Source organism: Cibotium barometz, chromosome 33 (genome assembly GCF_041138505.1).
Source record: "Cibotium barometz isolate CiBa-2024 chromosome 33, ASM4113850v1, whole genome shotgun sequence".
NCBI lineage: Eukaryota > Viridiplantae > Streptophyta > Polypodiopsida > Cyatheales > Cibotiaceae > Cibotium > Cibotium barometz.
The window spans coordinates 1,254,815-1,326,903 of record NC_141078.1 but is presented as its reverse complement, the minus strand read 5'-3'; the positions used below and the strand labels follow the sequence as shown (position 1 = coordinate 1,326,903).

Sequence of the window (72,089 nt, the reverse complement as noted above, 5' to 3'; positions counted from 1 at the left end):
GTAATAAAGCATTAGCCATGTCTGATACACATGCATTATAGAGTGTTATTTTTTGTTTGAAACCCTCCCCAGCTAACCAACCAGCTTCCATGTTTAGACTCTGACAAGTTTGTTCATGATGTACATGATTGATCACCGCTCTTCTCCACCTATGCAAGCAATAGTTAAAAACATCAATAGTTAGAGACATATTAGAAACATCAATAAAGACACTGGTTTTAAAGACACTGCTTTTAAAGACACTCGTTTTAAAGACACTGCTTTTAAAGATAATGGTTCTTATACATACCAAAATCATTACATTTTTCCAATGTGCAATGCGCACTTCCCACTAGCTCAGCTAAAGATCCATGGCAGGTATACCTAAATCTTTTACATTTCCACTACGCCACCATTGTCGGATAAATCGCCCTTGAGCTAGTGCAGCCTTTTTTGTTGACTCGGTTCGCCACTTCTCGCACATGCTCTTTTGCACGCCTTGGAAGGCCTTTACGAAATACTTTGTGGTATGTATATTTAGGCTTTGTGCCCAATGAAATAAACATGAGCATTCCCGACCTTCCATTTCTTGTCCTTCATTGTAGACTTCTCTAATGGCATTCCAATTTACCTGGGCTTCATCTGCCATGAAACCAAAGAAGTCTACCTTTTCAAATCCATGTGCCACCATGACATTATTTATGCACTCCCAAAACAATACTTAGGAAGTCTTATCCTCCTCTTTCAAGTCTTGTCCTCCTCTTTCATCTCGCAAGTTGCAATAGTTAGAAGCTCCTGCAAGCTGCAACTAAAAGTCAATATGCTAAAAGAGGTAATAACAAAAAACTATTTTTTTTCAAAATAGCGACAAGCCATTGTTACTACCTTCTTGTATTATAAACATGACAAGCCATTATTACCCAATCCATGATGCATCTAGTGTGGTCAAATTGGATCCAAGCTCTTCTTAGATCACCATTCCCTGAACGCCTCATTCTATTGACGAGTTCGACACTTGAGGCTGGCCCCTTAGTAGACATCTTGAAAATAAAACAACGTTCAGTTTCCTTCCCTTGACCTGGAAATCGGCTTCCATGGAAGAAGTCATAATTGCAATCCCTCTTCAAACATAGCAAGTCATCATAGCCAAATGATGCTTAGGTGGTCCTTGGCATGCATGAGGTACTGACCTTCGAAGCCTAAAAGAAAGTAAATTTTAATCATTTTGTATATATGGCCTTAACAAATGCTTCTCTAGTTTAACTCACCACTTTTTCTCACCTAGCGGGCCGAGTTCTTCTAGCACATTATTGAATTCCTTATCGCCAAGCTCATGTCCTTGATCTCCTTCTCGGACTAATGAAGTTAACACCAACTCCTTGGCAATACACATATGCACCTTCCTTGGACCAGCACATGCATCTACTGTACTCTTTGAACCATTACTTTAGTCTTATCAAGCAATGCCTTTGATGTTCTAGCCTGGACACCATGTGAATGAGTTTCGGTGTGTATTAGAAGCCGTGTTAGGCTATCATCACTAGGGATGACATAATACACATAGCACGCACAAGAGATTCCTTGCAAGTTGCTGGCTTTTTGCAATAGTGACAATTGAGCTTTCCATCAAATTAATGGCTAGGACACCAACTTCACAAATTTTCTTTATGCACCCTTTGAAACTAATGTCATTAGGAAAGCCATTGTTCAAATACCAAGGGCATGCGGTATGCAAACAATGCATTTCACCAATGCAATGTCTTATTGTACACACCCCTGGAAAGTTGACATTTGATGTAGCTGCCTTTGTCCACATGTGGCCATCATACTTATGATCCATACCATCCATGCCTACTGCAGAACCCATGGTGGTAGGAAACTCAAATATTACATCCCCATCATAGAACCTAGGAAGCTTATTCACCTTAAACACCTGTGGCATACACCTCACCAACTTTGTCAAAGGGTTCTCTTTCCTCATGTTCAATAAGAACTCTACAGTGCTTTTTGATTTCAAGGGTGAAAGTACTTCATGGTTGGGTAACTGGGTGTATAGAGGCACTACATCTAATGCATTGTCTTCTGTAGCACACTATCATCAGAATTTGTTAAACTTTCAATATTCACATAATTAGAGGTACCAATTGATGTATTGGCTTTTGAGCTTACACATACCTCATATGTAAGAGATATCAGGTCATCAAGGAGGTAGAGCTCCTTGCCTTCTATATCTTGAAGTGGAACAAGGGCAATACGTGTCTCTTTATCTTCTGTGATTCTGATCGCCTCTAAATCCTTAAACTGTGAAGGTAAACATTTTCGAATAAGAAATTCTTTGTTCACAAAGCCTTTACCATTGCTCAAAGGCACCCTCATCTTAGGTGTACCATTGTTGGGGAAAATAAGTAGAGCCTCCATAATAGAGATAGAGAGAGATGTGAGAGAGAGAGAGACATAGTGAGGGGTGTGTACATGTGTGAGAGAGAGAGAAAGAGAGAGAGAGAGAAGCACTAGTTAGGAGGTCCTAAATAAATAATTACCAAATATTATACCGAAAAAGCAGAGCCTCCATAATAGAGAGAGAGAGAGAGAGAGATGTGTGTGAGAGAGAGAGATAGTGAGGGGTGTGTGCATGTGTGAGAGATAGAAAGAGAGAGAGAGAGAGAAGCACTAGTTAGAAGGCCCTAAATAAATAATTACCAAATATCATATACGTTATTGTTAACCTATAACGGACATTTAGACATACTATGTTTTACGTCATTAATTTAAATATTCTGAGTCATGGGCCGGGCTTGTTGGCACCATATGTTGAGGATAAAGGGATTGGGTGATTGCCGATGAGAGACGCACCTTGAATATCAGCAGGGTAAGGGTTAGGATCGGTCGGCCATGTATGGATGCCCATGTGTGAACGGCCAAGTCACCTATAAGAGCCAAATGTAACCCTAAAACTCTCATTCTCATGCGTTGAATACAAGAGTGCTCTTGCCTTATCTCCTTGGTTTCCTTCTCCTGCGTGTGTGAGAGAGAGAGAGAGAGAGAGTGAGAGAGCGATCAAGCACTGTGTAGCGGCACGGCGACGATGAGGTGGTAGAGCGGCGAACGGCGGCTCCTCCTTCACTACTACAAAGCAGGAATCCTTCACGGCGGCGGTTAGAGCGGTGAGTGACACACCTTTGCATTCTGTTTGAGCTTGCTTCCCTGGTTGTATGATTGCAGCCGTTCGTGGCTCGCATACGGTGTTCGGCAAGTCTCCAGCTACGACCTGTGCGACAAAAGCGCACCTTTTTTGCGCCGCTGCCGGGGAGATGCCCTGCACCAAGCTCCAGTTTGCAGCTCGGGCTGCTGCATGAAGTGAAATTTACAGTGTAGGAAAGGCGACTGTGTGTTTGTTGCTGAGGTGTTTTCGTGTTTTGAAATCTGTTTCTGCAATTTGTCTTCAGCAATTCTGTTTCTTTTGTTATTTTTCCGCTCCGCGTGCGTTCTGTTCTCTGGTTTTCTACGTGTGACGGGGGATTTCTGAATCCCCAGGCCTGCAGTGTGTGCGAACTGCGCCACGGTAAAGTCTGAACCCTAGAAAGAAACCCTAGAAAACTTATCCCAAAAAAAAAGAAAAAATTAATTTTGAAAAAAAAATAATAAAAATAAAAATAAAAAATTAATTTTTTTTTTAAGAAAAAAAACCAAACGTGTGAAGAGGAAAGATTTTTTATTTGGAGAAAAAAATTTGAAAAGAAAAACCCCCAATTGACCCCGATCCCGGTCTCGATCTTTTGATATATATATATATATATATAAGACTGAGCCTCCATAGCTTTCTTTCAAGTGAGAGCTTATGGGAAGTTGTGCCTTGTATGTAACCCACCCCCCAAGGAGTGAAGTGAGCATGTGGGATAAAGCCTTCACCCTTTCCTCCACAAGCAAATAGGCCTTCACCCTTTCCCCCACAAGAGACTGTTTTGAGGACCACAGGAGCTCTGTATAGGTGAACACGGTGCTGTAAAGCATGCTAGGACCCTTTAAACGATACGCTCGTTTTGAGCTATCACACGTCCTAGTTCAGGTTTTCGACCATAAGTAAGGGGGTTAAAAACGGGTTAAAAACAATACAAAAACAAGTAAAAACGGGGTGTGAAACACCTAAGAAACCACTTGTGTGGACTTCAAGGGTAGTTACCAACGCCCGTAGGGTACCCACGTCACATGCATCTACGCTCTGGTCGGGTGTTAGAAACCACTTGTGTGGACTTCAAGGGTAGTTACCAACGCCCGTAGGGTACCCACGTCACATGCATCTATGCTCTGGTCGGGTGTTAGAGTGTGAACCACTAGAAAGCATTTCAGTTTACGCAGGCTCACACCATCCCTCCACGTTGGCATCTTGGCTTTCAGCTGGAACCCAAGGGAGTGCAACCCAAGATCCACGAATAGTGGATAGTGACTCATCCTCTGACTCAGAAGCCATGGAAGGGCACCCTACCAAGAACCCTAAGGAGACAAGCCAAAACATGCCAGTTTGGGCTCCACAACCCGGATCTAGCATATTTAGTCGTCTAATAGAGACCTTTAGTAGAGCTACACGCTCGAAACATGCGGCAAGTGAAGTAAATGAAGAAGGAGGGGTAGTGGATTCGCCATTCACATCTCATGTAGACCCTAGAAGGAGGGGTAGTGGATTCGCCATTCACATCTCATGTAGACCCTACCCTCCCAAAGAGTGTCCATGTGGATATTCTACCCACTTCGTTTAATGAGGGCCCTACTGAGCTACCACCTTCCGATGCTCTTCCTAAAGTAGAGGTCCCTAGAAGCCAATCCATAAGAAGTGACATTGCGTCCACTTCAAGAGAACCGTTTGGCACACCAAGTCTAGATGGGATATTTCTCAATGAAAATTGGGAATATGATCTACACACAGAGACTCTGACTGACCTATACACGGGCTACACATACCATGTAGATTGGTTAGAAGTCCTACGATCTACATCTAGCGCCACTAATCTAGAGGAGCAACAACAAATGATATGTGAGGTTATTCATAGAATTATCCAAATTGAGAGGCAAAATAGGGGAGTGAACTTAGGTTCCACTGGCCCTATGAGATTTTTGGATACAGGCAAGGCCAAACAACCAACCCTATCACAATTGGAGACTCCCTCGGTGAGTCCCATAGACCCTTCATATGTTGTTTCACCTGGAGTCTCAATGCAGGTTGAGCCCACGAGCAGTAACTTTAGCTTTCCAACCTTGGCTCAACTTTCCATTAAGGAATCCACAATGCCTACCCCAATGATGAGCATAACGAAAAGTGCACCTGTTACCGCTGTAGTTAGTACGACGCCGCTACCTAGTGGAACAGTACATACAACAGTGCGTGCCAGTGCCTATTGACCATATGTACCTATCGCTACTCATGCTCATGTAGCTCCTATGCCTCTTAGTATGCCAATGGCGTATGCTCCACGACCGCCTTATCACAACCCTTATCCAAGAGGAGCTAGGCCTAGTCACATATCATATCCTACATCATTTGCCAACATACCCAGACCAACGCCAACTCCTATCATAGCCAGGCTATCCCAGAAGTGCCTCCACCACCTATGCCTGCTCACCTAGGTGATCTCGCAGCGTTTGCTCAGACGATCGGACGATCTATTGCGGAAAACATGCGGGGCATGCCTGAGAGAGAACCTAGAAGCAAGGCAGTACAAGTGGCCACTCAAAACTTCAGTGGTAACGAGGATGTTAGGAAGCACATTGAAGTCTTTGAACACGTGTGTGATTCCTTGGAAGAGCACAATGAGCTGCATAAGTGTAAAGCCTTAGGCTTAACCTTGAGTGGAAAGGCCGGAGATTGGTATCGAACCTTAAGGGTTGAAGAGCGCACTCACTACCCCACTCTCAAGAGATTGTTCTTGAAAGAATACATACATGAGGGTGTGCTTTGGGGAGTAGCATCTCAACTCCAAAAAGCTGAACGCAAGGAAGGGGAGTCAGTGAGAGACTTTATAAGTCGATTGAAGCATCTAAATTCTCGCTACACACTGATTCATCCGAGGATTGCACCATGAGGACATATACAATGGCCTAGTCATTAGAGGTCTTACAACGTGGGAAGCAGTCACTGCCAATGCAATCCAGTTAGAAGACAACTTGATGATTGCAGGTAAAAAGGTGTCTTTGGAGACAAAATCCGTTAGTTCGCAAGTATCTGGGCACGAGCCAATGACGGTAAAACCTATTGCCAAGGAGCCCAAGATATCCGAAATGTCTATGATCGACCTTACTAAGGCTCTCCAAGAATACTTTAGGGGTAATCAAGCCCCTCAAAATAGCCATATGTACCCCAAGAAGAGAGCAACAATGGTGTTCGGTCTGCTTAGGACCACATAGCACGAGTGAATGTCCCACATTCAGAGTCAAATTCAATGGGAATTGCAATGCATGTGGTAAGTATGGCCATCAATCTAAGGATTGCCTAGTACTTAAGCGAATGTTGGCAAATCAAGCACCACTAGCCTAGTCAAACACACCTCAAGTACCCGCGCTAATGCCTGCACAACCTGTCGGCGGGCAACCGTCACACAGCACATAGTTCCAAGGAATCCGAATGTAGTCCAGTCTGTGTCGTTACCACCGCCAGTGCTAGGATCACAACCTCCACATCCAAGGATTACCCTAGTAAACCAGATGGGTTGTGAGTCACATAGTGCATGTGGGGATTATGAAGAGGAGATAGACCCCACTACTCCATATGGGATTGATACGTTTGAAATGACTCCCCAGTACTACATGGAGGATCATTTCGAGCAAGTCAAGCCTGTATATCAAGCGGCTGCTCTCGCCACAAGAGGGAAAAACCTTAATACCTTGGCGAGGAGACCAACTCTTCAATGCTACGAGTGTGGTGGACCGCATCGTGTAGCGGAGTGCCCTAATAGGCTATAGAAGATCGCTACTCAGATGCAACCAAATCAAGGGAGCACATCAGGAATGCCGGTACTTACATGTAATCGTTGTGGCATAGATCATTTGATTGCTCAATGTCCACATAATCCTAATGCACCCAAGATTACGCCATTGAATTTGGTTGAGGTCACCAACCAGGCACGAGGAACCATACCTGTCGTACCTACAAATGTAGTTACACGGTCAATGCTTCAAAATCAAAACTACATTCTCGAAGAGAGGGATACTGCATCAATTGCAAGGATACTGCATCAATTGCTCGAGCAAAGAAAAAGAAAACGCGGCGGAAGAGATCGCTTAATGCCACGAGCTCCAAGCCTAGTTCAAAGACTAACATAGGGACAGGAGACGACCCCGTGTATATGAATGATCCTGAAGATGATTCCGATTCAATAGAAACCATGGGGACCAAAGCCACTACCTTAAGGGAGGACCCCACTCGGGAGCTCAACGAGGGAGAATCAAGTGAGTACATAAATAAGGAAAAACAGAAGGAAACTTCCTCGGCCCCACAACCAAGTCAGTTAATGCCCTCTCGACCACCCAAACTGACTGAGATTCCCCAAGACAAGCCACGTGGGCCAAAGACCCTCAAGAAAAAGATTGGAACTTACCCGAACCCAGTTGAGGAGATTGAACAAGTGCAACACTTAAGGGGTTTGGTGGAAGAAACACAAAGAGAACTGGAGCCAAACCCGAGAAAAATCAAAATTCCAGACACAGTGTTTCCTACGCAAGTTCAACCTCACAGGAACCATAAACCGTTAGCTATACCTAGTATCATTCGGGAAGAAAGTGAGAATAGGACATCAGGAAGTGGGCAAACACCCTTTTTGCTTGAAATAATGTTTAGTGAGGGAATGCCTGGCCCCATCGAAGAGGAAGTGATTCCATCTTCACCACTCCCTAGTCGAGGGGCGATGTCTCGAAAAGTACCGTTGAATGTGTCTAAGCTAATGGATTTCATGTCCTCTGAAATCAGAACCACGATCATATCCAAATTATACGGAGATCCTGAGCTATTCTTAGCTCTTCGAGCATTTCTCAATGGAGAAATAAAGGCAGGGCTATCACAATTTGCAAATATAGATAGACCCGACACGCTTCAAGATGAAGGGGAACATTGGGATCTACAACCCAACCTAGATGTTGAAATACCTGTGAACAAGTTGGGATAGTACTTTGAAGGTGACGAATCTAATGCCACCCTCCCCATTACTACCAAGGGATTAACTCTAAAGGGAATCCTTGAGAATCCTTGATGGTGGTGCTGGAGTGAGCATTGTGACTAAAAACTGTTGGGAATCTATGGGAAGGCCTCACCTCAAAGTCACAAACATAGTGGTTAAGATGGCAAACGGAACTATTACTACACCTATTGGAATGTTAAGGGACCTTAAGATCAAGGTTCTGGGGTACAAGGTAAGACATACCTTCATTGTAATGGATTTCTCCAAGCATCCTATGTCATATCAAATGATCTTAGGACGTCCTTTCATGAGGAAAGCACAAATGGTGCATGATTGGTCGAAAAACCATGTCTACCTATAATTCCAGGACTCTGTCATTCGAGTTGATCTTGAGAATGGTCGTGCGCATCCTTTAGGAAGCAAGGTTATCATTGATAATCGATTGGATACCACTATTCACTCCGTCCCATTAAGGTATTGCTATACATGCAAAAAAGAGACTGATGATGGGAAAGATTCTCCTTATATGGATGTCCTACCGGGTATGACTGAGTCGGATAACGTGGATTGGGTACACCTAGCGACAACCATAGACACATGGGAAAATAGAGGCACAAGTTGGGTAACACCTGAAGGGCAAGATATGCCACCGTTAGTGCCAATGAACATGATAGGTGTTATGCACTTGACTCCTGATGGTGGCGAGAAAGCGGCACACTCCACTAACACTGAAAGTAGCGAAGACTCGAACCAATGTAACTCTGAGTCGTCTGAATCTCAAGAAGAAACTGACTCTGAGCCTGATGGGGGGGATAAATCAAACTGACTCCTGATGGTGGCGAGAAAGCGGCACACTCCACTGACACTGAAAGTAGCAAAGACTCGGACCAATGTAACTCTGAGTCATCTGAATCTCAAGAAGAAACTGACTTTGAGCCTGATGGGGGGATAAATCAAATATTCACCCAAATGTGGAAACAAAATGCTCAAGGCCTAGGACAGTGACCTCCTACAGTTCATCCGAAAGTGAGGGGAACACAAGTGAAGATCGACCAAGTGAGTTTGAATCTGATAAAAACAAAAATCAAAAACTTGGTAAGAAGAAAACGAGACATAAGCGCCAACGCTATCGAGCTAATGTGCGAACCACAATAAACAAGGAGAGATCCACTGCAGAATGGCTTAGTTATGTAGGAGCTATTGATGCTCATCAGAAGTTAGCAAATAATTGGGGACAATACCTCCAAAGTGTCATGTGGTGTATTCCGCAACCTCATGACATCGCCCAATTAGAAATTGAAGAGAAGCCGAAACTAAGTCGTACTGCAAGAAGGCGGCAAAACCAAGAGTTAGCTCAGCAACAAAAGGAGGCAGAATTGAAAGAAAAAAGCCTGGCACAACAAGAACCATTAGACTTACACCCCGCACCCGAGCATTTCAAATCATTCACCACAGGGGAACGTAAAGTGGTCTACACAAAAGCCCAACGAACGCCTACCAATGGGAGTAACGCTATCTACGATGGCCCTGCGATAGTTAAGGAGATAGACTTAGCAGATCCGGGTGAGGAGTCTAAACCAGTTTTTATTGCTCAAGACCTCACCCAGTCAGAGGAAGCTGCACTTAAGAAGCTTCTTAAAGAATTCAAGGACATATTTGCTTTGATCCATGTTCCTATCAATACGAAAAATCTTGTTAAGTCCCTTTACTTATGATTCAAATCCGTTTTTTGATTCATTTAATTCTGGGGTTCTTTAGATAGGTCGGCTCTCCACAGAATCGTGGGATAAAGATACTCTCATTATCAGATAAAGATACTCGCATTATCAGATAACAATTCATTCAGAACATAACATTCATATCTTTAACACAATAATGGTCTATTAGATCGAAATTTCCATCTAAGAACAGTACTCCATGGGGGATTTCAATTTTATAGATTTTTAATTTGTCATCCTTTAACTTGATCCACTGGGTCAAGAGTTAACAGTAACAATCTGTCAGCACAATCCACTAATCTCATAGTGATTTGCTGAAGTCATTATCGTTATTCTAGTTACGAACATCAACACATGGACTCGTCCCATTCATCCTCATTGTGGTTTTGCTCAGTTTATCGCTTTTCAACCAAATATTCAGGAATCATCTATTTTCAATCAGAATCCAATTCAACTCATCAGTTCTCAATCAGAATCCAATTCAACTCATCAGTTCTCAATCAGAATTTTAAAATCATATCAACCACATTCGAATTGATCATCTGGATAGCATTTTAGCTTATAATTTCAAGATCTTAGATTTACTCGTATATACTGCCAGTAAAGAGCTGCAATTATACCCTTGGTATATATGGGTAGTCACGGTCCTTAGAACTATAAGGTGAATACCATCATAACTAGGCCTCAAGCAAGTCAGGGATTCCATATAATTGCAATACTTCCATTTGAAGACCCAATCATCAATTTATGAATTTCAGTCTGAATAACGATTTGTATGAATTTTATCACACAATTACAACCTTTTACTGCTTCTTCATAAAATTTTGACATTTTTGGCTTCTTGGTTGATCCACATTAGCCAAATTTGCTCTGATACAAGCTGTAAGATCCCTATCCCCACCGCGCAACGAATTGAGGGGTGCTAGTAGCGAAAGTAGCACTTCTTGCGTGGGGCAGGGTCCCACACTCGGGGCCTCGCCCCCACGGATATCCGGACAAGAGACTAATCCATCGATTCTTCCGAACCCGGAAAGACTTCCCTTGCCCGAAAAGCACGGGCGATTCCTCCAAGATAACTTTTCTCTAACGTAGTCAGAAGCCTTATCTAACAGAACTGATCTGACCGAACCCGTAAGTCCCATTGAGAGGCACAGCCGTTGATTCTTTTCCATAGAACAATATTTGTCCGGGATTTACTTCATCTATCGTACTATAACAGAATTGAGTCTCAATTTAGGGATCCATCAGTCCAGCCAGTCCGATGGGTTAAGCCAACTACCCAACCACTACAGTGATGGGATCCAATTAGGAATTTGGTTAGGTTTTGTCCCCGGGTACCAGGGAAAAGAGTTCCCAGGCCCCCTAACCAGATATTCATGCAAACCTAAAACTAGTCACACCACTTACACACCCAATATGAAATTGCCTTTTTCACAGAACTAGCTATCTTTAAAAACAATCATTTAATAAAACCATTGAGTCACTGATCCTAATCCTCAAAATCTCCGGTTAAATCTTTATTTCCAATCATTCCTTCATCGGTGTACCTATGGCATCATTGGCAACCAGAACGTTCACCACCTATCCACTCAGGGGCCTTTTTCAATGGTTCCTAGCTCATAGTAGTAACCGGCAATATATTCACATATCAAAATGGAAACTCTGTTGAAGATCAGAGCAAGATCAACCAACGGATCCATATAAAAGGGCCATGGACTCATCCGTTGAGGACCAGCAAGGTCAATCAACCAGATCCATGCCCGAATTCAGAAAACAACTCTTACTCCTTGTTCCAATATCTTCCACGATGCACGTGTGGGTATCGTCTCAGCAGCGACCCAAAGCCCGAGCACCGTATGGTCAGCACCCTTTAGGATCCTTCGTAGGTGACCTAGTGCTTCACTCATAGGCCGCTTCCTTAGTCCCTCATCCACCATACCGGAAGCTCACCATTTTAATCGAGCCGAGGTTGGTCAAGACCTCGGTCGACCTTGCTACGCGAGACGTCCTCCATTGACTCTCTCGTCTTGCTATGCAAGACGTCCTCCATTGACTCTCCGTCACAGCTATTGCAACTTATTAGGTTAGGTCTCCACGACCTCATTCACAAGACGGTCAAAATGCTTCCCCATCATTCTTGACATAAACATTCATTAAAAACAGGTCATAAATATAGTTTCTATAACGAACTCTCGTCTTTTCACATTGTTCCACATCAACCACATTATTTAATTCCACAACCATTTCACAAGTATTCGTATTCTCATCCAATCACATCATTTTCATCTCATCACATCTTTCCTCAACTTATCCTCATCAGATCTCATCCACTCGCATCTACCCATATCCACATCTCATCACAACATTCATTCACATCTCATCCATTCAGACCACATCACATTCACTCACAACTCATCCATTCATTTTACCTCTCACATCTCATTCATTCACATCTATCCCGATTCACATCCCATCACATCACATTCATTCATATCCATCACATTCACATTCATTCATATCCATCACATTCATTCTCAATCTCATCACCATTATATCACATCACTTCTATCCATATCATATCTCATTCATACACATCTCATCTCATTTATCCACATCCATCCAATCGTCCACATGTACGACTACTCATATTTATCCATATATTCATATCTATCACTTCACATCCACATATATTCATGTCACATCACATCACATTCTTTCATATACACATCTATATCCGTTCTTTCACATACATCCATATCCGTTCTTTCACATACATCCACATCCATTCTTTCACATACTCATTCACATCCATTCTTTCACATACACATCTATATCCGTTCTTTCACATACACATCTATATTCATTCTTCACATACACATTCACATCCATTCTTCTAACACACATCCTTATCCATTCTTTCACATACTCATTCACATCCATTCCTCACATCACATCACATCTATATCCGTTCTTTCACATGCACATCTATATCCATTCTTCACATACACATTCACATCCATTCTTCTCACACACATCCTTATCCATTCTTTCACATACTCATTCACATCCATTCCTCACATACACATTCACATTCATTATCATCACATACATTCACTCACATCCCATATCATTCATTTACATTCTGATTCACATGACATCACATCTCATCTATTTCACATTTATCTGATTCACATTGCATCTCATCACATCTATCCACCTCACATTCTCATCACCTCTATTCACATCACATCCATCCATCCATACATTCCCATCTATCTGATTCACATCACATCTCATCACATCTATCCAATCACATTCTCATCACTTCTATTCATATCACATCCATCCATCCATTCATTCACATCTATCTGATTCTCATCACATCAATTCTCATCATATTCGTTTAAACATAGAATTTAAGAAAATTCTAATTTTTGATATAAAGATTCTTTTCACATCTATTTATGCATAAAATCAACTTTAGTGGGAATAACACTTTCAACAAAATCCTTTTATGCATAAATTTAATTTTAAAGAAAATAACACTTTTAAAATAAAAATAAATCCTTTATGTATCTTTCTATGCATAAAATCAATTTTAATGAAATTAACACTTTTGGAATAAAAATAAATCCTTTATGCATCTTTCTATGCATAAAATCAATTTTAATGAGAATAACACTTTTGGAATAAAAATAAATCTTTTATGCATCTTTCTATGCATAAAATCAAATTTGATGAGAATAACACTTTTGGAATAAAAATAAATATTTTATGCATCTTTTTATGCATAAATTCAATTTTAATGAGAATAAAACTTTTGATATAAAAATAAATTCCTTTATGCATCTTTCTATGCATAAAATCAAAATTAATGAGAATAACTCTTTTGAAATAAAAATAAATTCCTTTATGCATCTTTCTATGCATAAAATCAAAATTAATGAGAATAACTCTTTTGAAATAAAAATAAATTCCTGTATGCATCTTTCTATGCATAAATTCAATTTTAATGGGAATAACACTTTTGAAATAAAAATAATTCTTTTAGAATGCACAAACGGAAGGAATTGCTCTTTTAGAATAACCTAATGATAAACTTTAGTTCCACAAAATTTAAATTTTTTTTTACCATAACCTCCTTTGTATGGCTGACCATTTCTCAATTTTAACATTCAATTTATAACTTGAATTAATCCAATTTGAATTCTAATATCTCTAATCTACTCCATTTTCTAAAAATTAAGAGAGTAAACAATGAAAAGAGTTTAATCAATCATTTAATTAAACTTTCTAGGATTAAGAAGGGCTGAATTGTAAAGAAGAGAAGGGCTGAATTATAAAGAAGAGAAGGGACTGGCCTTTCCATCAAGGCATAGCATCAGATTTTTAATTCAAACATTTTCAAAGCATAAAATTTAAGAAAACCATAGATTTAAAATTCACAATAAGTAAGAATTAAGCTTACATGGAGTTTGTAAGCTTTCCTTTGGCTTGAGGGATTGAGGATTCTACTGTTGTTTGCACAACAAGAGTGGCCACCAGTTCTTTTGGAGAGGATTTAGTAAAAAAACAATTGAATCATCAAGTGAATTCAATGTATTTCACTCTGGGGAGAAGTAGAGTAACAGTGCATAAACACTATTCACCTTTTACAAGGGGAGAGGCTTCTATTTATAGGAAAAAGTGAGCCTCTAACCAAGCAAACTGATTCTAGAATTTTTTAGATCAGTTTGGTCACTTTTTGACCATTTTTAGGTCAGTTTAGCTTACTTTTTGGATCTAGTTGAAACAGGAGAGAGGAGAGATGAAAATATCTCATTATTTGTGAGTTTAAAACTCATCCACACATGTGAAATAGGAACCTTCTTCATGAGGGGAATTTCCCACACTGAGGTGTCAAAAATGCATCATTTCCTCTAAATATCTCTTCTTTTTTAACTAATAAATCTTGTCCTTAGTCAACTCTTCATCTTATGTGAGTATTTACTCATTTTTGGACGATTTTTCTTTTATTCTTCAATTTATCTCCTCCCTACATTTGGATTAATCTTATTGGTCCATAGGAACCTTAATCCAAAATTTTCAGAAAATCTGGACCCTCAGGCTAAGGTCCTTTTTACCTATTTTCAATTTATTCCAATTGCACACTGAAAAGTTCTTTTTGAATTTTTGTTTCAGGAAAAATCATTTTAATAAGAAGGGATATTTTTCCATCCAAAGATATCTAGAAACTAAATTATCTCTCTCTAGAATATTTTCTCTCTCTAGGCCAAAACAGATAGAAACAAGATCTGTTATTACTCTGAAAAGGGGATTGATTACAGGGAGAGAAACTAGACATCTTGAAGGGCTGGGGGAGGAATCTTACATCCTACCCCGCTTAAAAAACGTGAGATGTCCCCATCTCACAGGTGGAGTATGATCTCTTTCATCTTCTTCTTCTTCTTCAATCACTTCCAGCGTTACTGCCTTGGAAGTGGACGGTCGATTTGGGAACAACTCTCTTTGACTTTCCCTATTCTGAGACAAGGTCTTGCATTACTTTGGTTTGAAACTGCGAGTTGGTTAGAGGGTCTACCTCTAGGATTTCCCTGATTTTGGCCTCATACTCTGGAAGGAAGGAGCTAGAGTCTGGAATCTTGATCCCTGATTTCCCTGCCCTGAAAACCTTGATCCAAAAGGAGTTAGACAATCCATACTGCGATGTCCAAATCCTTGACAGTTATAGCATTTTACTCCCTTGTTCAAGGGTGGAACTTCTGAAGTTGAATTCCAAGGGATTGAGTTTCGGGAAAAGGACATTTCTTCTATTTTGAAACTTCCCATATCCTGGGCTTGACCCTGATATCTCTTAGGCGGTGGAAGGTTGGAATCACCTTCTGGAGCTAAAAACCTTTTGAAAGGTGATGGTGCTGGCTTTGGTGGGACCTTGATATCAAAGGCCTTGGAGAAATCCTTCGCCATCCGCACTGCTTCGGCCATGGAAATTGGCTTCGCATTCTTCACCAAAATATTCAAAGGTTCGTTCAGTCCCCGAATGAACCTGGCCACCATCAGCTGTTCTTCATCAATCGTGAGTATTTGAGGAAGAGAGCGAACGCTTGGTGATATACTTCAATAGTTCTGCTCCCCTGGGTTAGCTCTAAGAATTCGTTCATCTTTGTTTCCAAAAAGCCGGGAGGACAGAACCTCGTTCTTAGGTAAATTTTGAGATCATTCCATGTCTGGGTATTCTGATCCAGACGGTTTGTCTCGCAGTGGTTTCTCCATGCCACTCTAGCTGTTTCTACTATCTTTAGCCTTGCAAGAGCCATTTTGCTCTTCTCATTGTACCCGGTGACATCAAAGTACTCTTCCTTTGCTTCGATCCACTTCTCCACAGCCTTGCCCAAGATTTTCCCTTCACCCTTGAAAGGCCTAGGCTGCAAACTATGAAGAGTTTTACGAAAATCCAAGTCGAGCTCTTCCTCATCGAGTTGGGGGTTATCATTTCTACCACGACGACCTCGATCCATGTTCCTATCAATACGAAAAATCTTGTTAAGTCCCTTTACTTATGATTCAAATCCGATTTTTGATTCATCTGATTCTGGGGTTCTTTAGATAGGTCGGCTCCCCACAGAATCGTGGGAGATAAAGATACTCGCATTATCAGATAGCAATTCATTCAGAACATAACATTCATATCTTTAACACAATAATGGTCTATTAGACCGAAATTTCCATCTGAACAGTACTCCATGGGGGATTTCAATTTTATAGATTTTTAATTTGTCATCCCTTAACTTGATCCACTGGGTCAAGAGTTAACAGTAGCAATCTGTTAGCACAATCCACTAATCTCATAGTGATTTGCTGAAGTCATTATCATTATTCTAGTTACGAACATCAACACAGGGACTTGTCCCATTCATCCTCATTGTGGTTTTGCTTAGTTTATCGCTTTTCAACCAAAAATTCAGGAATCATCATTTTTCTATTAGAATCCAATTCAGCTCATCAGTACTCAATTAGAATTTTAAAATCATATCAACCACATTCAAATTCATCATCTTTTAAATAGCATTTTAGCTTATAATTTCAAGATCTTAGATTTACTCGTATATATTGCCAGTAAAGAGCTGCAGTTATACCCTTAGTAAATACGAGTAGTCACGGTCCTTGGAACTATAAGGTAAATACCATCATATCTAGGCCTCAAGCAAGTCTGGGGTTCCATATAATTGCAGTACTTCCATCTGAAGACCCAATTATCAATTTATGAATTTCAGTTTGAATAACAATTTGTATGAATTTTATCACACAATTACAATTATCAATTTATGAATTTCAGTTTGAATAACAATTTGTATGAATTTTATCACACAATTACAACATTTTACTGCTTCTTTATAAATTTTTGACATTTTTGGCTTCTTGGTTGATCCACATTAGCCAAATTTGCTATGATACCAGCTGTAAGATCCTTGTCCCCACCATGCAACGAATTCAGGGGTGATAGCAGCGGAAGTAGCACTTCTTGCATGGGAAGGGGTCCCACACTAGGGGCCTCGCCCACCACCACAGATATTCGGTGAAGAGACTAATCCATTGGTTCTTCCAAAACCGAACTTGAAAAAACTTTCCTTGCTCGGAAAGCACGGGCAATTCCTCCAAGATAACTTTTCTCTAACATAGTCAAAAGCCTTATCTAACAGAACTGATCTGACCGAACCCGTAAGTCCCATAGTCAGATCAGGAAAAAGATTGCACTTGGATCATAGAGACCAACGCTTTTTTCCTCATTGAGAGGCACAGCCATTGATTCTTTTCCATAGAACGATTTTTGTCCAGGATTTACTTCATCTATCGTACCATAACAGAATTGAGTCTCAATTTAGGGATCCATCAGTCCAGCCTAACCCCATCTAGTCCCATGGGTTAGCCAACCGTCCAACCACTGTAGTGATGGGATCCAATTAGGAATTTGGTTAGGTTTTGTCCTAGGTACTAGGAAAAAGAGTTCCCAAGTCCCCTAACCGGATATTCATGCAAACTTAAAACTAGTCACACCACTTACACACCCAATATGAAATTGCCTTTTCCAAAGAACCAGCTATCTTTAAAAACAATCATTTAATGAAACCATTGAGTCACTGATCCCAATCCTCAAAATCTCCGATTAAATCCTTATTTCCAATCATTCCTTCATCGGTGTATCTATGGCATCATTGGCAACCAGAACGCTCACCACCTGTCCACTCAGGGACCTTTTCGATGGTTCCTAGCTCATAGTAAAACCGGCAATATATTCACATATCAAAATGGAAACTCCGTTGAAGATCAGCAAGATCAACCAACGGATATAAAAGGGCCATAAACTCATTTGTTGAGGACCAGCAAGGTCAATCAACCAGATCCATGCCCGAATTCAGAAAACAACTCTTACTCCTTGTTCCAATATCTTTCACGATGCACGTGTGGGTATCGTCGGTGACCCAGAGCTCGAGCACCGTATGGTCAATACCCTCTAGGATCCTTCGCAGTGTGACCTAGTGCTTCACTCATAGACCACTTCCTTAGTCCCTCATCCACTGTACCGGAAGCTCACCATTTTAATCGAATCGAGGTTGGTCTCAAGACCTCGGCCGACCTTGCTAGCAAGATGTCCTCCATTGACTCTCCGTCAGCTGTTGCAACTTATTAGATTAGGTCTCCACGACCTCATTCACAAGACGGTCAAAATGCTTCCCCAACATTCTTGACATAAAACATTCATTAAAAAATAGGTCATAAATACAGTTTCTATAATGAACTCTCGTCTTTCCACATTGTTCCACATCAACCACATTATTTAATTCCACAACCATTTCACAAGTATTCCTATTCTCATCCAATCACATCATTTTCATCTCATCACATCTTTCCTCAATTTATCCTCATGAGATCTCATCCACTCGCATCTACCCATATCCACATTTTATCACATCACATTCATTCACATCTCATCCATTCAGACCACATCACATTCACTCACAACCCATTCATTCATTTTATCTCACATCTCATTCATTTACATTCTATCCCGATTCATTTTACCTCACATCTCATTCATTCACATCTATCCCGATTCACATCTCATCACATCACATTCATTCATATCCATCACATTCACATTCATTCATATCCATCACATTCATTCTCATCACCATTATATCACATCACTTCTATCCACATCATATCTCATTCATACACATCTCATCTCATTTATCCACATCCATCCAATCGTTCACATGTACGACTACTCATATCTATCCATACATTCATATCTATATATTCATGTCACATCACATCACATTCTTTCACATACACATCTATATCCGTTCTTTCACATACATCCACATCCATTCTTTCACAGACTCCTTTACATCCATTCTTCACATACACATTCACATCCATTCTTCTCACACACATCCTTATCCATTCTTCTCACACACATTCTTATCCATTCTTTCACATACTCATTCACATCCATTCCTCACATACACATTCACATTCATTATCATCACATACATTCACTCACATCCCATATCATTCATTTACATTTTGATTCACATGACCTCACATCTCATCCATTCATTCACATTTATCTGATTCACATCGCATCTCATCACATCTATCCACCTCACATTCTCATCACCTCTATTCACATCACATCCATCCATCCATTCATTCCCATCTATCTGATTCACATCACATCTCATCACATCTATCCACATCACATCTATCCACATCACATTCTCATCACTTCTATTCATATCACATCCATCCATCCATTCATTCACATCTATCTGATTCTCATCACATCTCATCACATCTATTCTCATCATATTCATTTAAACATAGAATTTAAGAGAATTCTAATTTTTGATATAAAGATTCTTTACGCATCAATTTATGCATAAAATCAACTTCATTGGGAATAACACTTTCAACAAATCCTTTTATGCATAAATTCAATTTCAAAAAAAATAACACTTTTGGAATAAAAATAAATTCTTTATGCATCTTTCTATGTATAAAATCAATTTTGATGAAATTAACACTTTTGGAATAAAAATAAATCCTTTATGCATCTTTCTATGCATAAAATTGATTTTGATGAGAATAACACTTTTGAAATAAAAATAAATCTTTTATGCATAAAATCAAATTTGATGAGAATAACACTTTTGGAATAAAAATAAATTCCTTTATGCATCTTTCTATGCATAAAATCAAAATTAATGAGAATAACTCTTTTGAAATAAAAATAAATTCCTTTATGCATCTTTCTATGCATAAAATCAAAATTAATGAGAATAACTCTTTTGAAATAAAAATAAATTCCTTTATGCATCTTTCTATGCATAAATTTAATTTTAATGGGAATAACACTTTTGAAATAAAAATAATTCTTTTAGAATGCACAAACGGAAGGAACTACTCTTTTAGAATAACCTACTGATAAACTTTAGTTCCATAAAATTTAAGAAAATTTTACCATAACCTCCTTTGTATGGCTGACCATTTCTCAATTTTAACATTCAATTTATGACTTGAATTAATCCAATTTGAATTCTAATATCACTAATCCACTCCATTTTTTAAAAATTAAGAGCGTAAAGAATGAAAAGAGTTTAATCAATCATTTAATTAGACTTTCTAGGATTAAGAAGGGCTGAATTATAAAGAAGAGAAGGGCGTGGCCTTTCCATCAAGGCATAGCATCAGATTTTTAACTCAAACATTTTCAAAGCATAAAATTTAAGAAAACCATAGATTTAAAATTCACAATAAGTAAGAATTAAGCTTACATGGAGTTTGTAAGCTTTCCTTTGGCTTGAGGGATTGAGGGTTCTACTCTTGTTTGCAGCAAGAGTAGCCACCAGTTCTTTTGGAGAGGATTTAGTAAAAAACAATTGAATCATCAAGCAAATTCAATTTATTTGACTCTGGGGAGGAGTAGAGTAACAGTGCATAAACACTATTAACCTTTTACAAGGGGGGAGGCTTCTATTTATAGGAAAAAGTGAGCCTCTAACCAAGCAAATTGATTCTAGAATTTTCTAGATCAGTTTAATCACTTTTTGACCATTTTTAGGTCAGTTTAGCTTACTTTTTGGATCTAGTTGAGAAACAGGAGAGAGGAGAGATGAAAATATCTCATTATTTGTGAGTTTAAAACTTATCCACACATGTGAAATAGGCACCTCCTTCACGAGAAAAATTCCCCATACTGAGGTATCAAAAATGCATCATTTCCTCTAAATATCTATTCTTTTTTAACTGATAAACCTTGTCCTTAGTCAACTCTAAATATCTCTTCTTTTTTAACTGATAAACCTTGTCCTTAGTCAACTCTTTATCTTATGTGAGTATTTACTCATTTTTGGGGGATTTTTCTTTTATTCTTCAATTTATCTCCTCCCTACATTTGGATTAATCTTATTGGTCCATAGGAACCTTAATCCAAAATTTTCAAAAAATCTGGACCCTCAGGGGCTAAGGTCCTTTTTACCTATTTTCAATTTATTCCAATTGCACACTGGAAAGTTCTTTTTGAATTTCTGTTTCAAGAAAAATCATTTTAATAAGAAGGGATATTTTTCCATCCAAAGATATCTAGAAAATGAATTATCTCTCTCTAGAATATTTTCTCTCTCTAGGCTAAAACAGATAGAAACAAGATCTATTATTATTCTGAAAAGGGGATTGATTACAGGGAGAGAAACTGGACATCTTGAAGGGCTGGGGGAGGAATCTTACATCCTACCCCACTTAAAAAATGCGAGATGTCCTCATCTTGCACAGGTGGAGTATGATCTCTTTCATCTTCTTCTTCTTCTTCAATCACTTCCAGCATTACTGCCTTGGAAGTGGACAGTCGATTTGGGAACAACTCTCTTTGACTTCCCCTATTCTGAGGCAGAGGTCTTGCATTACTTTGGTTTGAAACTACGGGTTGGTTAGAGGGTCTACCTCTGGGATTTCCCTGATTTTGGCGATAGAAACATGATTACTCTAGTATGGAATCTTGATCCCTGATTTCCCTACCCTGAAAACCTTGATCCAAAAGGAGTTAGACAATCCATACTGCGATGTCCAAATCCTTGACAGTTATAGCATTTCACTTCCTTGTTCAAGGGTGAAACTTTTCAAGTTGAATTCCAGGGGATTGAGTTTCGGGAAAAGGACATTTCTTCCATTCTGAAACTTCCCATATCTTGGGCTTAACCCTGATATCTCTTAGGTGGTGGAAGGTTGGAATCACCTTCTGGAACTAAAAACCTTTTGAAAGGTGATGGTGGTGGCTTTGGTGGGACCTTGACATCAAAGACCTTGGAGAAACCCTTCGCCATCCGCACTGCTTCAGCCATGGAAACTGGCTTGGCATTCTTCACCAAAATATTCAAAGGTTCGTTCAGTCCCCGAATGAACCTGGCCACCATCAGTTGTTCTTCTCTAAGAATTTGTTCATCTTTGTTTCCAAAAAATCGGGAGGACAGAACCTCGTCCTTAGGTAAATTTTGAGATCATTCCATGTCTCAGTATTTTGATCCTCTAGATGGTTTGTCTCGCAGTTGTTTCTCCATGCCACTCTGGCTATTTCTACTATCTTCAACCTTGTAAGAGCTATTTTGCTCTTCTCATTATCCGGTGACATCAAAGTACTATTTCATTGCTTCGATCCACTTCTCCACAGCCTCGCCCAAGTTTTCCCCTTCACCCTTGAAAGGCCCAGGCTGCGAACTATGAAGAAATTTACGAACATCCAAATCGACCTCTTCCTCATCGAGTTGGGGGTTATCATTTCTACCACGATGACCTCGATCCATGTTCCTATATCAATACAAAAAATCTTGTTAAGTCCCTTTATTTATGATTCAAATCATTTGATTTTTGATTCATCTGATTCTGGGGTTCTTTAGATAGAGAGGCTGCTCCAGATGCCCTCCCATCTCTCCCCTTGGGAGCCCCACAAAGAAATAATGACCAGGCTAGCTTGGTCATCGTTTAAAAGGAGAATATTTATTTATTTATTAATCTTTAATGTTAACTTTAAAGACATTAAGAAAGAGATGCTACTTTTTCTTTATACCAAAATTTTTGGTGAAATTGTTGTTTTCTCAAGGAAAGTGATAAAATCTGTCATATTCTAGAATTCAGTTTGTAAAGTGTTATCTTGATTGAGTTAAAAAGTACAGGTATATCTTCTTTCCGCCTTGACGCTAACCCTGTTTTCGTGCTTGTGTAGTCGGGTGGCGACGTTAGTAGTAGCGAGGCCCGGAGTCTACCCAAGGTATCCCTCATACCATTGGGAGAATAAGATTTTGCCAAATGGAGGCCAATATTGTGATGTTGCCTAGTTTTGCGGGCCCAAGCTAGTACAGTGAATAAGTCCTCCCTAGCGTGTAGACATCCCTCTGAGGGGTGGGAGGATCAAGCGATGGAGCTTGAGAGGGCGACATGCTAGCTTGAGTCCTTGCCAGCCCCCACCGATGATGAGGTGTATGGTCTCGTAGGGATTGCCCAATCTATAGAGGCTGGAAGGCTAAATTCTAGATCATCGACATAATAAAGTAAAGAGCTTGGATTTGGCTATGAATAATTTTAAACATTGTATCTTTTTTTTAATAAATACTTTGTTTGTAAACATTGTGTACATTGATAAAGACTGTTTAAATGAACCATATGTAAGGCTTTTTATTAAGGAACTTGTTTATTTGTGTCAAATAGTGTGGTAGGATTAATTAGAAAATAAATTGATGTGTGAGTTGGGTGGAAAGTGGGAGGATGGGATGCCCTAATGGCAACATCCTATGGGGACGGGTGAACCCGATTAGTTGGGTAACTTTCCAATAAATTAATTAAAGCGCTACGTCGTCGTTAGATAAATAAATCCCTGGGCAACCTTCTCTAGAGGACTAGGTCAGTGGCTGTGCCTTGCATAGATAAGGAAAAAATCGTTATTTCTAGAAGTCAAGAATAGAGGTTTCCCGAGTTAAAGTCGATCACTCTATGAGTGGTTTGATTTTAAAAATCCTTTAAAAAGACCACACTCCCCCTGTGAGATAGAACTAGGTTATACCTACTAATCGTATCCTTGTATCTTACATGGTCAAGGTATCGATGAGTAGGAAACTACCCCAAGTTAGACTTAGTAGACTATCTTAAAGGTTTCCCCTATTTAGGAAGTGGGGACCTTACAAATACCTCTAAGCCATGGACTTTATAGTTTGGACATGTATGAGAGATTGGCACATAATGCTTGTTTAGTTATATTGCCACACATGCAATGAGTGACATGCATTTATGGCATGCTGACTTTGGTCACTTCTCAAGGAGGTTAATTCAAGGAATCGACTCCAATATAACTCAAGGAATCGACTCCAATATAACTCAAGGAGGTTAATTCAAAATTAGCCAAGGTTTTAGTACCTTACAAAGAAGGCAAGAGAGCAGTCTATCGTGAGGGTAGATTCCTCATTGAGGATTTCATAAAACCAAACCAAAACCCAATCTAAGGCCCAAAACAAAACTAGATTCCCTTCAGTGTATCTGATGGTTGGCATCGTAGCTCTATTACATGTTTCATAAATAACTAAGCTTGTTAGAGTGAACTATGCAAGTTTGTTTTGTTGTATTATTTAAGGTCTCCAAGCATTGCCTAAGGCACTTTTCTAGCATGTTCTTCTCATTTTAGAGCTTTCGTTCATTCATATTACTTTTAGCAAGCTTTGTCATGGCGCATATAGAATGCATCTCTTTTCAAGTCTTATAATAACCCTTTCTCTTGTTTCAACAATTGATTGGAATAGGTGTATGCATTCTAGAAATGACTTGATGACTATTTTTGGTACAATTATTGATCCAAGAAACAAGGAGTTAATTGAAATTTCCCAAACCATAATGTATTCAATTTAAAAAACACAACAAATTATGGTCTTGAAAACCGAAGACCATGAGGTTGTTCATGCATGCGCTCTGATTTCCACCTATTAGCCCCCTCAATGGCCACCACCAAAGCTTCACGTAAAGAATTATAAACCGTCAATTGTCCCCCAGCTGCCTCGTGAGACTGCCTCCATGAAATCTATTGGCTAGGGCTGGGTTAGATGTAACACGAGGCCCAAGCTGGGTACCCTAGACTAGTTGGCAAGTTCATTGCAACCTAGTGATGGAATCTTCTATGTGTACTAAATAGCCATTAGCTCTTCCCCAGTTGGTGGCCCTCTGTGGGGACTGAGTGGAAAAGCGAGAGAAGCTCCCAAGTGGCAAAAAAGAGTGTAGACAAGAGCATGGTCTTTAAAATCAAAGACCAACAATAAGTATAAAAAATCGAAGACCAACAACAACAACTGGCAGGTGTTGAAAATACACAATGTTGTTACATGTGGAAAATAACACCAAAAACTATGAAATTTGAGGTAATTAAAACTCTTCTCAGTGAGCGTCTGCATGCCCAGGTGTCGTCCATGCACGTTTGCCTGTCTGCATGCCTCGCCCACCCCTTTCTCTCATCGTCTCCCCCATCTCTCTCTACTTGCTGAGCTCGCTGCGCCTGGTAAGGTCCTCCCCCTGTGAAGGGGGGAGCTCTACCCACCATGTCTCTACAAGACATCGTGCTGCTCGGCTCCAACCCCTCATTTCTTGCCCTTAGAGAGGGAGCACGCTCCTCATCTTTGGTTCTGCATCAAGCCCCTACTGGGCCTCATGGAGGTCACCATTCTCCACCAGAAGCTGGTCATTTGCCCTCTCCTCTGCTTCGTCATCTCAGAAGGTCTGTGTGGGGTCACGAGAAGTTGAAGGTGGTCCTGCTCAGGAGCCACATTAAGGCAGATATACTCATGCACAACCCGTTCTGGCTCAGCTCGGTCAACCTATTTCTTTCGCCGCGGAGGCTGTTCATCATCCGAAATCTAGTCGCGCTGTATCAGGTCATGTTCTCTCTTCAGTTCCCCTTAGGATTAATGTTAACCCAATGGTTAATCTCTCTCAAAACCCTGTCTTTGAAGAAAGGTTCTGTGATGGTGATGTTGATGATGAAGGTGCTGTCATCTGTGATGATGATGAACTTGCTGCATGGCAGGATCACCTGTCCTCACACTCGCTGATCGCCCTCTGTCATGGGGCTAGACCCCCTGTTGACACTCTTAAGTACTGGATCAAGAATAACTGGGAACAGAGGGGTATAAGAGTTGCTTCAGTCCAACATCTACCTAATGCATATTACATGTTTCATTTCGAGGATCCTGAAAGTGCCACCGCTGCTATCAACAATGGTCAATGGATTATTAGGAATACACCTTTGTCGTTCTTCAGATGGTTTGAAAGTTTTGACCCTAAGGGCCCTAAGCCAACAAAAATCCCAGTGTGGGTTGAGTTAACAAACATGCCGGCTAAGTTCTCTCTCTGGGCCAAAAGGATTGGAGGTTCAGTTGGCAAAGTGTTAGGGCAAAAGTCCTTCCAGGTGGTTAACCCTCAATGGGCTTATCAGACGCTCATAGAGGTTGACACGGCTAAACTGTTAAAGGATAAAGTTCCTCTTAAAAATACGGAAGGGCAAGTCATATATGAACAGGTTTTAACTTATAAAAATTTGCCCAATGCTTGCTTTAATTGTAATAAACAAGGTCACATGATTAGGGATTGCCCTGATATACATCAATCCACAGATATTTCTAAGGCTCCCGGCAAGGATGTCCTTTGTGGTTCCCCAAAAAAAACACGTTTCGAAGAACAAAAATCACAAAGAAAATTGGCATATTCCTGCCAATAGGTTTGCTCCTCTCTTGGCAGATGTCCAAGATGGCTATGTTGGGAAAAGTGAAAGTCATACTCTGGATAATCCTATCCAAGTCAAGGAGACCCCAAAGGCAACCCATTTCGGGGAGGAACATTTTTCTCCTGGAATGAATGCCCACAAGGATAGAGTTTTCTTCAGCCAAGAACATGACTCTCCTATGGATTCAGATGATGACTTCATAGATAAAACACAGCACACTGATAATGTGTTCAAAACTCAGTTGGAAGCAGAAGATGTGGCAATGATGAAAAGAATGTCCCTCTCCCCATCTAAGCATCCCGACGAGGAGGGAGGTTTCTCTCCCCTTCCTTTGATTGCTAAGATGAAGAGAAAAAAGGAAAAGGTCCAGGAGGCATTGAGAGCCTCTATCCAAAGCTAGTAAAAGATGAATCATATAAACTTGCTCTCTTTCAATTGTAAGGGGCTCACTAATCCTGAAAGGGTAGTGGCCATTAATAGATGGGTTAGAGACATGCCGTATGATTTTGACTTTCTAAATCTTCAAGAGATTAAAGTTGGGGGAACCCAGTTTCATCATAATCTGCAAAGAATCTCAAAGAATACTCATTAGTTTTTTACTAATCATCCTACAGGTAAAGGTGGGTCTGCAGTTGGCATTCACAGTAAGTGGGAACATTCCATTCAGGATGCATGGTTTGATGATATGCACAGTTGGACAGCGGCTTGATTGGGGAAACCTTTTAACTTCACAGTGGTTTCTATTTATGCTTCTTGTTTGGCTAGTATGAGGGCAGTATCTTGGCATTTTGTTAATCAGATAGAGGGTCCCATTTTGTTGGTGGGTGACTTTAACATGGTTGAATGTCAAGGAGACAGAAGTAGATTTCTGGGAAGAACAGTTAATGGTCTTGAGAAGGCTAAATGGGAACTTCTGAAGGTGGGTAAGGCCCTTTCAGACCTCTCCCCTAAAACAGGGTTCACTTGGTCTAATCTTCAAAAAGGTCACTATCACAGGGCTGCGAGACTTGACAAACTCTATGCCTCTAGTTGCCTGGTGGACATGCTCACAAACGTCAAGTGCTTTACAGACACTTCCCTCAACATCTCAGACCACTTTCCCTTGATTTGCAATCTTTCGGTGGGTCAGGCTAGGGCTGGCTAGCCACACCTGGACCCATCTCTTTTCCTACTGTCGTGTGTGCAACAAGAGATTAAAAGTTTCATCTCAGATGCCTTCAGGCAATGTGTTTCCCCCTCCAAGGGTTGGGCTTTGCTGGTCAATAGGATGCATACTATTTGCAGGGACTATAAGCTGAAAGCTGCTGCTATTCCTCTGAATCGCAGAGTGCAGATTAGAAAAACAAATTCAAGTTCTCCTTCAATCTAACAAGGGGTTGGTTGATCATACTCTAATTGATCTAAGGAACAAGCTTAGACTTGAGGAACTACTTGTTGCTGCCAAAACTACTATGCTTTGGTATAGAGAGGCGTGGGCTGGAAAAATTGACACCCCCCACCCTAAGATGTTTTCTCTACTCAAAAGGAAAAAAGCTAGAGGTCTTATTCCTCTGGTTAGGAAACCTAATGGCCACGTTGCTGGTACTGAAGAGGAAAACCTTCAAGTCATCAAGGACCATTTTCTTAACTTGTTCTCCACTGTCTCCTCTCCCACTCCAGAAATTATCGCAGCTAGAGCCAAAATCGCTCTCACTAGGAAAAAAATGGTTAATCCTTCATTGGCTATGAAATTAGATGCCCCCTTCTCTGAGAAGGAGGTGAAGGATGCTATCACTCACCTCAAAAAGGGGAAATCCCCTGGGGAAGATGGGATCCCTAATGAATTCTTCCAAGCCTTCAAAGAGGAGCTCGCCCCACACATCTTAAACATCTGGAAAGAAGCCATGAGAAAGGGTTTCCTTGCTTATAAAACCAATGTGGGGGTTATTAAGCTAATCCACAAAAAAGGGGAGAAGGATGACTTGGGGAACTGGAGGCCCATAACATGTCTCTCTTCTCTTTACAAAGTCTTTGCATACATTCTGACTAGGAGAATTAACCCCTACATGGATGCTTGGATCCTGAAGGAGCAAAAAGGTTTTATTAAGGGGAGGTATATCCTTGATGCTATCATAAGTCTTTGGGAGGGCATGGATCATGCTGAAAGCTCTGGGCAAAACTACATCTTTCTGAAAATAGACTTTGACAAAGCTTATGACAGAATTGATTGGTCCTTCCTCTTTCAATCTTTACAGGACATTGGCCTTAACAGAAAATTCATCAAGAATGTTCAAACCCTCTTGGGGAATGCTTCCTCAAGGGTTGCTGTTAACGGGGCTCTTACAGAAACTTTTCCTCTGAAGAAGTCTATAAGACAAGGGTGCCCTTTGTCCCCCCTGCTATTTGCCATTGTTGATGCCATGGGGTGGTTGGTGAATGAGGAAATATCTAACAACAATATCAAAGGCATCTCTATCCCTGGGGGCAGAGCTGTTATGTCTGTAACGTTTCGCTGATGACACCAATGCTCTGCTCCTTAATGAGTTTCAGACTGCAGTTCACTTTATGGCTTGCCTGGACACTTTCTGTTTAGCCAGTGGTTCTCAAATCAATCATGCTAAAACAAGTTTCAGAGTTTTTGAAGGTGTGCCTCCCACTAATCTTGGCCGCAGGATATAACGCTATTCTAGAAGGGGTAGTCTTCAGGCTGTTAGGCATACCCATGGGGTTTAATATTTCTGTCAAATAGAAATGGGATTTTGTTTTGCAAAAGCTTAAAAGCGAGGTTTTGAAATGGAGTCAAATAAATACAGGTGTTGCTTCTCGAGCTTTTGTACTAAACCATTTCATTATTCTCTCTGTGGTCTATTTTCTGGCATGCTGGAGACCCTCTAAAACCCAAATGAACTCCCTGTATACTATTATGGGGAACTTCCTATGGGGAGGATCCTTAGACAGAAGAAAGTTCAGCAAGGTGGCCTTGCATGTCTGCTGTATGAATAAAGAACAGGGTGGTTTGGGCATCATCAACATTGGAATGCTGGCAGAAAAACTTACGAAAAAACTTGCAGCAAAGTGGATTCAAAGGGCCATCTTCTCCAAGGATGTTTGGGCAGACTTGCTTAAAAAAAATGTGGACAAAGAACAGGGTGGTTTGGGCATCATCAACATTGGAATGCTGGCGGAAAAACTTGCAGAGCAAAGTGGATTCAAAGGGCCATCTTCTCCAAGGATGTTTGGGCAGACTTGCTTAAAAGAAATGTGGACAAATTTTATTTAAAAAACAAAAGAGCTTGGAAAGGGTTCTCACTCAATGAGGTTCTTTTCTCTAAGGCTCACCTCTCTCCTACTAGCAGTAAGCTCAGCTCTGCAGAATGTGGGAGTCTTGGATGGGCTTCAAAAATCTTTTTTCTTTCCAGATGTATACCAAGAGGGGCTGTTATGCGTATGCAGCTGATTCAGTGTGGTTTGGTCATCTCGTCAAGCCTATTGCCAATGCTCACTTACAGACCGCTTTTCTTGTTTCAAAGCAGGGGTGAAGGTGTGGGCAGATCTATGCGACTCGTCTGGTATGTTAAACAGTGTCCAAATAAGAAACAAGTTTTCCTTACAACGTGGTTGTGTTGAGCTTATTGTTCAAAGATGTAATGAATTGAATGTTTTCATTCCTCATGCGGGTAAATGTGATTATAAAGAGTTTTCAAAAGCTCTTAGATGGGGATCTTCCATGAACCTTCTCAAACTCCCAAACCCACATATTGCAGACAATCTGGATTTCAAACTCAACAAAAGGTGGTCTTTGAAGAACTGGAATAAGCATCAATGGTCATTTCGCTTCAAAATTATTTGGGCCTTTTCCCAAGAAAGGAAGCATGCAATTTTGGTTTGCTTGTGGTCCACAAAGCAATTTGGACGCAGGAGAGAGCTCGGAAGTTGGGTCATGGGAATGGTATATGCCCTCGTTGCAAAGCAAATCTGGAGACTGTTTCCCATCTCTTTTACACATGCCTAGACACTAAACAGTTTCTAAAAGTGCTTAATGATGCCTTCGAGAAGACTAGAAGCTCCCCGCTCAGCTGGAAAGAAGTTCTTTTAGGGGAATGTCATCAGCTAGACCCCTTAACTTGGCAGTCTGTCAGATGTCTCTTGTTGTGGCATGCCTGGAAACAAAGGAATGAAGCCCTCTTTGGCATAAAAACTAATCACAATTTCTTTCTATTTCTTGACAGTATTCTCAAGTTGACCAAGCAAGTCCAACCTAAAGGTGAAAGTTCTGAAGCTGGTCGGCTGGCAGGATCATCAGTGGAGAAAGTGGAGGAAAGTTCTGAGTTCTTCTAACTCCAACACTAGGGCAAGTATGTGTCAAGGATTGGAGAAGGAATGCTTCAGAAGGCTCCAATATGCTGTTCATCGGGCTTAGGCCACTGAAGATTACAGAGGGGAACATCACACCTTTTTATGCATTTTATATAGTTGGTTCACCCTTAGGCCACTGGATTCTTAGCCATCCGTCTATGGGTCACATCGGTGTTCTCATCTTTGAGGGCTTTTGGATTGTAGCTAAGGCCACCTATTGGCTTAGCTGTCTTAAGGGTCCCCCCATGGACCTTCCTCATGGGTCGCTGTAATCTCATCCTTTTTTAATATATTTTCCTGTTTCTACTATAAAAAAACTATGAAATTTCAATTTTTGCTTGGGTACCAGTTTTGTTTCAGAGGATGATAGATGGTATTTGGTGTGTAGTTTGCTTGATGGTGACTCTGATGCTGCTGTTGATGGGCTGAGAGTGGGTCTCGAAAGAATTCTATGTAACGTTTTCGTTTTCCTTTTTATTATATATATATATATATATATATATATATTATTGGTCCAAAAAAAAAAAGAACTATGAAATTTCAATTCTATATGGAAGTGTGTGTATGAGGTACAAAGGTGAGGGGACATTTGATGGAGCAAGGGGGTTTTTGCTCTTCACTGCTTTAAATTTCAAACTCAAGAAAAACGCGCCATTGTGGCTCGAAAAGCTTTTGACATAGGTTTGCAAAGCGCCTTCTCGAAGAAGCAACAAGGTACTGAAAGCTCTCTGTACAAAATCCCACAAGAAAAAACAAGCATCTTTTCTGCCCAACTCCAAGGGGCTTCCCAACCTTACAAAGCAAGCAATAATTTTTGAATGGAACAGCATTAAATTAATTGAGGCTTTTGGCGTACTCTTTCCGCTTCGTGATTGCAGGGTTTTTAAAAATTTTTAATAAAAAAATGGTATCGAAGGCTTGGAAATTGAAAAGAAGATCTTGGCTTAAGAATTCTGTACAAATGGAAGAAGTTGAGGTACCCTCCCCTTCTGACATTTGAATAAAATAAACACCCCCGCGCTCATTTCCACCTCATTTTTAAAAACCACCAAAAATAATGCACCATTAAAATATTCCTTTTTCAATATGTACTTAAAAATGTTAGCATGAGTTACATCGCTTGATTGTGATATTGCTTTTTATATTACGCTCTTGTCCTTTCAACATTTCTAAAGTGCATATATATAAAGCTTTTTTTTAATTTCATGATATTTTTTTTGGGGAACAATAAGTAACTATATTTTTATTAACAACACAAAAGCTTCCATTTACAACATGTCCTTGTTTACACCAAGTAAATTTACACCTTCCATTCATGATATTGTTCTATATTGAGCTCCAAAGTGCATATATAATGTTCCATATTGTGATATTGTTCTATATTAGGCTTTGAGAGCGCATACATAATGTTTTATTTAGTTTCTGATATGTTTCGTGTTGTGATAGTGTCCTATATTAATCTCTTTGTTGTATATTAAGCTCTTGCCCTTTCAGAATTTCTGAGTTGCAATGAAAGTGCACATAATGTATTAAGGATTTGAAGTGCAAGTACACCACAATATAGCATAACATTGCCTAATAAATTCTCTTCTTCCCTAAATTCATAGTTGATAGTGGCTAAAAGCTCTCATTTCTACAAAAACAGATCTAACAAGAACACAAAATTCCAAGGAAAATTCTTGTGGAAAGAGATCCTATGTGTGCGTGTTTCAAGAGAGAGACTCATATAGATTGAAGTAAGCTCGTGCATGGGAGCTTGCCTTCATGTGTTTCGAGAGAGCTTGCTCATGTGAGTGGTGATGTTGGGAAGTTCATGTGTTTTGAGAGAGCTTGCTCATGTGAGTGGTGATGTTGGGAAGTTCAAAGAGCACACTTGAAGATTGGCTATCCTAGCACTCACCAATGTAGTCACATAGCTCGCACAAGCATGCATCCTACTTTGCAAAGTGTGCTAGGACTACATAAGCCTTCTCCCAACCATTTAGCCACATTTGCCCACCATCTAGTGTCAAACTAGGAGTAGTTGAGTGCTCAGGTGTCCAACAACAATTACTCCTCATATAGGGGGCCTTACAAAATTGAGCACATCTTGTCACTCACAGTAACAATATGAGGGTGGAGCATTGACTAAATACTTTTCCAACCACACACACACACACACACACACACACACACACACACACACACACGTGTGTTAGTTGTGCAAGGTAAGCCCACAATCTAGTAAGGCTAGATCTGGCCATACATTTTTTAAGGGAAACCCCATAAAGATGACTTCACTCGCCTCTCTTATAATGTTTCTTTTTAGCAAGAACCCTTCCAAAAACTATGGCTGAAAGTTGCAACCCTCTTCTTTTTTGGGCCCCTTCCCCCACACCTCTTCCATCTAGTGTCTTAACTAGGAGCAGTTGAGTGCTCAAGTGCTCACCACACCCAGCAAGTACTCCTCATATAGGGGGCCATACAAAATAGAGAGCATCCTATCACTTACAATAACAACATGAGGGTGGAGCATTGAGTAAATTATTTTCCAACAAAACACACACACACACACACACACACACACACACACAAAAATCCCAATTGCCATTTTGCAAGATAAAAAATGGGATCATGGTGAATCCTTTAAAGCGTTTATCAAAGCCAACTCATTTGACATATCGTTTGGAAAGCTCTTGAAGAATAGGTTCTAAATCTACATTCCCGGATTTGGTATGTTGAAGATACACCAAAAAGTATATTGAAAATAAAATTCCCAAAGTAATGGGATTTTCCCAAACTCCCTAATATGGTTTTTTTTTTTGTAATACTCCCTTTTTAAGGATCATGTATGTTTGAGATGTAGTATCGACATCCCAATTGACCTTCATAATGGATGGGGTTATGTTTGACTAAGATAGTTTGTGACAACGTTTTGGAGGTCTTGACACACATGACTCTACAATTCTAGATAATCTACCCTATTATTGTAAGGCTCAGGAAATCCTTTTTGTAATACCCCCTTTTCAAGGAGAATGTATGTTTGAGATGTAGTATCAACATCCCAATCTTGATATGGACAAGATTATGTTTGACTAATATAGTTTTAAGGCTTGGGAAATCCTTTTTGTAATACCCCCTTTTCAAGGAGAATGTATGTTTGAGATGCAATGTCGACATCCCAATCTTGATATTGGACGAGATTATGTCTGACTAATATAGTTGCGATAATTTTTTAGAGGTTTTGACACATCTAATGCTACAATTCTATATAATTTGCCCTATTGTTGTAAGGCTCGAGAAGAGTTCAATTTTACAAAAGTTCACTCTAGAAAATGGCACCCAAGCCCTAATGTGAATGCCCGAACCTCATCTAACAACTAGACTTTGTAAGGGTGTGGAGGTGATCACCCTTGCAAACTCTCATTGCTTTTGGATGAGGTTTAGGTGCTTTCAGATGAGGTTTAGGTATGATGTCATGGAGAAGAATCCAATAAATTATGAAAGCTCTTAAGGAACATGAGACTCTAAAAAATGGCATCCGAGCCTTGTTGTGAATGTCTAAACCTCGTTTGATGGGGACAAGAATCTCTAGGGGTCTGGAGGAGGCCTTTGGAGATCATTTGCAGGGGTTTTGAGGAGGTCCCTTGGAGGGGTTTTGAGGAGGTCCCTTGGAGGGGTGTTGAGGAGTTCCTTCAAAGGGGTGTTTCTCCCCCACACCCATGCAAAGTATCATTGGTCAAGTTTTGGGTATGATGGCATGAGGAAGATACCAACTTTACTAGAGCTCTCAAGGCACACGAGACTCTATAAAATGGCACCCAAGCCTGCCAAAACCTCACTTGGTGGTATGAGACTTTGCAAGGGTATGGAGGTTCTCATTGTAATTAGATGTTCTCATTGTAATTGGAGGATACGATGGCATAGGGAAGAACCATTTTTATAAGCACACTAGACCTATAGAATGCCTCAACCTCAGCCAATGGTGATGAGTCTTTGTAGGGGTGTGGAGGGTGTGCTCCTCCTCACGTTTGCAAAGTCTCTTGACCATTTGATGATGTTTAGGTATGATGGCATGAGGAAGATCCCAATTTTACGAGAGCTCTCATGGCACATGAGACTCTAGAAAATGGTGCTGCCACTCGAGACCTATTGAGAATGTCCGAACCTTATTTGATGGTGGTGACCATACTTTGTAAGCACACCCATGAAAAGTCTTGTTAATGCCATTGACTGAAGCGGATGTAGTTTGGGTATGATGGCATGGAAAGAGTCCAATTTTACAAGATCTCTCAAGGCACATGAGACTCTAGACGATGGCATGCCCAGGCTATTAATTGATGGCAATGAGACTTTGTAGGGGTGTGGAGAGGGTCACCTCCCCCCCCACACCCATGCAAAGCCTCATTGCCATTATAGGAGGTTCAGGTATGATGGCATTAGAAAAGTCCAATTTTATGAGAGCTCTTAAGGCACCCTAGCCCACACATAGTCCTTGGGTTGGCAAGCTTGCTTTGTACTCATACTCCATAGCACATGCACACTAATCACGTGCACATGGCACTCAACTTATAATTTTAAAGATAAGTTCATCCTTATGTTTAAAATATGCAGGAATCCTACGTTCATGCCAAGACTCATGCAATTTTGATGCTCCTATCATAACGTACACACACTTTTGAATAAAAAGGATCAAGTAATAGTCATAGCTCAATCTCTGACCCATTGCCAGGTTTATTTTGAGATATCAACTCCTCACTCAAATCTGGCCAATAAGCCAAGCAAGGCTTTGATAAATCACACATTGGGACATGAACTAGCATTGAAGGTCTTTCTTTGCATCTCAAGATTCTAAACCCCACTCTCATGCCAAAGGCCATCTCATTTTCCAAAGTGACCCTAGACATCATCTCAAATTCAAAATGGTTATTGGTTATTCTAAACCTCGCTCTCATGTAAAGGCCATCTCATTTTCCAAAGTGACCCTCCTAGTCATCATCTCAAATTCAAAGTGGTTATTGGTCTTATTTTCCAAATTGACCCTCCTAGTCATCATCTCAAATTCAAAATGGTTATGGGTCTCCTCAAAACTTACCTTTAGTAGATAATGGGATGATCGACTTGCCAAGCATGGAAATGGACATCTTTCTCGTATGTGAGTGTACATCCCAAGGAAAAACACTAAGGTAGCACTCACTAAATAATCTGCATGTACCAAACCATTTTATTATGACACCACTATTAATGCAAGATGACTTCCCCTCCAAGTCATTCCCACATCATCTTTTTTTTTTGGCAACTCATCCATTACTCTTTCATAAATTTTCATTATTTATCTCCATTAAAATGCTAAAAAAAATTAATGTTATAACCTTGTAAACTTTAGTGCATAAAGTCCTATGTCCTTTTAACCTTAGGTCTTTAGTAGGTTTAAGAGATTGAAACCTAGGCTTATCTATAATTGATTGCCACCATCGATGTAAGCCTAGCCTTATCTTTTCTTTTAACTATAGCACACTATATTATAGTGTACCACCATCAATCTCTCTACATAATGACTAAGCCAACAACTTCTCTTCAAGGTCATGAAGTTGACCATGTCCCCGTGCTGGCTAGTTCTTCTCAACAATTTGACCAAGATGTTGACAAAGGTTGACCATGTGCTAGCTAGTTCAACAATTCGACAAAAAATGCATAACTCTACTTCCTTCACCTACTTTGTGTTGCCTCTTATAGACATTATGAACAATGCAGCATCGATAACGTCCTCCTCTACTTAAAATGGGGTATTTGCGTGGTTGGTTCCTCATTGATTATTAATGATTCGTAGACTAATCCAAAGTCCATTTACACGGAATTTCACACTCCTCAACTTTTAGACCATCTCCATAACTCCTCAATTTTTGTTTTCTCTTCATCTTCACATAAGGCTTGGGTAATCTTTATCTTCTTTAAATGCCTACCCATGTAACATGTGCACATCATTGGGCCACGTGGCCACGTGATGGGATCTTTATAGTGGGAACGACATTACTAGATAGGTAGGAGGAGAAGGAGGGGAGAGAAAGGGAGGAAAGAAGGGGTTGGGGGGATGATATTCATGGGGAGAGAGAAGAGTGTTCCTTGCTTCCCCCCTCCACCCCCCCTCTCTCTCTCTCTCTCACTATATATATATATATATATATATATATATATATATATATATATATATATAATGTTTCTATTTCACTATTTAGGAATTTAATAACCTACAAGCCTTAAGAAAGAGTTCAAGCCTATGAAATTACATCCAAGTTTGTGGAGCACAAGCATCATATACGTTGAGACATTGATCTGAACTAGTGCTAATGGACATTGATGACTCACCATGGTGATAACTTCCACACTTATACCATTGGCACGGTTGGTGAGATTAGAGTTGATATGCTGCCAGTGGGATACTAGACTATGTGTGATATCCATATTTGGATTACTAGAGTATGGCATAGGTATAGCACCAGCTCATATAGTTAGGTTCCCACTATGGACCAACCATTGTATGTTATAGTAGGAGAATACTTTCCCATATAGTATGTACTCTTATCTCTTTATTTTATGGCTGTAGAAGAGAAGAAGATAGAAGAAAATTTAGCCATCTGTCTCTCTTGTGTGTCTTGCTCTCCCTTATATGTGTGTGTTTGCATCTAAGTAACTCAAGCTCTTTCTCTCCCTCGCATTGTGAGCGAGAAGCTAGACAAGAATAACTTCCAAGTTCAGGATGACCAATTTCAAAAAGGACATTGGGAGTTCACTACAAGTGATGAAAAGGAGCCAAAAATTAGTGAAGAAAAAATGCCACCCCTAATCAGATGTAAACATATAAAGCATGGCATGAAAGACTAGAAAGCTTTGTACAAGTTGTCTTGCCAATGTGATAGACTCTATGATTATGCATATATAGGATGTACAAACACCTATGGAGGCTTGGGACACCTTGATGAAGATGTATATCATAAACAAGCTTGAAAGATGTAGCTAAAGCAAGAGCTATAAATGATTACTCAAAGGTGAAAATTAAAGGGCTTGCAAATTCCCTTTCTTTTATTGGATAACCACAATAAATGATAATGATATTGGTATCTGCAACCTTGAATGGTCTTGGAAAAGAATGCAATCAGTTTTAGACCTCCATTGGATTGGAGTTCAAAGAGAACTTTCTTGATTTTTAGAATTGATTGCTTTCCTCATCTACAAGGAGATGAATATTGGGAGAGATTCATCCTATGGAAATGCAAATGAATAGGCCTTCTACTCAGATATAGGTAGAGGTAAAGGTAAGTCATTATCTAGAGGAGAGGTGATGGTCGGTTTGGAAATAGAAACCAACAACGGTAATAACAATAAGAAAACCAATCTTATATAGGTGGAAGAGGCCACTCTAGAGGCAAGGGGAGCCATAGAGGTTGAGGTGGTTGGCAAAGAAATCAAAATATAAATAGAATAGAGTACTATTATTGTGGCAAACCATGGCACATGACAAAGGACTTCTATAAAAAGCAGATTGATATCAAAAGTGAAAATTTACAACAAGAAAGCAACTATGCATCATCAAGTAAATAGGGTGGGTGATGACAAAAGCGAGTGTAACTATTTGTGATGTAGGACATGCTCAGTTCTATGATAGGAGACACATTAAGATTGGGAGATATTTGGTATGTAGATTTTAGCACCTCTATTAACACAATCATGGAGAGTGGTTTAGAGATATGTAAAAAATAGAAACCCGGGTTATGTAAAAACAAGTGATGATACCGTGCACCCCATTACATTTGTTCGTAAAGTGCCATTGTCTATGCATGATGGCAAAATGAAGTACTTGGTAGATGTACTTCATGTTCCAAACATTATGAAGAAATTGGTTTACTCGACAGATGGTCGAACATGATCTATAAGTGAGGTTCAATTCTGAAGGGTGTTTTGTGTGAAAGACTTAAAAATCAATGCTACTTGGTTACAAAGGGTAACAGAAATGGCTAGATAATTCTTTTGGATATGTACATGCCTGAGGTGAAGGCAACCGTAGCATAGATGTTATCTGAGATGAGTAGTTGGGATGCACTAGTGAAGGAAATAGAAGATGTAGATGTAAGAAGTCATGATGTTGCTCCACATGTAGAGTAGCAATCCACATGTGCTTAGGATAGATGTAGATACACATGTATCATGTAAAGGGAAGGAAAAGGTAGATCAACATTTTGTGCTTGATCTGTCAGTAAGTCACTTATATGTGGATGGTGACTCTAGTGGGTCCAAGTAGAGCCTTGATGAGGAGCTTGGCATTTTGTCAATGGCTACTCCTGTTGTAAAGAGAATCAAGACTGTTTTAAGGATAACTAACAGTGATCCAAGTGTATGTAGGTCTACGAGGGTCGGATATTCTTTTGATAGGTTGAGGTATGATGGATATATAGCCCATCATTATGCTTACATGGTTTAAGAAATATAGAAGTTGTCACCCACGTGTTTTGAGTAGGCACTTGAAAATAAAAAATGGAAAGATGCCATGGGTGAGGAGGTGGTAGCATTGGATATGCAAATGCAACATATGGGAGTTAATGCCTTTGCCTAAGGAAAATAAGGAAATTGGATATAAGTGGGTGTATAAGGTCAAGTATAACTCGAATGGATCAATGAGCAGGTATAAGGCAAGATTGGTTTGCTGAGAGTTATGTGCATACCTATGTATTGACTACGAGGAAACATTCAACTCAGTCGAGAATGACAACTGTAAGAGCTGTCATTGCTATGGCTATAGCAACAAAGTGTTAGTCATTGTATTAGATGGATGTAAAGAATTGATCTCTTGCATGGTGATTTGTAAAATGAAGTATACATGATGCAACCCCACCAAGTTATGAGAGTGTTGCACACCCAAATTTTGTGAGAAGGGTACATAAAACCTTATATGGCTTGAAACAGACACTCAAAGCTGTTGAGATATCGAGCTCATCTAGTGAGGTGGTGGACACTGATGACCCGCCTGGGGGATAGGCTCCACACTTACACCACTGGCATGGTTGGTGAGATCATGGGTGATATGCGACCAGTGGGATGACAGGCTATGTGACAGCCATTCTAGAGACTGGCATAGTTATAGCGCCAGCTCATTTAGTTGAGATCACACTATAGAGAACCCTAGTATGTATTTGGTTGAGTACCTTTTCATATTTGTGTGTACTCTTATCTTTGTATATGGTGTGTTGAGTGTTGTGTGAAGAAGAAGAAGAAGATTTTCAGCCTCTCACCTTGTGTGTTCTCTTTTAGGGTTTTGTGAGTGTGTGTGTGCTTGCAAGAGCTCAAGCTCTCTTCTCCCCTGCATCTTTTCATGGTATCAGAGCCTGGCTCATGCTAAGGGCTAAGCTGCAAGCAAGAGAAGCACAGGAAGCGGTACGAGGGTAAGAGCTTCATCTACTCTTCCCTATTTGTGTTGGTTGTGGGGAGCTCTATGGGAGGCACCGGCAAACGATCTCTGATTGAGGAGCTTTCTTCGCGGGAGTAAAGCTCTAGGGCAACTATACTGTCCTATTGGATGTAATTTTTGCAGGCGAAAATGCGTTTTGGGCGCGTTAGGACCCTCGTTTTTCAGAAAGCAGGCGATTTCAAGCACTACGAGTAAGTCATCGGATTCTTTGCAAAACTCTGTTTTAAGAACTGCAGGAAGACAGATTAGGTGTGCAGACATTGTGTGTGCTGCTTGCAAGGAGATCAATAGTTGCCATTGGGTGTATGTATGCACATTGAGGTCACTGGTTTTGTGACATTTGAGTGTAGTACAGTACCACTGCAGAAAATACAGCAGTTTGTGCAGGACAAACCAGAGTGTTGTTTTTGGTAATTTTGTGTGTCTGGCAACAAGATGTCAAATGATGGCATAAACCAGATTGTTGCTGAGAAGCTTGATAAGAACAACTTCCATGCTTGGAGGTTCAGGTTGACAAATTTCCTGATGGGAAAGGGTTACTGGGACTACATAGAAGGTGAGCATGAAGAGGCACCGGAGATACCGAAGATCAATCCGACTGTTGCAGATGTGAAAGAGTTCAAGGATTGGAACCAAGGAGCTAAAAAAGTTATGTATTGGCTCTCTATCAGTATACAGGACACCATGATTGGGCACATACAGGATGCCAAGTCTCCCAAGGAGGCGTGGGACACCTTGGTAAAACTCTATGAAACGAATACCAAGGTACGAAAGATACAGTTGAAGAATGAACTTCATACTGTGGAGAAAAAGAGTATGTCTGTGAGAATGACTGTGCATTGAAGATCAAGGGTATTGTGGAATCCCTTGCATCTATTGGTGTTTCAATAGATGATGATGATAAGGTGGAAGTTTGTCTACGTGGTCTCAAGCCACAATACAAGGCGTTCAAGACGTCTATTCAGACTCAAGAAAACATTCCTAATTTCACAGATTTGGTGTCTATGTTGATTATAGAAGAGAAGAGCTTGGGTGAAGACCAACAGTCTTCACAAAACAAAAACAGTTCAGAGCAACAGGCCTTCTACACAAGTTCAGGAAGAGGACGAGGTAGAGGAGGCCGTGGATGCAGCCAAGGAGGTGGCCGTGGATGCAGCCAAGGAGGTGGCCGAACAGGTAATCAGAATTATGGTAGCAGAGCAGCAACAACAACGGTCCCAGAATTCACAACAACAACAACACGCAGGTGGAGTCAAAGAGGTCGTGAAAATTGGCAAAGGTAGTATAATGATACACGTGGATGCTTTTATTGTGGTAAGCCTGGACATGTGCAAGCAGATTATTATATAAGAAGCAGGGGCTGACATGCAAAATGGAAAACTGTAGCAAAACAACTATGCATCCTCGAGCAGAAACAATGAGGATAATGAAAGGTTGTTTGTTGTGCAGCATGTCGTTAATGCCATGTCTGAAAATGTTGAAGCAGCACATAAAGATGATGTATGGTACGTTGATTCAGGTGCTTCGAACCACATGACAAGTCATGGGGAGTGGTTCAAGGAGATGAAAAACCTTGAAAGACCAGGTTTTGTGGAAATAGGGGCTGACACTGCTTATCCAATTACCCATGTTGGAGATGAGCCATTGTCTATGCAGGATGGCAAAGTGAAGTACCTTGTAGATATACTTCATGTTTCGAACATAACAAAGAATCTAGTTTCAGTTGGCCAGATGATTGAGTAGGGTTTTTGCAGGTTTGGTTTAACCCTGATGGTTGTTATGTTGAAGACTTTAAAGACAAGTGCAGGTTGGTTGCAAAAGGCAACAGAGTGGGCAGAATGTTTACATTGAATGTAAACATACCTGAAGTGAGTGGTGCTGCGATGTTTGCAAATGGTTCAGGAATTGTTGCAGACACACATATTTAGCGTAAAAGAATTGGACATGTGAATGTGCAGAGAATGAAGTCTATGTGCAGATTAAAGAAATTGTGACAGGGCTGCCAAAGTTTAAAGTTGAAGATATGCAGAAAATATGTGAAGTATGCCAATTTGGAAAGCAAACAAAGCATGTATTTCCATGTAATAGAAATGTGAGCAGAAATGCACTAGATGTTGTGCATTCAGATGTATGGGGTCCTATACAAAGACCATGTCTATGGGAGGCTGCAGGTATTATGTGACATTTATTGATGAGACCACACAAGGAAAGTGTGGGTATACTTCATGAAGGAGAAGGGTGAGGTGTTCACTCATTTTCGGAATTTCAGAGTTATGGTTGAAAAGAAAACAGGGAAATATGTAAAGTGCCTAAGGTCAGATGGAGGGGGAGAGTACTTCTCCAATGAGTTCTCTGAATTTTTGAAGAAGAATGGTATTCGGAGACAGTTTACATACAGATACACTCCGCAGCAAAATGGAGTTACTGAGCGTAAAAACAGGCATATTACTGAGATTGCATGAGCATTGATGGGAGAGAAGAATATGATGCATAGCTATTGGGCTGAGGCTGTTTCTACAGCAGTTTACATCATGAACAGGACTCCAACTGCAGCCATACATGATGTAACTCCAGAGGAGAGGTTTACTGGCAGAAAACCTGATTTGTCTCATCTGAAAGTCTTTGGATGCATTGCATATGTGCATGTGCCAGATGAGCTGAGAACTATATCGTGTGTGGAGTGTTGTGTGAAGAAGAAGAAGAAGAAGATTTTCAGCCTCTCACCTTGTGTGTTCTCTTTTAGCGTTTTGTGAGTGTGTGTGTGCTTGCAAGAGCTCAAGCTCTCTTCTCCCCTGCATCTTTTCAAAAGCATGGTCAAACAAGATCGAGGATTATATTGTTACCATTGGATTTCAGATATCTAATGTAAATTTTTCATTTTATGTGAAAAAGACAGATAGAGGGATCATGCTACTAGTCATTGTTGAAATTTGAGCATAATGATGAGCTATGGTGGATCAAACACTAGAATCAACATCATTAACAAAGTGATTAGCAAATAATTAAGATGTAATTAGTGAATAATTAGCAAATAGATTAATGTAGGCATGGATACTCAAAAACCAGCAAATTCTCATTAGGGCTATGCCTCAATTTATAGTGTTTGCATCAAGCATCAAATCCCATTGATTTCTCCATGATTCACTCCCAGAATATCTCCACCTTTTGCCTGATTCTCTCCACGTCTTCTCTTTTCCCTGAATATCTCCCAGAATAACTCCACACTCCTAAATTCTCTCATTCTACCCTTTATTCTCTCCTAGTAGATTCTTCTCACCTTTTCACAGGTTCTTTCACAATTACATCTTCTCTTTTACAGCCTCTATCCAAGAGCTTGTTCCCACACACACCCTATTCACTTGTATTTTCAACACCTCCCCTCAAGTGAATACTCCTAGTACACCTAGACCCTATACCAAGTTTGCCTCCCCTTACTTGATAGTCCGCGACCAGTGTCTACTCCTCCCCTCAAGTTATCTCAGCACACCTGGACCCTGTATCAAGTTTCTTTCTTACTTGACAGTCCGCGACCAGTGCCTCAAGTCCCTAAACTCCATAGTCCTTGACACTCTCTCTCTCTATGTGTCCAAGGCTACTATAAGTGCCCGCGACCTTGACTAAAGTGCTCACACATACATCTCTCTACCACGTGGCCTACATCATCGGTGGCTCAGAGGTGGTTTTACTTTATTGGGGCAGGTTACATTGGGTTGTGGGGTCTCTCTCTCTCTCTCTCTCTCTCTCTCTCTCTCTCTCTCTCTGTCTCAGAGATTTTCACATGGCTCCTCACTCTTTGGAGCCTCACATCTTCTCTTGTCTTCAGTCTTCTTGTCGTGGCAGCTTCTCTCCACGCGCTCGTCTCTTCTTTCAGTCTTCTTGGGGCAGCTCCTCTTCTCGTGGCAGCTTCTCTTCTGGTGTCCATGTCTTCCTTTAGATCTTCTTCTCGGTGTGGATCCTCTTCTTGGAAAGAGATATTCTTCTTCTTTCATGGCTGGGGCCATGAGCTCGTCCGTCAGGTCATTTTGCTCCATGTGAGCAACATGTTTCAATGTTTTGCTGACAGTTCTTTTGGGCTTTTTATGTTTATCTTGTATCATTATGCAATGCAAACCCAAATTTATGCGGGAGGTCTTACCTCTTGCCTTATTTTGGACAAGGGCTGTGTCTATTCCCATTTTTACACTGATGCAATGTGCCTAATACATAATGCATATAACATCCATTCTTATGCACATTCCAAATGCAACTCTGGCTGTGAATAATCTTGATTTTGAGTGAGATTTATAGGCATTAACCAAGGGTTAAATGCAAAATGATGATTTTCACAAATTTATCAGCACAATTTTACCAGAAATTACATTAAATCAAGGGTAACCAATTTGTACGGGATGGTTGGAGTATCAAACCAACTCCGATTTGAAATCTGAAGTTATAGGGATCTGTATCAGATACCTAATGGTTAATTTGAACCCTCAATTGCACCAAAATACAGTGATTAGTATTGATTAATCACTGATTAGTAAATTAATGCTTTGGTTTGTGTGCAAAAAATAGAGTATGCGAGGAGTCCAGATCTGGTGTCTTCCACTTCAAATGCGCTCAAATGCTTTCAAAGGCATCAATAGCAATGAGTCTAGTAGAGGATTAAGCCAAGAAACACAAGATTTGACCAAATATTGAAAGCTTAATCTCTGTTTTACCAAAGTCACCTGTAGATTTGATGAAGAGCTTTGATCTCAATGTAGACTTGATGAAATTGAATTCTGTCTTCACCAGCTTGTAGAGCATGCTTGATTACCACTTGGGCTAAGAGGAATTAGAAGGATTTGACCTGATGAAGCAGCAATGGCAAAAATTCCTCAGAAAAACGACGCCCTTCAATCTGCGAAAATCGACGCATATACGTGACGGTTTGCAGCATTTTTTTGATGAGCTTGTAGCCAAAGGAGTTGGCTACCATGTGCTAGAAGCTTGTGCCCTAATTCTATGTGTGCAAGGTGCTAGAGATCCTCCACTGGCTGGGGGTGAAGGGGAGAAGTGAAAACTCACTAAAAATTTGATTTTTTTGCTAATTATCTACTAATCCTAATTAATTAACTAATAGGCTCATAAACCTGATTGATTCTAGGCATGGCTCTGATACCATGTTGAAATTTGAGCATAATGATGAGCTATGGTGGATCAAACACTAGAATCAACATCATTAACAAAGTGATTAGCTAATGATTAAGATGTAATTAGTGAATAATTAGCAAATAGATTAATGTAGGCATGGATACTCAAAAACCAGCAAATTCTCATTAGGGCTATGCCTCAATTTATAGTGTTTGCATCAAGCATCAAATCCCTTTGTTTTCTCCATGATTCACTCCCAGAATATCTCCACCTTTTGCCTGATTCTCTCCACCTCTTCTCTTTTCCCTGAATATCTCCCAGAATAACTCCACACTCCTAAATTCTCTCATGCTACCCTTTATTCTCTCCCAGTAGATTCTTCTCACCTTTTCACAGGTTCTTTCACAATTATATCTTCTCTTTTACAGCCTCTATCCAAGAGCTTGTTCCCACACACACCCTATTCACTTGTATTTTCAACAGTCATTTATGTGGATTTCTTAATTATCACACTAACGGAACATGCTACTAATGATTTATGTGGATGACTTAATTATCACACTGGTGATTGTGATGCTGACATACATAATGTCAGGATGCTTTTGAAGTAGAAGTCTAAGATAAAGGATTTGGGTGAGGTTTGGTATTTCTCAGTTATAGAGATGGTGAGATCACCTCATGGCATTTTGTTGTTATAGAGGTAGTATGGCTTGTTGTCCAAGTATGGTATGACAAGCTATAAGCCTATTTTAGTGCCACTGGAGTAGAACACAAAGCTTTCCGCCACAGATATGGGTGAGCTTTTGGAGAACCCCACTATGCGGCATGCGAATGTGGGTAGCTTGATCTACATGACCATTACTAGGCCAAACTTGAGTTATGTTGTTGGACTTTTGTGAGTCAGCTTATGCAGGTCCCCATGAAGCCACACTCAGATATGGCTAGAAGGATTCTCAGGCACATAAAGTCCATAGTTGATTATGGACTTTTCTATGAGACTGGTATAGAGGTATAGCTACATGGATACATAGATGCTGATTAGGTTGGTAGTCTCACAGACAAGAGATCTACCAACGGCTTCATGTTTTCTTTTAGAACTACTACTGTGAGCTAGAGCAGTAAGAAATAACTGACAATTGCCTTGTCGAGTATAGAGGCAAAGGTATAGGGGTGCTATTATGGGGCAGCTTAGTTCTATAAGCTACTTGGTGATATGGGTGAGCCCGTGGATAGAGCCGTTATCATTATTATGACAACATGAGTAGCATATAACTTGCCATAGTAACCCAATCTATCATGTTAGGATGAATCGAATTGAGGTGTATTATCACTTTGTGAAGAAGAAGGTAAAGAGAAGCTCCACAGGTTTAGGAGTTTACTTAGACTGTAGTGTGTGGAGTTGAGCTCGAGGGGGAGTGTTCAGATATCGAGCTCATTTGTATATCGAGCTCATTTGGGTATCGATGACCTAGTTGGGTGATAGCTTCTGCACTTATGCCACTGGCACAGATGGTTAGATTATGGTTGATATGTCACGAATGCATGATAAGAAATGTGACATCCATATTTGGATTACTAGAATAAGACATAGTTATAGCACCAGCTCATATAGGCAGGTTCACACTATGGAGACTGACTATTATATGTTATAGTAGGAGAGTGCTTTCCCCTATATTATATACTCTTATCTCTTTAGTTATAGTAGGAGAGTAATTTCTCCTATATTATATACTCTTATCTCTTTAGTTATAGTAGGAGAGTACTTTCTCCTATAGTATATACTCTTATCTCTTTATGGCTGTAGAGGAGAGAAGAAAGAAGAAAATTCAGCCATCCATCTCTCTCTTGTGTGTGTGTTTGCTTGCAAGTAACTCAAGCACTCCCTCTCCCTCACATTCTCTTTAGTATCGATATCTCACCAACTTTGAACTGGAGGACTATTTGACAATGAGCGGTGTAAGCATAGAGAATACTTTGAGTTAGGAGACTACTTGACAATGGGTGGTATAAGCATAGAGACTTTCATGGCTTGTGGAACAATGCACTCAAGAAAACACAAAGCATATCATGGGATGCAAACACAATCTTGAGGAAACAAGCAAGAACATGTAGCTATTGATTATGAAAACAAGATATTGTTATTCTTCAACAAATGAGACAAATTGAAGGAAACCACACTATGGATTTTAGAGGAGCTTCTTACACCGGCCTAATTGAAGCAAAAAGGTGCAAATCTAGCCAAGGTATGAACAATATGACAAGAGAGCAAGTGGATAATTTTTTATAATGGTACTCAACAAAAACTTTGTACTCCCAAAAAGGCAAATCCCACTTAGTGTTAAATTGACATGTCTCCCTATTGTGAAGTTTTATTAGCTAATGCTTCTCTAGGGTTTTCTTTTTGTTTCATTAGCTAATGCTATTCTAGGTTTTTCTTTTTTGTTTTTTCCTGTAAGCCTCATGGCTCTTGTTGGACTCTTAGTCCACAACTCATGTACTACATTTGTTTTGGTACCACATGTCATATTTCGTCTCCGTGGATGTTAATATGAATTTCTCTATCTATTTATCTCTCTCTGTCTCTCTCTCGATCCTTCTCCCCCTTTATTACTCTCTCTCTCTCTCTCTCTCTCTCTCTCTCTCTCTCTCTCTCTCTCTCTCTCTCTCTCTCTCTCTCTCTCTCACACACACACACACACACACACACACAACCAACATTTTTCCATTGCAATCTTTTGCCTTTGGGTACATTTTTATATTAAATGTAGCAATTTCTTTTTCCCAAATATATGTTTATATTTTCTTGTTTTGTATGAGGTCAATTGTGATTTCTCAATCACCTTTTTTATGAAAAAAGTGAAGAAGAAAGTAAACTAGAAGTTGAAGTGAAGCATGTCCATGTGCATGCACGTGGTTTTCGTGATTCACCAAACACCACAAATATTTACTATGGCTAAAACATCACACTCATGTAACTTGCATGCCAAGTTTGAAAACTTAAAGTATTGCCCAAAGTGTCGAAAAGTCAAGCCTTGCATGAGACTTATATAGGCATACAAGGAGTGTTTAGGAGGCCTTTTGTACACACTTCCTCTTCATTTTTCACTGTGCCAAAAATTTGAAGAAAATAGCCGTACTTTTTAAAAATAGTTACACTATGATTGCATTTTTTAAACAGGTTCAATTCCTTTTATGGATCTTCTTCTTTGGCCATTTTGAATTTTCAATCCATCGAAGGTTAATCCAAGGCACACTTTTGCCAAACTTTGTATACAAGTCATTGTAAACACTTGAATGGGGACTTATTGGTAGCATTGGGCGACGTGTAGAACTTAAAAGTAGAACAAAAGAAAAAAGACGAAAGTAGTTGTGTTGTCAGCTTTAGCCAAGGTATATATATTATGATCATGATTCATCCCCTTGAGGCCTTTGTGATTATTAAACAATGAAAAATATCCCCCTCGAAGGTATTAAAGAAGGTTCTAGCTTTGAGCTTGTCTCATGTGGAAAATTCCTAAGCCAAAAGTTCTTTAAAGGTGGGCTAAAAAGTTAGAATGGATGGAATATATATATATATATATATATATATATACATAGATATGTAGATATAGGCATATATAGATAAATCTATGTGCACATAGAGGTATATATATATATATATATATAGGTATATGTGTTGACAAAGGCCTTTTCAAGGTTAAGAAGTTAGGCTAAGCTTAGAAATGCTATTTAAATTTAATTGAGAATTCATGTTTACACAAGGGTACCACATGTTCGATCTCCGGCTAGACACCCGATAGTTATCTTGGAGAGGATATGAGTTGACCTTGCTCCCTTCTAGTAGTCACCAAAAAAAAAAATTTAAAGGAAAAAATGGCATTCTAATTTTTATCGTATTTTTACCGGCCAAAATTAAGATAAGTAGCCCTTATTTTTTAAGGAATGGTTTTTCATGTATTTTATATATTTTAGTTATAAAAGAGATTTCGGAAACCTGATAGATTCTTATTTTGATTGGTTGAAAACTCCAGCAGTGATCAGACTACCAGTTGAAGGCAAAATTAGCGAATTTCCTAAATTTGAAATTCGGAGCGAAATTGCTAATAATAATGACATAAAAATCAAGAGTATTGATCAATGATGATGATGATGATATTCTCTGTGGCATTATGAATTTGTGAGAATTTGGGAAGACATAATGCAGCATATCATTTAAAGCCTAGAGGGGGCAAGGGGAATACACTGTACCAGCTACCCGCATGTCTGAACCTAAATTCTGACCCTTTATTTCAATTTTCTAAATCTCTATTGGCCCCAAAAAAGGCCACCCATCATGATGATGAAATTCGGAGACTGAATGATTAAAAAAAAATACTTAAAATTTGAGACGTGCAGCCTGCGACTTCTGATCATAAAACAAAACACCAATTATATATTATCCCGCCCACTACATAATTATTATATACAAATTTAACAGAATTAAAAACAATCAAGCATAATTCTCAATTTTTGCATTGCCACCAAGCATCAATAAAAACGTTTAAAACCTTTAATTAAACTCTCTCTCCTCTTAATTTAACTTTCCAATTATCTTTTTTTTTAAATAAAATAAAAATAAGAAGCTGAGAATGAAAAAAACACCACCTCAAATTGAGCTTACATTGCCGAGTATGCCAAAAAAAAAAAACACGATACATAATCTGCTGGCTCAAAGCACTGCATTAAACAGCCACTGGTGGTGGTTTGTTTAACTGAGGATTAGTGGTGGGCAATATATTGCCATGGAATTAAAAAGGCTTAGGGCAATTAATCTAATCTTAATGCTGCTGCATGAATTCTTGATTAGATGCAAGATTAAGGTAAACTAGCAGCCATATTATGATCAAAGACCTTCTCCCACACTTGGGTGAACGCTCGAACAATGGTGTCATGGTGCTCACGAGAATTAAGAGATAAAAAGCACTGCAGAAGCTCCTCAAGCTCCTCTGCTGAGTAGATCTGCTTCTCCAGAATCATGTCAACCATGGAGTCTCGGAAGTCCACCAGGGGGTCCTCTGAGCATTTCACCACTGCCACACTCTCTGTCAACCTTGTATTTGTACCATAACTACTATTTTTAGTACTGTATTTATTATCTTTAGTACTGACGCTGCTGTTTTTTGCATCACATGACGCATAATCATTCAATAGAACTGGAGCTTCTTTGGATGCTGTTGCCGCATTAACTTCAGCTTGTTTTGATCTCTCTCTGTTTCTCCTCCTCCTCGTGATTAGTCTGCTTTGATTATCCATGCGATTAGATCTAATTGAAGTTGAGCTGCAGCTCCTATCATCATCATCTGATGATTGCCATTGAACCTGCTCCTCGCTCAGCTTCCACCTTGCTTGCAATTGAGCTCTCCTCCTAATTAATGCATTAGAGCTCCCTCCCCTTCTACTGCTCTTCTTCTTAGTTCTCTCACCTCTCTGTGGATCAGCTTGCACCCTTTGATAATAATCGGAATTAGGGCTTGACATGCAATTAACCTCATAATTAATCTCCTTGTGCACACCCGTAGCTCTAGTAGAATTACCCCTGCTGCTATGACGACGCATGGCTCCCGTGCTGCTTTCTTCACAATCTTCTTTGATGCCCACAAGGGAATTACGGCTCCTCTTGCTATAATTAGTGCTAATCCGGGCTCTTGTATTTGCTCCAAAATAATTATCACTCGCTTCTACACTGCTAGGGCTGCCCTCATCTGAATAAACCCCATCTCTATCAACATCAACTCCATGAAAGCTCTCTGCAAGAGGATTAGCAGGTTTCAGACCTCTTAAATCGTGATGAGATTGCACCTCTTTCTCTGCTAAATCCAAACCATCGGTGTTAGTATGGTCCACTGCATCTCCCGAACCCTTCATGGCGGGTGACTTTCTGGGTTTATTCACTGTAACATTAGAAGCCAAATTAGCATAATTGGGAGGCAAATTAGCACAATTGGGAGCCGAACTAGCATAATTGGGAGCCGAATTAGCATAATTAAGCTTCCGGTCAAAGTACTCCGAGCTAGAATTGGAGGAGAAGCTTGGCCTGCCTCTCTCAAAGGAAGAAAAGAAGGTGTCCTCGCTTGTGAAGGAGGGGAACTCTTTCTCCCACCCAAAAGAACGAGAGTCCACCACTGTGGCATCCCTTGAAGAGGTGCTTAATCTGAAGCTGGAGGATAATTTCATGTCCGTTTGATCATAATTATCATCCTTTAATCCCCTTTTCACAACCTTGTGGATGTCTGCATTGGTGTTGTGACTAGTCACATTCGGAGGGTTTTTAAGTGCTAAATCCGGTTGGTTAATCTGAGGAATAGCAGATGCAGGTGGATCTACCTTCTTTTTCTTTCTCCTCTTGAGGACAACCTTCTTCTGCAGGACTTCATCACTGTGATCGCCTGTTTTGGCCATCACATTCCATGCCTCTGCGCTCTCCCACCTCTGCTCTGTGCCACAGGAAATGGCCTTCTTGAATGGGTCATGGCCATCTCTTCTTCTAGAGTGCTTTGCATTGTCTAGCTTCTGTGTTGATCCTGCATTATGATGGGCGCTGTTGCTCTTGAGGTCACGGCAGCCGCCTCCACCACATGCCTGCAATGTCTCTTTTGTTTTCCTGAAAGAAGAAGCCAAGTTAGGACGGCAACCACAATCCACAAGCAAGCCCTGCATGTTGTCATCCTTGGAGCTCATAATTGATCTCCCAGCTTTAGCACTGCGATTAGCATTAACACGATCATTAAGGGGATGTTGAGGGGATCTAAACATCAAAGGGTGAGCCCTTGGTGAATTGAGCAAGCCAGGAACAGCAGGCAAGCTATTGCTGGGGAGGGCGGTAGCACGCAAACTAGGACTTTTCATTGATCTAGCAGGGGATGAGCTGCAAGCTGGGTAAGATATATCCATAGCCTTGCGATTGATTGGGGAGAGAAGCACGTTGGGAGGAGGAGCTGCAGATAATTGCAGATGCAGGCGATGGTGTAATTTTTCGAGGGTGTGGGGGCTAACAGGCAAGCTGTGGAGCGGTGAAGAAGCGGCATGGGGAGGATGAGGATATGGCGATCGACGCTTGCGGTGGAAGCCTTTGATGTTGAGCTTGTGGAACCACAGGCGGAATCTCAACTTGCCCATGCGTAGAACAGTGATCTAATCTATGCTAAGAGCTAGCAAAAGATTACACAGTATCAGAGGAGGAGGAGGAGGAGGAGGAGGCCGAGAGAGAGAGAGAGAGAGAGAGAGAGGAGCCCAACACAATTTCGAATGAGCGTGGGCGGGGGCGCGGGGGGAGGCCGGCGGCAATATCATGGGAAGGATATGGGGGGGGGTGGATCTTATCAAATTAATTTAAATAATAAGACTTTTTATTAGTGACCTTCAAAAAGTGTATTACTTAGGATTTGAATTTAATCAAATGGTCCTTTCAGACTTGTCCCGGCCCTCCGTCTGTTACTTTCAAACGGCCGGCTTGTCCCCGCCTGCCCAACCACCACGTGTCCATTTCGGACCTTACTAATAGAAAGCGAAAAGAAAGCGAATTTTTAAAATACCCTAATCACCACTTTAAATTTTTTAAACACCTTAGGATTTAAATTTAATCAATTTCCGACAGTCCCCAGTGGTTGTCCGTTTCATACGTGTTCGGCTTGGGTCTGTTGTTTTCAGACGGCCGGCCGGCCGCCAGTCGCGTGCCTAATCGCCACGTGCGCATTTCGGACCACACGTTTTTCACCTATGGTTAATCGAGCCCTTTAACTAATCTCTGGTAATTTTTACTATTGTCAAAACGGTCCCCATCGCATTTACTGCGCGCCTGGAAGTTGGCTACCGTTAAACAAGCTTTTAATCACCCCTTTTATGCGTTTCAAAACGTCCTCTTCAATTATTAATAACACACGATCAAATTTTTATTATTTATTAATTTATCCCAGCTATCACTTTCCATTTTCAACAAAAGAATTAAATTTAATATCCTTATGATTGAATGTTAGTGCGCATCACATAATTATTATACTTTTTATTGATTGTTATGGGCACTAATGAATAGATTATGGCACCTCACTCATTTGATTTTAAATTTTGAAGCATTTAACATGGGGCACTTGTTCTAGTGGTTGATGGGGGTGGCAGGTACTAGGTTTGATCCTCGGTTGGACATACAAAGCGATATGAGGGGTCCTCACGGAGTACTTTCCCTTCTAGGAGTACTTTGCTCCCTTCTAGCATTTTCCTCTTCTACTAAATAGATTGAAGAACAAGTGCGACAACTGGCTCAATTCATCCTGAACTTTCACGAATTCTACCAATCCATAGAGGTTTCAGTCCTATCTAGAATTAGTCTTCTCCATACAAAAAAGCTTTTTGTAATCCCCCTTTGTTTGTAAAAATATAGTTTATGCTTTAAAAAAAAGAAGCATGACACTCATGCCGTTTTTGCGCCACCGCATATATAAATGTAAACTAGGGAAAAAAAGGAAACTGGGGTATAAACTAGGGACAGTAGACTAAGGAATACACTAAGGAGGGAGTAAACTTGGATGTAAACTCTGTTTTTTGAAATTTATGGTTTACGAAAAAAATGAAGCATGACACTCATGCCATTTTTGCACCGCCGCATATAAACGTAAACTAGGGACAATAAACTAGGGGAAAAAGGTAAACTAGGGTATAAGCTTGGGACAATAAACTAAGGAATACACAAAGGAGGGAGTAAACTAATTAAACTTGGATGTAAACTTTGATTTTTAAAATTTATGGTTTACGAAAAAAGAGGGACGATAATGTTGGGGGATAGTATAATGGTTAGAGCTTGTCTTTCTAAACTAGAGGTATGGGGTGTGAATCCTAAGATCCTTTTTGCTATTGAAACTTCAGAATTAGAAAAGTTTTCGAGCCACAAGTTTGTATGGGCATCACTCAGTCCCTACTTTAGTTCCTCCTTTACACCCTGGTTTACTATCCCTAGTTTTTACCTTTATATCCGACATTGTAGAAATTGCAGTGGGTAGTAGGATCATTTGTGACCATTGATCCCACATAGAGGGATCTTTAATGATCTCGTGTTACTTAGTCTTGAGGCATACCCACCTTGATTTCTCATAATTATCAATCCAGTTGCCTTTAAACTTTCCCAAGCATAACCATAGGTCCCTAAATAGTAGCGATCATTTGTGACCGTTGATCCCACATAGAGGGATCTTTAATGATCTCATGTTACTTAGTCTTGAGGCATACCCACCTTGATTTCTCATAATTATCAAGAGAATTGCCTTTGTTAAACTTTCCCTAGCATAACTCTAGGTCCCTAAATAGTGTAGAAATCAAGGCATACCCACCTTGATTTCTCATAATTATCAAGAGAATTGCCTTTGTTAAACTTTCCCTAGCATAACTCTAGGTCCCTAAATAGTGTAGAAAAAAACCCTTTTTGTTGTGCATTTTTTTAAAGAAAAAATTCCTTCATTGGTCAATTTCGAAACTGTTTGGTCAATGTAGACAACCATTAAAAGAGCAAGCTACAAATGTCCTTGTGCAAGGTTGAAACAAATGGGGGTGGGGGGTAGGGGGTTTGGTTGTTGCACCATAGAGTAGGGGGGCTATATTGCCAAACAAGTCGAAAGTCCTCATGAGAATGAGAAAGGTATTTGGGTTAAATTCAAGCAAACTTTAAACATTCTCGTTGAAATTTGTTATTATCTTCACTTTCAAGGGACGAACATGATATATTTTAGTTATAGTCCTAACGGTTTCTCTGAGGGTTTCTCAAAATTTTCAAGCTGAATCCCAAATACTTTGGAGCATTACCTTTTCTTTGAAGGGTGGGGGAAATCATCTTATTTAAGCACTAACCCTACAAACTTCATCAACATTCACATAGTTGTTGATATTAATTGTACTAGCAAAGGGACTAACTTAGGTTGTTTACACATCTAGCCATGCTTGCATCATTGAAAGCTAGCTTTAGCTATGGATGTAGGGTATGCATGCAACCTCACTCATCCATAGCTTTAGCTATGGATGTAGGGTATACATGCAACCTCACTCATCCATCAGCCACTCGTCTAGTTTTTTTGCACATATTTTTAAAGGGCCTAACTTGTGCATTAAAGAAGATTTTAGACACTTCACAACTGACTCTCAAGTCAACATTACATCTTGAATGATGCTAAGAAAAATGACTAGCCCTTCTCGTGAAAAACTATGTGTAAGGAATCAAATTTGGAAAGTTGCCTAGAAAATCACTTGAAGGTCAATAATTTAATACATACTAATACCTTTGAAATATATGAGACACAAGTTGTCCTTTTTAAGGGGCTTCATCCTTTCCATGAAGGGTGAAATCCCTTTTTGAAGGTACTATATCCTTCCAATTTTTTTCTTCGTAGGGCCTATCACCTATATCAATTCTTGAAAAAAAGACCTTCCACTTCACCATCTTCGAAGTCTACATGAATTATGTTCAAATAGACTTTGTACCATTCCTCTATATTTGTTCTTTCCTTTTCACCATACATTTCACTCATGTAACACTCCAAAATTACAAAAGCTACTAAAAACTTAGTTACCACATGAATTTATGGCAATCATATACAAGTTTTCGTTATAGTACCTTCCTGGCTAATGACAACATTGCATTGGAGTGTAAAGCACATTTATCTCATCCATATAATGAGGGCTCTATAAAAAAAAAGTCCCCATGCTCTCTCTCTCTCTCTCTCTCTCTCTCTCTCTCTCTCTCTCTCTCTCTCTCTCTCTCTCTCTCTCTCTTTGCTTCTCCGCCTCCTAGTGATTAATATACTTTGATGTTGGAGTCACTAACTAGGTGGGAATAATCCAAAGATTGAGCAAACCACTTCTTAGAGAAAATGCTCAAAATCCACAACTTCCAAATGTCGTAGAAAGCTTTTATCCATGCTTTTTTTATTTACATAATATATCAACTTTTCAAACATTTGCTAGAGTGTCGTTGTGATGATAACTAAAAAATGATTAATCAAGCTAGTACTAGTGATCTAAACATATAGAAAATAGAAAAGCATTTTAATAACTCTCATGTTCAAGGAATTTCCTAGATTGTAGGAGTGACAATGTGTTTACCTTTTAATAGTGCCCCCCTAAGCTTGTTCTACATGTATAAGACAACTAAGAAGAGATGGAAAATCCAAAATGGTTGAGCTAAAAGACATAATCATAGCATATATGAGAATTGATTTATTTATATATTTTGGAATGAGCACCTTAGATGAAGCACATGAAGTGGCTTGTGGACCTCATTTCTAGAAACTATACACTCTCTCCAAAATTGAAGTCCATTCCAGAAACTATACACTCTCTCCTAAACTGCCCCTACCATTTTATTAATTAACCACTTGCATCCCTATTCAAAGCCTTATAAATTATATAGCCACCATTAACTAGATTCAAAAGATATATTTATTCAATTTTAAACAAGCCCAATGATTTTTATCATGGTCTTGCTCAATTTAAAAATTATCACCTCAATAAAAGGCATAATTTCAGGTTGATTGGGACCACGAATAGATCAAACGATACTATACTAATAGATGTTGACTGATTCATAGTACCTTTAACTTGGTCTATGATTCATAAGTACCTTTAACTATAACCTCCAATTTTAACATCCATGTGCTATCTGAAGGCATAAACTTAAACATGTCTTTCTAAACAAAATTTCAAGTATAGGATTTTACATGATATTTAGGGGTGGCTTAACTAGTGTCTAACTTTGATAATTCTAGGATTTAATTCATGCTTATGCATGGTTGTGAATGGAGAGATGCTTTATTGACATTACAACAAATTCAAAATCTAAGAAGAACAGTGTCTAGCTTTGATAATTCTATGATTTATGTCATGCTTATGCATGCTTCATTGACGTTATAAAAATTTAAAATCTAACAAGAATAATCAACATAAATAAATAAATAATTTTAAATGCTTCTAATCATGACATTCTTATTTGATAAACATGGATAGAATCTCTTATGAGGAGTGATTCATGGAATTTATATTCCCATGTTTTTATTTATTGTGAAGTCTCCTAGACGGGTTTACATTGGGATGCCTTTCTAAATTGGAGCAATTGTAGCCTACTTTGAGCATAGATGGGTGACTCTGATAATATTGGTTGTATCATTTTAATTATTTAGATTTATGTGGATATTTGTGTTGATAGTTTAATCAATTAATTTATTAATCGCTTGGTGTAGTTGATGTAAGTGTAGATCCTTGGGTTGGATAATGGAGACAAGCCAGGGGGTTAAGAAGATGCTCAACTTGGACATCAACAGATTATTATTTCATCGTTTATTTTAATTTTGGGTGGTGTCCATATTATTCTATAGTAGTAGATTATTTACATTGGACATGTGAAAGGTCTCTTATAGACATTTGATTTTTTGTATAAAGGTTATAAATAATACTCGGTCATAGGGCTATTGTGTCCTATTTTATGTGGGTATCAGAGTCAAAGACAACCACTTTGTGGATGCAAATGAAGAAATAGCCTAAGGTTGAAGAGGAGGCTTGCTATGGACGATTGGGTTAACCAAATTTTAAGTGGTTATCAACCAAAGTTGAAGGGAAAGGTGAAAAACCACCCTTCTTTCTCAAAAGTGGTTCTTTCCAATTCTTCATGAGAGTAAGATCCAGAGCTATGGATGAAATCAACATATTGGGAAGGTAAATACGAAACTCTTAAAAGACGAAATGAGAAACCATTATTCCAATTAGCAATTTGAGGGCTCAGAATCTCTCTCGCCCTCTCCATGATTCTCGAATCCACACCATGGAGGAATCCACTCTCGATTTTATCAACCCCAACAATGTCAACACACCAACTCACGATGATCATGGTGGTTCCTCTCACTCCCCACTTCCGTAACCAATAATTGCTTAAGGTATTCAACTTCTCAAGAAATTACTTCAATATGAGCAATAAAAGCACCTTGAGCACTGACTTGTGTGGGATTCTGATGTTCCTACTCCTGACTTTGAATATGTATGCATCACCAAGATCATCAAGGCTACTTTTGATGCTCAAGAAACTAAGGAGGACACTAATATTAGTTGTCACACTTTCTTTTTCATTAAATTTGATGGTAAGAAAGATGGTCGTTGTCTTGTGCTTTCATGGTTGAGTCAATTGGATGAGACTCCTTTGAGAAGATTTTTTTCAGAGAAAGATTACATTAAATGTTCTTTGAACCACATGGTTGATCGTGCTTAACTTTGTTGGAATGTTCTCTGCCAACACTCTTGAGACAAGCCTACTACTTGGGGACGAGTTCCAATGCAAGGTGAAAGAAAGCTTTTTACCACCCCAATTTGCACTTAAAGCTTGTATATGCCTAAGAGAGAGACTAATACACCAAGAAATTTTGGCAAACTCTCCTCCAACTTTGCATGTTTGAAGTGGTGCCTAAAGATACTATTTAACATCGATATGAACTTGGCATTGAAGAAACCATACAAGCTGAGGTAAACATGTTTAAACCTACATCATTTGAAGATGCCATTGCTTTAGCTCATGATGCAGAAAGAAAGAAGGGTTTGAACAAGAAAGCTCGCCAATCTAATGCTTCTTACCTAAATAATCTCTGATTCTTGTGCCGCTATACAACAATAATTGGCCGATCTTTTTTCTTGTCCCCTAGAGTGCTCTTAATGGATCTTGTTCTTTTAATGGTTCTCATGTAAATAGGAAGCCTTGGATAGAAAATAGTAATGAACGCACTCCTCCTATTTACAATGTATAGAACTATAATGATCAAAGTCATGTAATTCATTAGTCACAACATTAATACTAGCAAAAAGCCTTACCCTATGTGCTAAAAGTGTCATCAACTAGGACATGTTGGCTACTCGGATGTTGGAAGAATACCAAACTGCCACTAGCAGGTGCTCAACTTCACAACATCGAAGAAGCATCTAACAATGATAGTGACTACACAATAAATTGGTCTGAAGATAGCTGCTGGCATGATGACGATGGCAATGGAGATCAAAGTGATATACATTACTCTTTCATTATCATGGTGCATGCGTATTAATAAAATCAATTCAAATTTGGATATCATCAAGTTTGCATGCATGTTTTTGATGTGTATAAAACTAATTTTCACACACAAAGATGACATTCTACAAACCATTTATGATTCTCACCAAGATTAATGCTAATACTTTCCATTTGGAAATTCCATCACACTGGCATATTCATAAGTCCTTTCACATTAGTCTTTTATAACCATTAGAGATACTCTTCCAGCACTCCCAATTTATGATAATCCCCCTTCACTAGAAGAAGGCTCTCAGATAGTAGAGCGTGAAGTAATTTTAGACCATGAGTAGACAAAAACGTAAAGAGGTCATGCTTATCACAAATATTTGGTGAACTATAAAGGCCACCTCATAGAAGAGGCTCAATGGCTCCATGATCATCACAGATACTTGGTGAACTATAAAGGCCACCTCATAGAAGAGGCTCAATGGCTCCCTGATCCATAGGGAGAAATTACTCACATCATGCTTATCTTCTTATGGTAATACACCAAATAGATCTCCAACATTTTATGATTGCAAATGCACGGGCAACAATGCAAACAGTTTTTGAAATGTTTTTTGTCAACTTCTCCTTGGGAAATGCAACACACTGTAAATTACCTTATAGCAATCAACTATACAGAAGTCCTATAGGGAGATAAATTGACAGGTAAAAGTAGAATTAACAAGAAATTTTGTTACCTCAAAGGTTGAATGCCCCAATTTATGTTGTAATTGCAGAAAGCCCCAAATTTTAAAATTTGCAAGTGTTGCATGTGCAAATGCAAGTAGAATTGACGGTACACTTTGTGTTGTAATTGCAAAAAGCCCTAAATTTTGAAATTTGTAGGTGTTGCATGTACAAATGCAAGCAGACTGATGTTATGAATAGTACAGATTAAAGTACGATGTTTGTACGGTGTTGCACGAGGATATACGAATAGGTTTGTGACAATGTGAGGATGTATGGTCGGGTATGAAAAATTTGGGGGCAGAATTAGCTTGCAGCTCCTTTGATACCACTGTTGGGTTTTAAAAAACCCTAATTTTCAGAAGAAATACATAGAAAATAGCAAGAACATAGAGAGCTTGGAAGTGGGTGCTTTTTTTTGGCGAGCAATTACGGGCGAGCAGTCTTGCAAAGCTGGCGAGCGGTTGAAATCGTAACACATGGGCACTATCTTCTAGAGCCATATCTTATTCCCTACTCTCTCTCTCTCTCTCTCTCTCTCTCTCTCTCTCTCTCTCTCTCTCTCTCTCTCTCTCTCTCTCTCTCTCTCTCTATATATATATATATATATATATATATATATACATTTCAAACTTTTGCAAGATATTGATAAATGTCACTTCCATACATGAGACGTGAATACAAAATCCATGGAAAACAACAATAAATTTTTTTGGAAACCAATGACATGGTCATCTCTATGACTCATATTCCATGTGCGGCAGGTCAGCACTACTTGAAGTTGTATGATCTTGCTGGTTTATGTTGGGTCGTGGAGGCCCCCCCCCCAATGCGGATACTGATATAGGTTGGTTATGCTAGGCTGTGGTATACCATAAGTGTATGGCATCATTTGTACTCCTGGTGGTGGTGGATAGTAAGAAAGTTGCCGAGATGTAGAAGAAACACCACGTGGTACATATGAAGCAACACCACGTGGTACATATGAAGCAACATCATTTGTACTCTAGTGGTGGTGGATAGTAAGAAAGTTGCTGAGATGTAGAAGCAACACCACGTGGTACATATGAAGCATGCCCTGGCAACCATTAGGGTTGTCCACCAAGGTTCCTCCAACGAAATTTGAGGTTGCATGCTTGCTTGAATAATTTTCTTGGATTCTTTGTAAACCTTGAAACCAAGTGGAACCCAGTTCTATGGGCACATCTTGCAAAGGAGCCAACTCCTGATTATAGCACAACCAATCATTTTCTATGCTTATACAATGTCAGAGAAGCTTCTTGCATGCCTTAGCCATGACACCACTCCCTGCAAAGAAATCTAGTACTAATTCCCCTTCCATTGTGAAAGTACCAAGGAGCCACTTGCCAAAATGAAGAAAAACTTAAGATCAATGTCTTACATTATATCGAATCATTACCAATAAAAAACAAGTAGTGTTTATTCTATACCTTGCAGTCACAACGGATCACTCAGTTGTACCCCGTAGTGGGATTATCTATCCCCCCATATTGATTAGCACGCCTTCTATTTAGGCGGAGTGACTCATTCAGGAGGTCAGTGTAGTGTGTAAACCCAGAGGTTGTAGAGCAGATGCATCCTTACCGTTCACTCTCATATATGTTGGAAGTTGAACGCTTGTTGGGTGTCGAGAGGGCAAATACACATATACTGCCACGTCATAGTGCTGAAGGTTGACAATATGATGTGGCACTCAGATGCCACGTCAAATTTGATTTTGACGCACGCATACAGCTTTTTTGCTCTCCTATATGGCACATATCAAAGCGCGAGTGAGAGTTCGATAGTCCCTACGATCGCGAGCGATTTGTAACGCTTCTTCCTTTGTTGTGTCATCTTGATTAGACCGTTTGATAGCAGAAAGCAAAACTAGGTTGGCCTTTCTTCGGATTACACAGAATCATTAGGAGTTTTTTGCAGTTAATTGGAAGAATTTAGGGTCTCCTTTGCAATTTATCCTCGACCGCGAATGAGCGCGCCGATGGTTGCGAAGAGGGTCGCCCGGCGGGCAGGAGATGGTCATAGGGTGATGTGGCCTTGTGTGCCATGTCATATTGCCGAGCCTCGACAATATGATGTGGTACACAGGGCCACATCTCACCACACATTGGTGTAAAGCAAATCAATATAGAAATGTGCATCTTTTTGATGTTACAATAAATAATATTAGTGGTCACTTGAGGTGTGATGCATGAAGATCTAATGATTGATGTTGTACCTTGTTGACTTAATCCTAGTTATGTGCTTCTAGGGACTTAATCGTAAAATCACACCATGACTTAAAAAAATCATCGTAGTTATATAGTTATAGTGCTTCTAGGGACTAAATCTTAAAATCACACCATCACCTCAAGTCATTTTTAAAAACTAGAAAATACAATTTCTAAGATAGTGTGGTACACAAACATGAACAACCTTATTATTCACCTTAAATATGTCCTAAAATATTTAACATATATTTGAGAGAATTTGATAAAATAAAGTCCTTTGACTTTAAATATAAATCTTTGGTAATCAAGGAACATGTAAAATTTCTTGTAATTCTTACCAAATTTATAAATTTAACTATAAGGTCCTCTTGTTTTACAAGACCTATTGGGTTGCAAGTTTTTTTATAGCACGACCTATCATCGTTTAGTTTCTTAATATAGTTTTCAATATGAAATAAAATAAAATATTCAAATCACTTGAAATATTTCATCATCATCGCGCTACTAAGAAAATTTAAAAACCTAAAAATATGGAAAATCACACTATATGTGAGAAATGATTATGCCTCTCAATGCATGCTTGGACTCTTTCAGCTAACATGATGGGTTTAAGTTGCACTCTTTATGCTAAGGTTAGTGTATTACAAGTAGGGAAGGAAAGGGGGATGGGGAGGGGAGGGGAGGGGAGGAGGGTTTAAAAACTTCAATTTAAATTTTGTAAAACTGCAAGGAGTCGTGTAATAAAAAATGCAAGCAATATTACTTGGTGAAAATTTAATTTTTTACATTTTTACATTTTTTAACATTGAAGTTAAAATGGTTAACATTAACACACTAACCCTAACCATAATCCTAATCTTAATAAAAACAATAACGTATATGATATTTGGTAATTATTTATTTAGGGCCTTCTAACTAGTGCTTCTCTCTCTCTCTCTTTCTATCTCTCACATATGCACACACCCCTCACTATCTCTCTCACACATGCACACACCCCTCACTATCTCTCTCTCTCACACACATCTCTCTCTCTATCTCTATTATGGAGGCTCTGCTTTTTCGGTATAATATTTGGTAATTATTTATTTAGGACCTCCTAACTAGTGCTTCTCTCTCTCTCTTTCTCTCTCTCTCGCACACATGTACACACCCCTCACTATCTCTCTCTCTCGCACACATCTCTCTCTATCTCTATTATGGAGGCTCTACTTATTTTCCCCAACAATGGTACACCTAAGATGAGGGTGCCTTTGAGCAATGGTAAAGGCTTTGTGAACAAAGAATTTCTTATTCGAAAATGTTTACCTTCACAGTTTAAGGGTTTAGAGGCGATCACAATCACAGAAGATAAAGAGACACGTATTGCCCTTGTTCCACTTCAAGATATAGAAGGCAAGGAGCTCTACCTCCTTGATGACCTGATATCTCTTACATATGAGGTATGTGTAAGCTCAAAAGCCAATACATCAATTGGTACCTCTAATTATGTGAATATTGAAAGTTTAACAAATTCTGATGATAGTGTGCTACAGAAGACAGTGTATTAGATGTAGTGCCTCTATACACCCAGTTACCCAACCATGAAGTACTTTCACCCTTGAAATCAAAAAGCACTGTAGAGTTCTTATTGAACATGAGGAAAGAGAACCCTTTGACAAAGTTGGTGAGGCGTATGCCACAGGTGTTTAAGGTGAATGAGCTTCCTAGGTTCTATGATGGGGATGTAATATTTGAGTTTCCTACCACCATGGGTTCTACAGTAGGCATGGATGGTATGGATCATAAGTATGATGGCCACATGTGGACAAAGGCAGCTACATCAAATGTCAACTTTCCAGGGGTGTGTACAATAAGCCATTGCATTGGTGAAATGCATTGTTTGCATACCGCATGCCCTTGGTATTTGAACAATGGCTTTCCTAATGACATTAGTTTCAAAGGGTGCATAAAGAAAATTTGTGCAGTTGGTGTCCTAGCCATTACTTTGATGGAAAGCTCAATTGTCACTATTGCAAAAAGCCAGCAACTTGCAAGGAATCTCTTGTGCGTGCTGTGTGTATTATGTCATCCCTAGTGATGATAGCCTAACACGGCTTCTAATACACACCGAAACTCATTCACATGGTGTCCAGGCTAGAACATCAAAGGCATTGCTTGATAAGACTAAAGTAATGGTTCAAAGAGTACAGTAGATGCATGTGCTGGTCCAAGGAAGGTGCATATGTGTATTGCCAAGGAGTTGGTGTTAACTTCATTAGTCCGAGAAGGAGATCAAGGACATGAGCTTGGCGATAAGGAATTCAATAATGTGCTAGAAGAACTCGGCCCGCTAGTTGAGAAAAAGTGGCGAGTTAAACTAGAGAAGCATTTGTTAAGGCCATATATACAAAATGATTAAAATTTACTTTCTTTTAGGCTTCGAAGGTCAGTAGCTCATGCACGCCAAGGACCACCTAAGTCATCATTTGGCTATGATGACTTGCTACGTTTGAAGAGGGATTGCAATTATGACTTCTTCCATGGGAGCTGATTTCCAAGTCAAGGGAAGGAAATTGAACGTTGTTTTATTTTCAAGATGTCTACTAAGGGGCCAGCCTCAAGTGTCGAACTCGTCAATAGAATGAGGCGTTCAGGGAATGGTGATCTAAGAAGATCTTGTATCCAATTTGACCACACTAGATGCATCATGGATTGGGCAATAATGGCTTGTCATGTTTATAATACAAGGTAGTAACAATGGCTTGTCGCTATTTTGAAAAAAAATAGTTTTTTGTTATTACCTCTTTTAGCATATTGACTTTTAGTTGCAGCTTGCAGGAGCTTCTAACTATTGCAACTTGCGAGATGAAAGAGGAGGACAAGACTTCTTAAGTATTGTTTTGGGAGTGCATAAATAATGTCATGGTGGCACATGGATTTGAAAAGGTAGACTTCTTTGGTTTCATGGTGGCAGGTGAAGCCCAGGTAAATTGGAATGCCATTAGAGAAGTCTACAATGAAGGACAAGAAATGGAAGGTCGGGAACGCTCATGTTTATTTCATTGGGCACAAAGCGTAAATATACATACCACAAAGTATTTTATAAAGGCCTTCCCCAAGGCGTGCAAAGTGCGAGAAGTGGCGAACCGAGTCAACAAAAAAGGCTGCACTAGCTCAAGGGCGATTTATCTGACAATGGTGGCGTAGTGGAAATGTAAAAGATTTAGGTATACCTGCCATGGATTTTTAGCTGAGTTGGTGGGAAGTGCGCATTGCACATTCGGAAAATGTAATGATTTCGGTATGTATAAGAACCATTGTCTTTAAAAGCAGTGTCTTTAAAACCAGTGTCTTTAAAAGCAGTGTCTTTAAAAGTAGTGTCTTTAAAACCAGTGTCTTTATTGATGTTTCTAATATGTCTCTAACTATTGATGTTTCTAACTATTGCATAGGTGGAGAAGAGCGGTGATCAGTCATGTACATCATGAACAAACTTGTCAGAGTCTAAACATGGAAGCTGGTTAGCTGGGGAGGGTTTCAAACAAAAAATAACACTCTATAATGCATGTGTATCAGACATGGCTAATGCTTTATTACAGAGTGCAAAGCAAAATTAATACATGATGGGCAAGCATATTAGAGCAGGTCTAAGTCTTGAAAAGCTCATTGAGAGGGCAAATGCGCATACTCCAAGCCCAGCACAAGTTGTAAGGGCACTAAAGAGTAACACCTATATACAAGGCCCCAACACCTTTGGCAGGTGATCGGGAATCAGCCCAACACAAGAGACAACAATGTAATGTAGCTAATATGGATGATGATGCTAGTCACAGACCTAAGTACAACGTGCATGTGAGAGATAGGAAGTTTGCATGATGTCGCCAAGAAAATAACCTTCATGGATGAATATGTGGACACAAGAAATGAATCGAGTGACAAAATCATAAAGGAAGCACCCATACACAAGACATTTTGGGCAATTAGGAGAACTCCAAAGGGTACCAGAGTAAAGTGTTTGGGCTATATAGGTAGTAGTAAGTGTGGTTGCATGATTGTAGGATATGCAAAAGGAGTACCTGCACCATCTTTTTTTTCAACAAGGTCCCATGCTGCTGGGAAAACTAGTCAAATGATGTGGTTTTGCAATAATGACATCATGCATACATGGGATGTGGATAAGAACATTGACCATCCCCCACACAATGTGCCTACTATATGGCCACTAGTGGCTGAAGGCACAAATTTGACAGTTGAGGAGGTAAATGCATTGGTGCTTGCAGGGTATAACTTACAGAGTAAGCCATTGGGAAGGGAGAAACAAACTCCATTGAGCTCAAGTCAACCAAAAATTCCTAGAGGAGAGACAAACACATTAAAAAATGATATGTCATGAGATGGTCGTCGCACAAGATACAGAATAGGCATTTTAGAAGAAGCTGCAAGCAAAAGGATCAAGAAAGCACTAGACATAAATGCACAGGTTACACAAGTGCAGGTGTTTTAATCTTCCAAACATGAGGCTTTCACCATTGAGACCTCTGGAGAAGGGTCTCATGTGGGAAGTTACGATGTGCATATCAAAATGCATCCATCATGCTCATGTCCAGATTTTTTGGGGAGGGTCAACCAACCAAAACCGTACTTGGCATGCACGCACTTGTACTTTGTGTACATGAGAGTCATGGGATTGAGCCAAAATGAAAATACGTTTATTCACCAACCAATTTTGGTAGAAAGGGAGGTATCCGAATGTCTATGCAGAGAATGAACCTACCCTGAATTGGTTTAGTGGACAACTCATCTTCCTAATTTAACTTAAGAGATGTATGGGATCTGCAAAAATGTTTTGGGGTTTCATTTTATTGGAACAATTTCAATGGAGTAATGCTTATTTCAGTTTCTCTCATTTTACAAGGATGTATCATTGTTGGAGTAAATCTATTTTGCTATTCACAAAAATAGAGAGAGAGAGAGAGAGTGTGTCACGTAGGCTGTAACGCCTGTGAGATGACCGACGATAGACCGGATGGCCAGACGGGGCTTTAGTGTCAATGCCTCGGTCAGAGCGCTCAGGACGTGGCCATCCGGGGTTCAGTGGGAGAGGACGCTCATGCGGAGTCATGGGCGGCCAGGCTAGTGTGGACGGCAGGCCACACACTATATAGCCTGGGAGATGAGGGGCAATCCTCATTCTTCCTCTATGGCTGGGTGGTGAGCCAAAGGCCGCCGTCCCCTCCTGTGGTAACGCCCGTAGTGGTGTTACGATAATCTAACATTGGTATCAGAGCGTCAGTTTCGATTGGGTCAGGGTCCGTGCGTGACCGGCGACCGGAGCCCACTCAATGGTTTTCAACCATTCAAAAAAATCTTATCCTTATCACAATCGACTGTGTGGAGGGAGGCGGCCAGAACTGGAAGGAAGAATTCTCTCTCTCTCTCTCTCTCTCTCTCTCTCTCTCTCTCTCTCTCTCTCTCTCTCTCTCTCTCTCTCTCTCTCTCTCTCTCTCTCTCTCTCTCTCTCTCTCTCTCTCCGTTTCACACACCAAAGCGCTCCATTGCAGGTAAGCAATGTCGTTTTTTTTTTTTGCTTTGGAGCTTGTCTGCGAAAGAAGCGTTTTTCGTCTGGTGTAGAGAAAGAGGTCCGCTGTGAAGAGAGAGAGGCAGCTGGAGCTTTTTGTATGGTGTAGAGAGAGAAGTCGACTATGAAGAGAGAGAGGCAGTGCTGTCTGGAGGCTGAAGTCGACTTTGTTGTCCACTGTGTGTGGGGGCGAAGACCAGTCCCAGGCGGCTAGCCACGACCGGCTTTGGGCTGGGAATGGACGAACCGCTGTGCAAACCTTCTTATTGGGTGCGAAGACCAGAGCCCCATGATCGTCTGGTGTAGAGAGCTGAAGTTGACTTTGCTGTCCACTGTGCCGCCCGCGGTGGCCGTTAATTTTTTTATTTTATCCAACGAACGCTGTACAAAAGATATTTTTTTTTTGTTTTCTTTTTTGTAAATCAAACGGACACCTCTCTCCCGGCAGTGGAGGGATAATCCAGGGTGTTTCAGGCACAGGTTCCCACGAGATTATTTTTTTATGAGTTGCAGGCACCCTTCTCTCGGATCGGAGCATCCTGGAGTAGCGACGCTTGTAGAGGCTCGCAGCGCAACATAAATTGACAGACGACGACAGTCGCAGAGGCGACCGTAAGGGGGGTGACTATTCTCTCTCCACCACTGCTCATTTTATTAGCGTTTTTGTAATTTTCGAGTTCTCGCATTTTTCTTTGTGCAAGAATTAAAGATGTCTGCCTATAGGCGTAGTGTGTCCCCACCGCCTTCTACTTCTCTAGGGTTTTCAGGTCTCTTGTCCTCCGTCGCGGGTTTGACCCCGTCCGAATTGTCAGGTCGTATATGCCCGACCGTTGTCCGGTCCAGAATGCGCTCGTCGATCACGCGTGATCCGCCAGTGCCCTCCTTGTCTGTTAACCCCGCCTTAGGGGGACCCAACGAGCCCGCAGCGGCCACAGTAACAGATGACCCCTTTCTCGCCGATGAGCCAGATGACATGAACACCGATGTCGCCAAGGGGACCGAGGAGGACCTCTTGGAATATGACGACCGACGACGATTATGACCTATTGAACCCTGCCGACGTCCTGACAAAGACGGAGCTCTCTAGTGGACTTTTTAAATATCTTAATGCAAAACTGAACAATATGGGTAAAGTCCAGGGCTGACTTAGTCACGATGCTACAGAGCATCTCCACACTGTTAGATGCACTGACAGCTGCCTAGGCTAGTACTCCGACTCCTCGTGGTATCCGAGCTCCTGCGGCACGAGTGAGCGTAGCCTCGCCAATGGTTGTTGCAGCAGTACAGGTCGATGTGCCTGCGGGGCCGTCCGTAGAGACAGCTTCGTCCTTATTAAAAGACTTGAAGCTGCGTAGTTTTGGTGGCGAGGAGAAGGGGAGAAACAAGGACTCGGTCAACATGTTTCTAGAGAAGTGGTCAGACTTGCACGCACTACGACAACATCCTAGCCCATATAGAGGCTAGCCTCTCATTAACCGACAAAGCGTACAAGTTGTGGATGAGTTTGACAACTCGTCCTGCCACTTGGACGGAGTTTGAAACGATGTTTCGAAAAGAGTTTTTGCCTGTAATGAGGTGGAGAGAAGCTGGGAGTTATGGGACAAGTGCTCGATGGAGAACAAACCCCTGACTCAGTGGATCTATGCGGATGTGCAAAGACTATAGGGCTCTTAATCAGATAACAAGTATCCGATGCCACGCATGGATGAGTTGTTTGATCAACTCTATGGATCGAGATACTTTACAAAAGTCGACCTGAGATCAGGGCATCATAAGGTTAGAATTAAAGCAGAAGATGTAGAAGATGTTGCGAAGATAGCATTTAGGACCCGTTTTGAGCATTTTGAGTTTTTGGTTATGCCATTTGGGCTAACCAATGCTCCAGCGATATTTATGACGCTGATGGACAACATTTTACATCCATATCTGGGAAAATTCGTAGTAGTTTTCCTAGATAATATTCTTGTGTATAGTAAGACACAGAAAGAACACATAGAGCATTTGCATCTAGTGTTCGAGTTATTGTGAGAGCACAAACTATTTGCAAAGAAGAGCAAATGTGAATTTTTTAAAACAGAAATTCACTACCTTGGCCATATTATATCCGTCGATGGTACGCGGATGGAACCAAAAAAAGTAGATGCTATTCTTAAATGGCCAGCGCCGAAGAATCTCGAGGAACTGCAGATTTTTCTTGGCATGTCGGGGTTCTATCGACAGTATGTGAAGGACTACGCGAAGATCGCAGTCCCGTTGACTGACCAATTACGGTAAAAAACTAAAAACATTAGTTGGGGGGAAGCCCAACAGAAGAGCTTTGATAAGCTCAAGGTGACCATAGCAGCTGCACCTGTTTTGACTATTGTCGATCCAAATGAGCCGTTTGTCTTGGAAACAGATGCTAGTAATGAGGCCATTGGGGCCGTACTTATGCATAGGGGACGTCCAATTACATTTGAGAGTAAAAAGTTAGATCGTGCATAGCGTAACTACTCGACTTACGAGCGAGAGTTACTAGCTATAGTTCATGCACTGAAAAAGTGGAGACACTATTTATATGGTGCTTCTTTTGAGGTCCGGACGGCGCACCATGAAAGTCTGAAATGGCTTTCAAGTCAAAATGAACTGAAGGGTAGAAAAGCTCGGTGGGCAGAGATTCTACAAGAGTTTGACCTTCAGATACGTTACCAGAAGGGTAAGTATAATGTGGTGGGAGATGCACTTAGTCGCATGCCACAAATTAATGAACTAAGTTTCACAGTATTCAAGAATGATTTCTTGGAGTCACTACGCGGTTTATGTGAGCACGATCCATCTTTTATAGAGGTATGACGTGGCGCTGTACGCATACGCACTTCTTCACAGATGCGACCACCTCCCTCGTTGGCACGGATTGCTAGTCTCGGAGAATGGGAAGGGAAGCGAGAGTTAGTCCGGAGAGACTAGCCGTGTCTTTTGGGTATAGTTTGGAGCAGGAGAGCTCTAACATAGGCCCTTCATCACCTTTGACTACCACGGCTTCAAAGGGGAGTGATAAACTTCGTCGGGGGGAGAAATATGCTAATTACTCCATTGACGATGGGTACTTACTCTACAAGGTATGTGTACCAACTATTGGTGATTTTCGGGCCCAAATTCTTAAAGAAAGTCATGATAGTCCAAGTGCAGGTCATCCCGGGATTCAAAAAACCTATGCACTATTAAAAAGACAGTTTTATTGGCCTAGTTTGTTTAAGGATGTCCAAACTTATGTGCTGAAATGCAATAAGTGCCAGGTCAATAAACACGAACGTCTTAAGATTGGAGGACTACTCCATCCGCTGGAGATTCCTCAGGGGAAATGGAAAAGCATTTCCATAGATTTCATTACCGGTTTACCCAAGACGAGTCGAGGGAATGACTCGGTGTGGGTGGTAGTGGATAGGTTAACTAAAATGGTAAAGTTTATTGCCACGAAGAAAACTGTTAAAATGCCAGAGTTGGCAAAACTCTTTATTGAACATCTGTACAAGCTATATGGCCTGCCCACAGATATAGTGTCGGATAGAGATAGAAAGTTCAACAGTCATTTTTGGAGGGAAGTCTTCAAAAAGTTGGATACTACTCTGAGTATGAGTATGGCAGATCATCCGGAGTCTGATGGTCAAACTGAAAGAGTTAACCAAATTCTAGAGGATATGTTACGTTCTCATGTTAGTAAGCAGCAATCTAATTGGAAAGAGTACTTGCCCTTATTGGAGTTTGCCTATGACAGCTCCAAACACTCAGCGACGACTGGATTTACACCATTCATGTTAATGTATGGATTCCAACTGAGATCTTCGATGGCTGCTGTAGGCCTAGAAAAGGAGAAGATTCAATCTGTCAAGGATTTCCTTGAAGATATGAATGATATGCTTAGAGCTGCACGTGAGAGCGCGCTCAGGATCGCGCTAAAACTTATGCGGATAAAGGATCGCACGTGAGAGCA

At 40.1% G+C, this 72,089-nt stretch overlaps 1 protein-coding gene across 1 annotated transcript; it reads right to left on the bottom strand.

Annotated features, from left to right (window-relative positions):
• Positions 1 to 50,187: 50,187 nt before the first annotated feature.
• LOC147619176 (uncharacterized) lies at positions 50,188 to 52,842 on the bottom strand. Its single transcript, XM_086772800.1, has one exon. It carries the CDS (start codon positions 52,711 to 52,713, stop codon positions 50,413 to 50,415), a length of 2,301 nt encoding a protein of 766 aa, XP_086628926.1. The 5' UTR covers positions 52,714 to 52,842; the 3' UTR covers positions 50,188 to 50,412.
• Between the last annotated feature and the right edge of the window lie 19,247 nt (positions 52,843 to 72,089).

Coding starts and splice junctions, on each gene's coding strand:
- LOC147619176 (XM_086772800.1), bottom strand. CDS start 52,713: ATGGGCAAGTTGAGATTCCGCCTGTGGTTCCACAAGCTCAACATCAAA.